The following is a 72,089-nucleotide window of genomic DNA, read 5'->3' as shown; positions in this document are numbered from 1 at the left end:
CTCGAATGCTAGTTTTGGGCTATTTGCATGATCACCATATCAAGATGCTTCTCTAGTATGTTGACTTCAAACCCTTTTTCTTATGATATATAATCATTCAACCATATTCTCTTAACTTATAAGCCATACTCTCAAATCTTTGAAAAAGTTGTCTTTAAGTCTTTTTTATATGGACCAATGGTCCTTTGAAACCTTTCCCTCTTCTAGCACTAAAACTATAGAATTTATCCTGATTTGTAGGAATTAATCGGATCTTAGAATCACTATTTGTCCTTCGAGATTACGTGAATCCACAAGGCGAGTATTTTTCCTAGGAATCCTTAGACTTTTATTCTACTCAAGGATAATTATATAGTGTCTTTTTGTTTTCTCATAATCTAAGACTCATATTTTGCTTTGTCATGTTAGCAAAGCGAATTGGTTTGAATATCCTAGGTTTAAAACCAACTACATGTTTGATTTAATAATTTTCGATAAATTATGTATATCATAATTGTTAAATTAATTAATAACAGTGGAGTTTTTTCATAAAGAAAGTATTTCTAATGAACACTTTTTTATCACCCACTTTAATTATCCTAAGTTATTTTAATTGAATTATAAATACTAAAAAATCTATTTTTTATATTTATATGATTTATAAATACTAAGAAAATAATTTTTGATATGTAATAATTTTATACATACAAAACAATCATTGATGCAATTTTTACATTTTCTTATGTTTACATAATTTATAAATGCTAAAAGTAATGTTCTTAATGTAATTTTTACTTTTATTATTATTTATATAATTCATAAATACTAAAAAAGTTTAATGAAACATTTACTTTTTTATATATTTGTAAAAATTATAAATGTCAAAGTATATATATATATATATATATAGTAAGCAACTTAAGATAACTCATTTAATGGGATGCAATGTTATGCAATTTATCCTAACTTTTCAAATTTAAAACTCTATTTTAATAACCTTTAATTTTTCTAATATTTACTTTCAATTAAATTTGAATTAAGTTATAATTTATTTACCATGTGGTTAAATATTATCTATATTGAGAATTTTCAAAGTGTATGAAAGAAGTTAATAATTTTTCTGAAATTAGAAGGATTTAACTTACATGACTCTAGTTTAGGAGCGCTTATTTATATTGTAGCTATATATTAAGGAATTTGAAAATTTTCACAAAGTTTAAGAATTCCTAATGTGATTAATATTTGGGCACATGGTCAAATCTTATCGCTTTATTTGAAAGTAAAACTCTCCCTAGATGCTATATAGGCAATCCTTGCAAGTCGTCCCACTCTTAAATATGGGGTCAAGATTTAACCGCTTGGTCAAATATTTACTTCTTATTTAAAAGTGAAACTTAAGAGATTTCCAAATTCTCTAATGGTATTTTGTTGCTTATTTATTTATTTATTTAAATAAAAGGTGATTGTGCTTAGTGGTTTTATGATTTGTTTTGGGTTATGGATTTTTAAGAAAAGAAGAAGTATAATAAAGAAAAAAAAGAGAGAAAATAATTATTTTTATTTTTATTTTTAAAAATGGAAAAAAAAAGAATAAATGATGGAAGAGTGAAGAAGAAGAAGAGGGGCAAGGAGGAAGAAAGGCGGGGGGCGCTCTTTGTGTCCCCGCCCGCACAAAAAAAAGGTTCCATGTGCTGGGTAGGGCATGCTCCTCCCCGCCTCGTCTTGCATCACCCAATCCCCACCTCGTCATCTCACCTCCTCGTCTTGTTGCCTTAGCTGCTCTAGATCTATTGCTCCATCTACCACCCTATGACCACCCTATGGTTTATGCTCGTTGATGCCCTGCTCCCTACACGTCATCACATTTCTAGCTGTGCCATATGTTGGTGCCCTACCAGGGCCACCCCGTTTGGCTTGGCTCTCCCCAGCTCTCTTTCGCTCCTCCATCCTCTCTTGTAGAGCCACCACCACGGAACCGCCCTCTCCTGCATATTCTTTTGCCACCTGCTCTTGGTTATGCACTCAATCCTTGGGGAGTTCACTATATATATATTCTCTATATAATGTGCATTCATGGCCTATTTATAAATATCCTAATCTGTGATTTTTTCTTGAGTAAAAGAAAACCCTTTTCTATTCAATCTGTAAGTAATCACTTTATATGATACCCTTCTGTATGTAAAAAATGTATAATAATGGTGTTTTAAAAACCCCTTATTTTGAACTCACATTATATATACATATATTCATGAGTGACCCCCCCGAGGCTCAATCCACACCTTTATCTTTGCCCCATGTATGTCATGCCTAGTTTGCTTGCCTCCGCTCTCCATTCATGTTGTTGCCTAGCCCACTGCTATGTCTTGCTATCACCTTCGCTGCTTCATATTTCTCTCCTCTCCCAACTTCATTCGCTGCCTCAGCGATCCGCCGACACATGGTCTTCATCTCCTCTCTTTTCCTCATGCCATGCTACTGGCCCGCCAAGCCCATTGTACTACGTGCCCCCTCGGCATGCCTTCACAGGCTACCAACCATCTTTGCCTCCCCACAACCAGCCTACCCTCGATCCTCGTGACCCATACTTCTACCACCTTAGCCACATCCTCTACCACAGGGCCTCCTGGCCTGTCCACCGTTCTCGCCCAGTACGCATCCACCCACTCTTACTACCTCCATCCTCCACTACAAGAGAAAGGCCCTATAGACACGCACTGTACACGCGAAATAGCGGGCGCGTTTATCAGCGCATCTATTCGCGCTAGTATATGGAACGCGTCTATATACCCACATTTTTAAATGTGCTTATAAATGCGAAAATAAGCACACATGTTTTTCATTTCTCAAAGTCCCTAAATATGACCAAACATCTTAACAGCTAGTATTTTTTAGAATACATTACCAAATTTTTCTAAGTATTACGAATATACATCCAATCATTCAAAGCTAATTATATATGCTACAATGAATGATCAATCTCATCTTCAATGAGATCGGCCCTTGCTAGACTATCTACCTCTAGGTCTATGTTACCAATAGGCAATGAAACAAATAAGTCTATCCCACTGTTAGATGTATTGCTATGCTCAATTTCTTCTTCATCATCTGCAACCATATTGTTATCCTCTTCTACGCTTCCTTGAACATCCTCATGGGGATCATCTTGCACTGCATCATGTATATCATCGATCATGGCATCATCATTGATTGTTGGATTGTCATCAACTATCTCTATGTTGGTAGCATTTCCAAATATTGGTTTTGAACGATTAGATATGGGGATGATGTGCCACCATCGGTTATTGTTTACCATTGGGTGATACACAATCTGCATTTAAAAAACAAAAAGTAAGCAACTTAGATATTTATTGTATTTTGAGAAAGTATCAAGAAGTAATATATATGAAAATAAATAGCTTCTAATATACCTACTCACATTTTTGAGGTAGTACGAATGTGTCATTCTTGCCTTGGTGAAATTTTGTAGAGTCAATCACTACAAAACCACTTGGATGACGTCTAATTGTGCAATGCTCAGCCGTTGTTACTACTTCTTTAAACCACTTCACATCTAGTACATATATAAAAAATCGCCTAAAGTCAAGCTTCAAAATATCTTGGATCAATCCACAATAACCTTCCATGGTGCCATTGGTATCATGGAAGTTTGCAAGGATACCACAATCCTAGGTATTTCTCTTATCATCTATACGTTGAGTTCAAAAATGTTTGCCTTCACACCAAATAGCATTGAACAATGTGCACTAGTAGTACATTGTTGAGATCATATTAATGATTTAGTTAAAGATGAAACATGTGAAATTATTATATCATATATATCTAAAGATAATTTAATTATAAGTATGTCTCACCTTTAATAAGCAACCTCGTGCGTATTCCCACTCCTCTTGCGATATATCCATCGCCTCCTCTTTTTCCATCTTCTTAATTTCTTCATGTAGCCAATCTACATCAATATGACATGGAAGTGCACTTAAATGTTCTGGATATGGGATATTACGTCCATGTCTAGCACAAAATGCTTGCCTTTCGCTTACTCTTCTTGCCCTTGCTTCTTTATATAGTGTCACCCATTTGCTCATTACTTCGCTGTTAAGCACACAAAATACATTTAACTTACAAAGTTCCTCTTTCATTAGCACTTTGCTCCTTCCTTTTCCTTGAGGTATTATAGAGGTCATCCTCAAATCTTCATCATCTTTCCATAGTTGTGGTAAAGAGGGGTCCACTTTAGTAAGATATCCAAAGATTTGTACAAAAAATGATTGCACTAACCAACCCTCAGCCATGCTTCCCTCAGGCTGTGCATTTTGCCTTACAAAATCTTTTAGGGTTTTCATAAAGCGCTCTAGAAAAAACATCCACCTTGCATGAACTACCCCACAAATTACGATCTCATCAATCGGATGTACGAGTAAGTGTACTTGAGTAGTCAAAATGGAGCGAGGAAAAGTTTCCTCCACCAAACAAACCACCTCAATGGACAATACTCGAGCCTCTTGCAATGTATTTGGATTGATTTCCTTCAAACTCACAAATCTACCAACATGCAATTGAGAATGATCATTAGTTTTGTCCATAAATTCAAGCGGGTTTAGTATGTGATGTACGTAATATGTAAACTAAAAAATAAGTATAATGTATAGATACCTCGTGAGCTCACCCATCTTGTAAATGATATCACGCACATCTTTTGAAACACAATGGGATATACTAGTAGGAAGGATGAACTGTATGTAAATATTCATACATTGTTAATTAGTCTACATAGTTACTCCACCAATTGATATATTTATGGCTGTGAAAATCCTTACTTGAATCATGTTATGCCAATCATGAGACTTCAAACCGGATAGTTGCTCCACACATCTTTTCTTTTTCTTTATGAAGGCTCCCTTGAGGCATCTCATATATCCTGCAGGAGTTCGAAAGCTACATATCTGCTGCTTCACCATCTTTTCTTCGGTCTTTGACAACATCCAAGGTGCATGTGGTAACTCAATCTTTCCTCTGGTTCCGATGTGTGGCCAAGCTCGTCTCATATGTCCAATGCTACGTAAATACTCCCTTACATTGACAGAATCACGAGCCCCGATTAAGTGATCCCATAATGTAGAGGCAACATTCTTGAATATATGCATGGGGTTCAACATGTGATTAATCTTGAGTTCAGTCCAATATGGGAGACGAAAAAATATAGAGAATCTAAGGCACAAAAAATATATTATTTCTCGTTCTCATAATGGAGTGTACTTTAAAGATAAACAAAAGAAGTAAACTAGTTACCGACTCATGCCGAGTGGAGGATGATCATTGGCATGTGTCCAAGTGTCCTTCCAATCTTGAATGGTTAGAGATTGTGGAGTTCTTCCATTAGTGGGGGGTGCATATTTGGGGTGGTCAATAGAAAGAAAACGATGATGATTGTCATAGATAACCTTCTTCAAGCGTGTTGGTCTAGAAGAAATCAGAGAGGGACCGCAAATTGGACATGCACGATATCTTGATGTAGTTAAACCTGTAAAAATAAGTGGGTTAATGATGACATATATTTGATTAAGGGTAAGAATGAATAAAATAGAGTATGCAACTACCTGAATACTCTCCATAGCATGGAAAGTCATGCATGGTCCACAACAACATTCCCTTTAAAGTGAAATCTCTAGAGGACAATGATACACTCACATCTTGCACCTCAATACCTCTCCATAGCATTACATGTCCATGTTTTTTACTTTGTGTTTTCCAAGAATCAAAAGGGACAACATTACATGTCCTTTTTTTATTGCCATGGATGGAGGGATATTATAGTTCACCAATACCACTGGCCATACACTATATGAGGTGCTTTTGATGCCAAATGGATTTATTCCATCTAATCCTAGAACAAATCTCAAATTTTTGGGCTCTTCTTTGAAAGTAGGCCACAAATTGTCTACGTGTTGCCAAGCTAGTGTATCTGAAGGAATTCTCCACTTTCCATCACTTGAATGGTGACTAGCATGCCATGACATGAGTCTCGCAATAGATTCACACTTAAACATAAGTTGAATACGTTGAATAATAGAAAAATGTCGCAAAACCTTACAAGACACATCCATTGATTTCATCTCCTGGTTGTATCTTGGTTCACCACAAATAGGACACTGTCGTGCAGATGGATGATCTCCACAAAACAAGATGCAATGATTGAAACATGCATGGATTTTAACGTAATCAAGACCTCCAAGACATGTCAGGAAACGCCTTGCTTGCTCCCTTCTAGTTGGTAATTTATTTCCATTTGGAAGCATTTGTGACAATAACCTGCATATATTGTGCAAATAGAGTTAACAAACCGCAAATATTGTCTAAAAGCATTTATGAATTAATATCAAATGATACATACTTCAATAATGGATTCAAGCTAGCATTACTCCATCCATAAATGGTTTGTAAGTTCAATATCTCGAGAGATGCACGTAGAACAGAGTAGGTGCAACCTTCGTACAATGGAGTTTTTGACGCTATGTGTAGCGGGTCATCTGTCTCTCTAGTGGCGCCTTCCCCTCGAACTTCATGGAAAAATAAATCATGCACCATATTGTCCAAAATCTCTTCCTCCAAAACTTGATGGGGCATTTGAAGAGGGCTCCTATCGTCGTCATCAGTCTCTACTCTTCTTGAGGACTCTGCCTCCTCGCGTCGATGCTTCGCAGCCTCTCGACGCCTTGGAGGGACCATTTGAGGATGTAGTACCGCATCTTGCTCAATTAAAAAAAGGAGGTTTTATTTAATGGTGAAGATGCAACATAGACCAATTATATTTGTGTAAATAAAGCAGTAAAAATTACTTGGTCTTTTTCTTGGTCCCACTCTCTATACATGCTGAGGTGTGACATTATGATTCCACGTGCTCGAAAAAAACATCCTCGACAACGATCACACATACATTTGATTTTCCGTCGTAGCCAAGCATCTCGATTGTGAAAATGCAATGTCTCATCCTCACTAGAGGATATACTGTTTGTTGACTCAGCATGTCCCATACTGGTAGAAGATGATGACATAATTACACCTGAATCATAAGGACATATATCATTTCATTTGGTATATATGTCATATTCCCTAAATATTTTGATACTTACAACATGGAGGAAAACATTTTGATATTGAAAGACTAGGAAAGTCATGTTGATCCAAAAACAACCAAAAGCAAGCATTTAATTAGTTTAATTGTATTTGCACATCTATCAGCACGTGTATCTGCACATATACATGCGTAATTACACACGATTACAGATGCGCCACACAAATGTAAAAACAATTTAAAAAAAGTTGTGGCTTTCTTTTCAAACCAGTACTTTCCTACTTTTTTTGCATGTTTTCTGCAGTTCGAGCTCGACATCACTTATCGTGTCTATCTATCACTTCATGAAGATAATGAGGGAAAGAAATAAGAGTAAAAAGAGGACAAGAGGAAGGAAGAGCCAAAGAGTAAAGAACAAGAGCCAAACAGCAAGGAAGAGAAGAAGAATCAAGTAACCTACCAAGCGAAGGGAGAAGGAGGACAAGGAGCTTGCAACCTAGCCACCACTCGTCGGAACAAGCAAAGAATGTGAGTTCTTCTTCTCTCTCTCTATCTTGTTTGCTTTCTCTTTGTCTGTTTGTCTCTCTCTCTCTCTCTCTCTCTCTCTCTCTCTCTCTCTCTCTCTCTTTACATGCTTTAGACTATCATCTATGAAGGTTTTTTGTGTGTTTTTTATAATAGTTTGCAAAGTATGGTCTGACTTTGCACGTCTCTCAGCGCGTCTAGATGACAGTATAGACACATGAATAGACGCGTTGACAGACGTGGGTATAGCCACAGGTATAGACGCAGGGTGTAATATGTTTTATCTGCACAGGGTAGTAATGGATTTTTGCTTGTGTAGATGTGGAATCCTGGGTCTTCCAGCACAGATCCTGAGTTGGAACGCATGAACAACACCTTAGCGGAGTTTTCTAGAGGTGTTAGTAGTTTTTTTGGAGGTTTTCCAAAGAAGGAGCAATTCATGGGGGAGATGACTAGTTATCTTGGTCACCCTCCCACTACAGAGGAGGTTTTTTGTGTCATGTATGGGACACCTATCACATCTTTGCCTAGCACTGCCGCACAAACACCAAACCTTGGCATACCAAACCTTTGTACACCTCTACTAACAGGTGTTGAGATATCGAGCTCCACTCGTGATATGCCAGGGTGACCATTGTGCATTTATGTCACCGACTTGCCAGTTGCAGATGCGGTTGGTACACCGCTCATGAATAATAGCTAGATGATAGCTATCCTTATCTACTCTAGTTCGTGGCTCAGTTAGTATGCCACCTTAGTTAGTTGAGTTTGGTTTGAGACCCATATATAGAGTTCTTCTATTTCTATGTACTTGAGTTCTTTTTGGCTTACACAACTAAGAAGAGGAAAATTGTTTTCAACCTCCACCTTTGTGTGTATTCCCCCATTGTGCAAGCAAGAAAGCTACAAGTGAGACACCTTCCTTCTCTCCCACAATCTTGACATGGTATCAGAGCCTTGTTCGTGGTAAGGAGCTCAAGAAAGCAAGCCAAGTTCGCGGTGTTCTGGTAAGAGGACCAGTGTTGCTTTCATTCTTCTATTTTGGGAGCAAGTCTCTACAGGTAGCACAGCCAGAAAGTGCAAGAGTGCATTGTCTCAGGTTGGGACGCTCTTCGCGGTGAAGCAAGAGGGCAGTATATGCTGCAGGCAAGGGCTTTAGTCTTTGGTGACCCTGCTTTTTTTATTTGAGGCCATTTCGAGGCCTGTTTTGGAGGCGGAAGTTTTCTGCATGCACTCAGGAAAAGGCCCAGTTTTATGCTGTGCGACCGCTGTTCTATAGGTCGGTGAAAAGTTACTATAGAAATTGCATCGTATGCTTGTGCGCAGAGACATTGGGAGTTACAGAATCATCCTTGTTGCCTATTGATGCAAAATCGTCACTAGGAAGTGACTGTGTGGTCAAATACCACTTTTGTCAGTTTTGCAGATTTGCCCTTGTGAGGCTGAAGCTGTGTTCTTTGCAGTGACAGAATTTTTTGTAGTGTTCTGTAATGGCGTCTGATTCTCTTTCACAGATTGTCACTGAAAAGCTTGACAAAAACAACTTCCAAGCATGGAAGTTTAGAATGACAAATTTCCTTATGGGAAAAGGATATTGGGAATTTGTTGCAGGAAATGAAGAGGAACTAGTTCTTCCTTATGTTCCCAATAAACAGCAAATGTAGGCATTTAAAGCATGGCATGAGAGAGCCAGGAAAGTTATGTACTGGCTTTCTATCAGCATTTCAGACTCTATGATTGTGCATATTCAAGATGCAAGTACGCCAAAGGAGGCATGGGATACTTTGTCAAAAATGTATAGTACAAATACGCAAGCCAGGAAAATGCAGCTCAAGCAAGAATTGCACAATGTGCAAAGAGAAAGTATGAGCATTAATGACTACCACATGAAGGTGAAGAAGATTGTAGATGCACTTGCTTCCATTGGGTCGCCAGTGGAAGATGATGATTTAGTTTTTGTGGCCTTGAATGGACTAGGAAAGGATTATGCATAGTTCCAAACATCCATTTTCGTCCGTGAAAGATTTCCTGATTTTGAGGAGTTGATTGCTCTTCTCATTTCTGAGGAGCAGAGAAATGGTGGTGCATCTTCTTCAGGAGGAACTTCAAAAGAAGCTGTCTTCTACTCAAATGCTGGAAGAGGTAGAGGCAGAGGTAGAGGAGGCCGATCTGGAGGCCGTGGTAGAAATCAGAATATGTAGCAAACTCAAGAAAACCAGACCTATGGAGGAGGACGTGGTAACTCTAGAGGCAGGGGGAGCCTAAGAGGTCGTGGTGGATGGCAAAGAGGCCAAAATGCAAATAACAATGTTGAATGCTACTACTGTGGTAAAATGGGTCATATGGCTAAAGACTGCTATAAAAAGCAGAATGACATCATGAATGGAAAATTGCAACAAGGGAATTATGCATCCTCTAGTAGACAGTCCCTGGTGATGACAGAAATGAGCATTTGTTTATGGTGCAGCACATGACCAATTCTGTGACAAGTGCAGAAGAAAGCAACGATGTGTGGTATGTTGACTCAGGTGCATCAAACCACATGACAGGTCATGCAGAATGGATGGAGGATGCAAGAAAAATGAAAAAACCAGGATTTGTGGAGACTGGTGATGATACTGCACATCCTATTATGCAGATTGGAAAAATTCCTTTGTCTATGCAGGATGGGAATAAGAAATACCTGTCAAATGTATTTCATGTCCCGAATATCACCAAGAACCTGGTTTCTGTTGGTCAAATGGTTGAGCAGGGCTTGCAGGTCAGATTTAATTCTCATGGATGCTTTGTTGAGGATATGACAAATAAAGGTTGCTTGATAGCAAAAGGGAAGAAGAAGGGCAGAATGTTTACATTGGATGCAGACATGCCTGAATTGAGTGCAGCAATGTTTGCACATGGGACCGGTGTAGTTGTAGATATTGATATCTGGCATAAACGCATTGTTCATGTTAATGTACAGCGACTTAAGTCAATGCAAGCCCAAAATATTGTTGTAGGATTTCCTAAATTCAAGGTTGCAAAAATGCATAAGGTATGTGAAGCCTGTCAGTTTGGAAAACAGGCAAGGAAACCATTTCCTAGACATGTTCAAGAGAGTAAGAAGCCATTGGAATTAATCCACTCTGATGTGTGGACTACTAAAGTTGCATCTCTTGGAGGCTGTCATTATTTTGTCACTTTTATTGATGACTATAGCAGAAAAGTTTGGGTGTATTTTATGAAAAAGAAAAGTGAAGTTTTTGGGCATTTCAAAACTCTTAAAGCTATGGTTGAAAAAGAAACAGGCTTGTAAATAAAATGCCTAATGTCAGATGGAGGGGGAGAGTACCTCTCAAATGAGTTTGCAAGGTTCTTGCAGGAGCATGGCATAAAGCAGCAATATTCATGCAGTCATACCCCACAACAAAATGGAATTGCAGAAAGGAAAAACAGACATATTGGAGAGGTATCTCATGCCATGCTCAATGAAAAAGACTTGCCAAATTTTTATTGGGCTGAGACAGTTGCTACAGCAGTCTACATAATGAACAGGACTCCCACTTCAGCAATACATGGGATGACTCCAGAGAAGAGGTATACTGGTAGGAAACCATATATTTCTCATTTGAAAATTTTTGGTTGCATTGCCTATGTTCATGTGCTAGATGAGTTGAGATCCAAGTTAGATCCAAAAAATGAGAAGTGCATCTTTATTGGTTATTCTCTGCAGCAAAAAGGGTATAGATGCTATAACCCTTCTACTCGTAAGTTTACAGTGAGCAGAGATGTTGTTTTTGATGAGATGAGTAGCTGCTATAAAACAGTAAATGTGATTGATAATGTAGATGCACAAAATGGTAATGCTGCACAGAATTCACAGCAGCAATTAGTGGACCTGAAGCGTCCTCTAGCAGTGGTTCACATTCTTCGCCATGGATAGGCAGATTGAGATCAAGAGAATCTTCTCAAAGCAATGTAGATAGTGGTATGCATGTATCACGAAAAGGAAAAGAGAAGGTAGATCAGCCCATGTTTGATGTGAATGTAGGTCACTCTTATGTGGATGGTGAATCCAGTGGCTCGGAACAGAGCATTGATGATGAGTTGGGTATTCCTTCTATTGTTACACCTGGAGTAAGGAAGACTAGGGATGTTTTGAGAGCACCTAGGAGTGAACCTACTTTGCGCAGGTCTACGAGAGCTAGGTATCCTGTGGATAGACTGAAATATGATGGATTTACAGCCATTCACTATGCATATATGGTTAAAGTGATACAGGAACCAGAACCGACTTCTTTTGAGCAAGCCATGGGAAAAGAAAAATGGGAGAAAGCCATAGATGAAGAAATGGATGCCTTGGAAGCAAATGCTACATGGGAATTGGTACCTTTGCCTAAAGGTAAAAATGCAATTGGCTGTAAGTGGGTTTATAAGGTGAAGCACAATGCAGATGGTTCTGTGAACAGATACAAGGCAAGATTAGTAGTCAAGGGATATGCACAAACATATGGCATTGATTATGAAGAAACATTCAGTCCAGTTGCAAGGATGGCAACCGTAAGAGCAGTCATTGCTATGGCTGCATCAAAGGAATGGTCTTTACATCAGATGGATGTAAAGAATGCCTTCTTGCATGGTGATTTGCAAGAAGAGATATATATGGAGCAGCCATCAAGTTATGTGCATATTGTTCATCCTGAGTTTGTTTGCAAGTTGAAGAAAGCCTTGCATGGTTTGAAGCAAGCACCTAGAGCATGGTTTGACAAGATAGGACAGTATCTTATCACTATTGGCTTTCAGATTTCCAAGGCAGATTTCTCACTTTGAGAAAAACAGAGAAAGATATTATGCTACTTGTCATTTATGTTGATGATTTGATTATGACAGGTGACAGTCATGAAGATATCCTTCATGTGAAAATGCTAAAGAAGCAGAATTTTGAGATGAAGGATTTGGGAGAGCTGCATTATTTCTTGGGCATTGAGGTGATTAGATCACCAAGTGGGATACGGCTGTTGTAGAGGCAGTATGGATTGGACATGCTGTCCAAATATGGAATGACAGACTGTAAGCCTATTTCAATTCCTTTGGAGCAGAATGTGAAGTTGAGCGCAGATGCAGGTGAGCTTCTCGAAGACCCTACTATGTACAGACGCGTAGTAGGAAGTTTGATTTATATGACTATTACCAGGCCAAATTTGAGCTATGTTGTTGGATTGGTAAGTCAGTTTATGCAGGCTCCAAGGAAACCGCATTTGGATGTGGCTAGTTGCATACTCAGGTATGTGAAGTCCACATTGCAGTATGGACTATTTTATGAGACTGGGGTTCAGATACAGTTGCATGGATACACTGATGCTGATTGGGCTCGTAGTATTTCTGATAGACAATCTACCAGTGGATATGTGTTCTCTTTTGGGAGTGCTTGGTGTGCAGGAATTGGGATTGAGCTCGAGGGGGAGTGTTGAGATATCGAGCACCACTCGTGATATGCTAGGGTGACCGTTGTGCATTTATGCCACTGACTTGTGAGTTGCAGATGCAGTTGGTACACCGCCTATGAATAATAGCTAGATGACAGCTATCCTTATCTACTCTAGTTCGTGGCTCAGTTAGTATGCCACCTTAGTTAGTTGAGTTTGGTTTGAGACCCATATATAGGGTTCTTCTATTTCTATGTACTTGAGTTCTTTTTGGCTTACATAACTAAGAAGAGGAAAACTGTTTTCAGCCTCCACCTTTGTGTGTATTCCCCCATTGTGCAAGCAAGAAAGCTACAAGTGAGACTCCTTCCTTCTCTCCCACAATCTTGACAAAACAGGTACTCCACGCATTATGCATACACACATATCATCTGATGCATAGGGATCAGCTGAAGTACATGGATCGGCCAAACCACATGCATCGACAGAAGCACGTGCATCGAGTGAGGTAGAGGGTAGTGCCCATCGAGGGAAGAGGGAGAGTCGTGTAGGAGGATGAGGAGGTCAAGGGCTTTGTGGGGGTTGCCTAAGAGGTGGCTCTCGATCACCCTCACTGGGAAATGAGAGAGGTGAGCCTCCACAAATGTACTACTCTGTCACACAGATGTTGGTGGTATCTTGCCTAACCCTGAGGGGAGGGAAGTGATAGCAATTAAATTATGTAATTTGTTTCAATTCATTATGTAGTATGTTCTATTACGTTGTATGTTAAAACTATTTTATAGTATCATATCGTTGGTAGAATGCCTACTCCTAGAGAGGTAGGCTACCATCGAGGTCATAACCGGGCGTCCACTTGGCAGCATTTCTACGAGGAGGGACTCATCACGGAGGAGCAATATAATCGTGCCATGAGGATTCCACAACCAGAAGAGGTATGTTTTATTTTTTACATGAAAAGTATAGGTAACTCTAATTTATTATTTGTAATGGTATTTATATACCTTAATCCTTTGTATAGGCGAACCTTGATGCAGTTGAGGATAGCGAAGGGGGGACTAGCAGTAGTGGTGGCGGCAGCGGCAGCGGCAGCGGTGGTGGTAGCGATGATGGTGCCTCTTCTGAGGAGATGTAGAGGAGCACCATGCATGCATGCCTCCCCTTGACTTGTAGTTTTCATTTTTGATATGTATTACTTTCAGCTAGTGCTTGCAACCATGACCATGCTTGAGGTCACAAGCACTAGAACTCGTCATGCAAAAATGTTTCATCTATATATATGAAATTTTGTATTCTACATACATTGTTTTGTTTTTAGTACAAAAATCTTCAAAATATGTACAAATGTTTCATCACAGTACGCTCATGTTTCAGCACAGTACGCTCATCATGTGTTATTATCAATATATGGACTTTGGCTCTCCACATTCTTTTGCTTTCAGTATAATAATCTTTCTTTGTTTTCCCTAAGCATACAATTTGATGTTGATGGGGGAAAAAAAAACCAGAGAGCATGTGGCTTTGCTCTCTGGTTTTTTTTCCATACCTCTGTTTTGCGCGTCTATTCGTGCATCTAAATTGCAGGAAAAATGCGTGTCTATTATTGTCAAAAAATTACAAAGTACACGCCTTTGTAGACACGCAGTTACATGTGTGTATAGACGCAAAATATGAATATATCTACTTTTTTATAAATACGATTATATATTTACAGAGGGTGTTAATAGCCGCCTCTATATGCGCATGTAGGTTTCACTATAAGCGCACTTTTAGATGCAAAATTTTAGATGTGGCAATAGACGCGGTAATAAACGCGCCTGACATTTTTAAACATAGTTCAAATATTGCGTCTACAAGCGTGTCTATGGAGCCTTTTTGTTGTAGTGCTCCTCACATCGCTATGCAAACCAACAACCCCCCCCCCCCCCCCCCCCCAAAACACACACAACAACTGACCCACACATTTACACAATTCTTATCAAACACACATTACACCTATAACCTACACATACACCCCCCCACTGCACACATTAATGACACATTCCCACCTCACATGAACCTCACCCCCCACAACACACTAAATGCATGCACATACAACACACTAAAAACAATACACTCATAGTGTCCTAGGCGCATAGAGTGCATCTTAAGCATCCGTTGTCAAAATAATATGTGTGTATGATGCTGGGAAGACACCGAGTCTCTAGCTGTGGAAGTGAATAAGAGTAGTAATGGATGGATATATGTATATGATATTAGAGAGATTCTTAAGCGATGTATATGATGTCATACCAACCATGCCTAGTGCATTGTTGTATGAAACCCCCCAACCTAAGAATACTTTGTGCTTAAGCACCTCCTTCCCCATCACACATCGACACAAGGAACTTTTAATCATTCCCTATAGAGGGAAAAAAGGGCATTTCCTATCAAATTTCTAGTTAAAATACACATAAGTAGGAAAAGTAAATAATAGGAAAAATGGAACATTCCCTGTTTAGAGAAACTAGGGAATTGCATAGGAAATTTCCTATCTAGGAATTTCCCTAGTTAGAGAAACTAGCGAATTGCATAGGAAATTTCCTACATAGGGAAATTTTCCTACATATGAAAAATCCCTTTGCGATTCTCTAGCTTCTATAACTAGGGAATGTTTAAGTTCTCCTATTATTTACTTTCCCTACATATGTGTATTTTTAACTAGGGAGTTGATAGGGAATGCCATGGATCAAGAGGGCAATCTATCTATAGCTACTTTAATAGACCTACTATAGTACTCTTAACACCTCTCAACTTGCATTTTTAGACTAACAACACAAATATAAAGCTTCATTCACTAAACAAAATGATAATTTGTTACCACTCGAAGCATAACAATACTCAGATATAAACCTAGTGAGAATACCAATAAGGCCTACAATTCTGACATATTACAATCACACAGAAGCTTTAAATATTGGTATACGTAAGAGGGTTCACCATTAGTAACATGAGACACCTACTTGTAACCAAGAGCCATTAAAGTTGTAGACCATCAAGCAAGTATGAATGATGTATTGATTCTAGTGAGCTTAAAGAAAGAGCGTAAGAAATTGATTATTAGTACTAACAAGCAAGACCAATATCTTTAAATAATGATATAACATACATAAGAAGGTTCATCTCGAGCAACATGAGACATCTACTTGTAAGCAAAGTCCATTAAAATTCTAGATCAACAAAACAAGTATTAAATGGTATATTTATTCTAGTGAGATCAAAGAAAGAGCATAATAATTTGACTATTAGCACTACAAGATATAGGCTTTATACCGACGTTAAAAGTGACGAAAATATTCATAAAGAAATTTACCTCCGTTGTTGTAAAAAACATCGTTATTGGCGATGCCATAGAACAATCGGTATTAGCGTTGCTATTTGCATCGGTATTAGTGTTGCAAATATTATCGTCACTATTTGCATCAGTATCAGTGTTGCATTGATATCGACACAAATAACGATGCTGATAACGACGCTTTGGGATGCACTTTGCGACGCTAATAGTGACACGTGCAGTAAATTTGTGATGCTAATAGCAACGGTAACAAAAAAAAATTATGATAGGGCAGCAGCACTGTGTGCTTTATTTGGGCCATATAAAATAGTTTCAGTAATGTGTACAATGCTCGTGTAAATAAAGGTAAAGTGTACTTAAATCATAACACTGATACATGAAATAAATACATGATCGCATAATGAAAGCGACCGATACAATCATGGCAAGATACTACTACTACATAGAAAATGTCTACACAGTTCATGTGAGCAGAAAAGAAGGGTATGTGAGCTCCAAGGATCCAAGCGCGAGCGATAGATCCTCGCCATCCGAAACCTCGTCCTGTCGCAAAGGAGCATCGAACGGACTCTGCAAAAAAAGAAACAACTACACATCAGTCCACCATATAATAATGCATTCTAATTAAACATAGTAGCTACGGACAAGAAAGATGAGTGACTTACAGGGCCGCCGTGTCCATACAATCGATCCATCAATGCAGTAAGACCGTGTCTCTTTGCATATCGAGTCTCAAGGCTGGTGGGATTACAATTTGTAATGGAGTGCTGCAAAGAAAACAAAATACAACTGTTAGAAACATGATTGTCAGTACAAAGGATATTGCAAAAAAATAAGCAAGAAGAACAAAAGAAAAACTTACAAAGTCCTTCAGATATGTCATGTGGCCACCACTCCCAAGATGATGGACCACTCCGGCCTTTAGTACCCTTGCCATCTTGTGTTGCTGTCTCCAATGTCCTGGAGAATTTGTAGCCTCCTCCGTGAGTCGGCGCTAGTCGTCCACATCTAGCCACTCTTGAGTGCCTTGCATGTGTCCGATTGTCTGTGTGACATGTATGCATGCATGCACTCCATCATCTAGCCTGTAGAAAACCTATCTGCTGTGGCTGGTACCGGAAACTCCTCATGCAAGGATGCTACTATGTAGTCCTTGCTCCCCTTCGGTATGTTCTTCCAATGATCCAAGATGTTGTGCCGAAAAACTTGTTGGCACAACTCTCTCATGTGAGCCATCACCCTTCTCTCCTCATCATTCATGATGATGGCTCTTGACCTATCATCTACAAGGTAGGCATATCCCTCTGGGGGGATATGCCTAAGATGGGTCCTCTCCCACCTGTGACCACGCTCCTGGGCATATCCACGAGACCCCTATACATCTAAAGTACCTACCGGGGTAGTATCTCTCGGAGTAGCACCCATAGGGGTACCACTTGCGGACGGCTAAGCAAAAGCCAGAGTGACTAGAGTAAACGTCCCCACAGGTGTGACAAATCTCGGAGGTGGTGCAACTCCAGTAGAATGACGAGATGGAGACACTACGTCAGTACTTCCACAGCAACCATCTGAGCCACACTCTCTCGAACCACTATGAGAGCGAGGAGCAGCACCTGTATCCCGAGTCGACCGCGGGCTCACTACATTCGAAACTTCACAACATCCCCATGAACCACTCCCTTTGTCTAGCCCAAGTCTGGAGCGTCGACCTCGTCTACTAGAAACAGAAGCATCAGAGCATGCCGAAGTAGATCTAATAGAGTGGTCTGATGGTGTCCGAGACAACTCTTGGTCCACCATATCTTTGAACCTCGCCATCTGATCTGGAGACGTACATGTGAAGATCTCCTATACCTCCTCGTCGCTCATCTCTCGACTCATCGTGATGATCTAAATATCCACAAATGTCACCTACACAGACAAAAATTGATGTTAACATAATCAATATAAATCATACAAAGCACGGTAATATAAATCTTAAAAAAATGATCTTACTTAAAATGCATATCTTATGTACCCTTATAAGCGATTAGTCAACGAATTGAGTAGGTGGATGCTCCAAGTATGAAATACCCTATGGTCCCATGTCGATCTCATGACACAACTCTGCATACACTGGAAGGTCGATAGACATGTCATCACAAAAGGATGAGTCCTCGTTCTCAAAGAAATTTTGGACTCCTATATTTCCATCATTGTTACCTGATGCTAGCTCCTCTACATGCTCCAAGCTTTCGGTGGCCTCCACCCCTTGCAATATTGACCCCTCTATTTGCATACTGTCCTCATCTATGCTCGGAACATTGCTTTGATCATATACTCTTGCACTTTGGGAAGCTGAAGGTATAACGTACCACCAATGAGGTTGTCGGGGGTTTGGATAGAAAATTCCATGTTTACAATCACATATAAGAGAGATTTAACTATTTTGACATGTACCATATCATAATACAATTTAAAAAAACATGAGTTCATGCACCTGTTCACAATGGGCCAGCAACACAAACGTGTCTTGTAAATCCATCATTTTTTTTTGGAATCTATTTCGAGAAATCCATATGGACCTCATCAAACTGTTGCTCTAGCTCCTTTAAGTACCACTTTTAACCATTACACATCAAATAAGATCATGGAGAAGCTATGGTAATCCACCATGACAATACTTTGTAAGTTCCCAAAATACTCCATCTCATCTATAACCGTGTTTGGATCTGTTGCTTGTCGTCGGCTCTCTTGCTTGAACCTTGCCATGATACCACAATTTGTTGTGGAGTGCATTTTGTCAATACGATGCACGTGGAAATGTCGTCGGCGCGACCACGTTGCACTATATATTTTGTACTATACATTGAAACACTCAATTAGTTGTCACATATAAAATATAGATACGACAAATCCTAAACACGTCATCACTTTTGGACTACATCCCCTCGAGAATTCCCACTGCTTGGTTGAGACCTCCACCCCTTCGCGAGATGTTGCAGTCAAAGCTCCATGCAACCATCACATTGATATAAACCGTGGCATCTCCTCCATGCCCTTGGGATATCAAATCGGTTGATGGTGCATACTACGTTGAAATTCAGATCGCGCTTCCTCTCGATCTTTCCTAGCTCGCTAGTACCTAGTGAGCCATGTCTCCATAGAGGCATGGTGCAACATACAAAAGCGATTTACTTTCTCCTCCATTGCAGCATCCATTCTTTTTTGTATCCCATTTTCAACCACCACATCTCCGATCAGCCTATCATCATTCTTCAGCGACCATAGTATACTGTTGTCTGAATCCACCATTGGTAGCCATTATGAAATATGCATTAGCACCTCAGCCACCAACCAACCTTCAGTCATGCTACCTTCTGGCCGAGTTCGTTGTTGCACAAAGCCTTTTAGGGTTTTCATGAAGCACTCCAAGAAGAATATCCATCACGTATGGACAGGTCCAGCAATCTCCACTTCATTTACAAGATGCACAAGAAGATGGATTGGTATCATGAGCATGCTGGTAGGCATGTATTTCTCAAAGAGACAGACCGTCTCCACTGTTTCCCACCTCGTAGATTCAATAGAGGACATCTTAATCTCCTTGTGTGAGATCCATTGCACTAAAGTCGACAACCTATAAATCACCTCACGTATTTCTAGAGTAAGGCATCCTACGATCAGGATAGTACAAACTGCCACAAATCAGAAAGCATTATGAACAACGACTACACTCCAAATAGCAAAATACGTAGGCTACTTACAATCCATTCGTAGTACAAACCTGACATATCTTATGCCAATCATGGGATTTTTGCCCTGATAATTGGTCATCTTTAGAAAATGCAAACCTGAGTGAACGCATCATACCTGTCGGAGTGCGGATAGACTTGACTATTTGATTCACAATGCACTCTTCTTTAGTGGAAAAACCCAAGGAGCGTGAGGTAGCTGCAAGCGACCATCAGCACTCGACTACGGCCAAAGCGCCTCCATCTTGCCTACCTCCTTCAAATCCATTCATGCCCCTACAGTGTCTCTCTTTCCTGTGATGTGGTCCCATAGCAAGCTGCCCACATTCTTGAAAATATGCATGGGATCCAACAAGTGGTTGATCTGTAAGTGGGTCCAATAAGGTAGCTTGTAGAAATCTGAGAACCGTCGCATTCCGTTTGAATGTGACTCCTTGTGGACCACTTTTAGCTTGTACCAGCTTTGGGCATTTATATGTGCTAGAGGTCATCCAAGAAAACCTTCCCTGAGTTCATGACCCTCTGGCAAGAAAGTGGCGTGTCCTTGATATACCATGTTGTTCATGGTTCGTGACCTTCGAGAGTCTAACTATGGCCCACACAATGGACATGCATGATAACCTAAGGTAACCAGACCTATCCCAACACCTCTATCTAGTGAATACAAACTTGAACGAGATATGATAGATATTACCAACAAGAACAGAAGCCTACTTACCTGAGCACTCTTCGAATCCTGGAAAATCATGCATGGTTCAGAAGAGAATGGCTCGAATATTGGCAGACCGTCGACCATCGCGCTTGCTCATATCTTGCATAGTGACCCCCTCCTCCCACAAAATATTAAGCTCATCTACTAATGGATGAAGATACACGTCCATATTTTTTACTTTCTAGCGGCCGGGAACGAGGAAGCTAAGGATGAGATGTCCTTTCTTCGTAGAAAGCCATGGATGGATATTGTAATTGACAAGGACTATAGGTCACACAGTGTAAGAAGTTAAGCGCAGATCGAATGGGTTCATGCCATCCATAGTAAGACCGAGTCGAAGATTCCTTGGCTCTTGGGCAAAGCCTGGGAAGGTAGAGTCAATGTGGCTCCATGTGCGTGAATCTACTGATATTGGTTGAACACCATCTATGGATCTATTCTGCATATGCCACGTTGTCAAGCTCCCCATGCTGGATGTACGAAACATGTGGTTTATGTGGGGGATAAGCGGAAAGTGTCTAAGAACTTTTTGAGGGATGGTTTGCCCTTGTAAGGCCTGTTGATACCTATGAGCACCACACTTTGGACATGTCTCCATAGTTGCATATTCTCCTCGAAATAGTATGCAATCATTGGTGCATGCATGGATGCTATTGTATCCATGCCAAGCTTTCGTAAAACATGTTGTGCATCATCATGAGACTCAGGCATGATATTTGCAAGTGGTAATATATGATACTTTAGTAACCTGAAAAAAAAATCATAAGACACCTTGAAAAAGCACAAATATTTTTAATGATAGTGACAAAAAGAAATCAACGAAGCGTACGTACAAGGTATGTGAACAACTCGGTCACACTCGCATTGCTCCACTTGTATTTTGCTTGCACACTTAGGAGTGCAAGCAGTGTCTTCAGGTGTGAGATACTCCACACCCAATATATAATGGTATGGATGCTTACCCTCTAAGTGGATCAGAAGTCTCGACATCCATGGGCATCAATGCATCAATCATTGCCTCCATCTCAGGCTCCAAGATTGTAGGTAAGTCTAGAAGGCTGCATGTCTCCTCTGGTATTGACGGTATAGATTGGATAGTACCTTCCAAGTGGTGAATTGGCTCAAGCACTCTATCCATCGCATGCCCACGAACCCTTCTAATTGGCCGCAAAGGGTGCACTCCTCCTTGGGATGAGACGTCAGCTCCTTGGATAGAAAATTTGCCAACCACACCCAATGTTTTTGTATATGGTATTCAATTAGCTTGCGAGTACAATGCATGATTGATATACACTTTTCTTACCATTTGCTCAAAATCTGAGATCACTTGATCAATGATCTCAGATTGAAACTGGCCAAAGCATCGTACGTGTTCTATAGACAATCGATGCTTTCATCTAATTGCCAATTTACATTGAGAGCAAGGACATTGGACACGCTAATTAAGATACGCCTCACGATCTTGAACATCACGACCTTCATCATTTTCCATTTGATATACTTTACGACAAACAATTTGTTTTTGTTATTATTCTTTTCTTCTTTCTTAAATTGTTTGAGAAGGGATTTCTTCTCTTGTAACTTAGCAAAATTAACGTATGTAAAGTCTCCACCCACCAACAAATTAACGTATGTCGGAGTGTTTTCCATCTCGTGGTATTGCATCGGACCTCATCGGACCTCGCCACCACACTCTCTTTATTTTTTATCCATTCATTCTCTTCTCTCCTTCCATCTCTCTTTGTTTTTCTCTTTCTTTATTATGTTATATGTTTATTCTCTCTCTCTCGTTCCTTTTTCCTTTTTCTCTTCCTCTCCCTCTCTCATTTCCTTTAACAAAACATCTCTCTCTCTACCACTACCACTACAATAAATAAGAAAAGAAGAAAAAACAATAACAACAACAACAATTACTACTACTACTACTACAAACAAGAAAAGAAGAAAAAACTACTACAACTACCACTACTACAACAACAACAACAAACAAGAAAACTAAACAAATTAAACAATAAAATTAAAAAAACTACTACTACTAGTACTACAACAACAACAACAACAACAATAAACAAGAAAACCACTACAACTACCACTACCACTACCACTACCACCACCACCACCACCACCACCACCACCACCACCACCACCACGACGATGACGACGACCACTACTACCACTACTACCACTACTACCACTACTACCACTACTACTACTACTACTACTACGATGATTACGACTACAAGTATGACTACCACAACAAAAAACCACTACCACTACAATAAACAAGAAAAGAAGAAAAAACAACAACAACAACAACAACAACAACTACCACTACCACTACCACTACCACTACCACTACTATAACAACAAACAATAAAAGAAGAAAAACTACTACTACTACTACTACAAACAAGAAAACTAAACAACAATAAACAAGAAAATAAAAAACTACTACTACTACAACAACAACAAACAAGAAAACTACTACTACTACTACTACTACTAGTACTACTACTACAATCACGACTACGATGACTATGACCACAATTATGACTACCACAACAACAACAAACAAGAAAAGATGAAATTAAACAACTACTACTACTACTATCACTACCACTACCACTACTACTACTATGACTACCCCAACAACAACAAACAAGAAAATAAGAAATTAAACAACAACTACCACTACCACTACCACCAACTACCACCACAACAACAACAACAAACAAGCAAAAAGAAAAGAAGAAATAAAACAACAACAATAACAACAACCTCTCCCTCCCTCTCTCTCTCTCTCTCCCTTCCTCCCTCTCCCTCTCTTTCTCTCTTTTCTTATTATGTTTAATGTTTTCTCCCTCTCTCTCTCGTTCCTTCTTTCATTTTCTTTCTTCCTCTCCCTCTCTCAATACACATGATTTTTAACAAAAACAAGTAATATAAAAGGAGAAAAAATAAAAACAAAGCAAGAAGGAACAATGCACTCACCGTAAAGGCCCGAGGATGGATTCAACAGCTCCTGTTCGCCCTCTGTACACTTCCTCCTCTTCTTCGCAAATGGCGGCGGTGGTAGTGAGAAGATTTCCTTCTCCCTCTTTCTCACTTTCTCTCCCTCTCCCTCTCAAATGCAAGATGGAGTTTGCTCTCTCTTTCGCTCTCTCTTTCATTTGTTCACACAAAATAACGCGCTCGGGTTCCGGCCCGTATTTTTTCATCTCAGCACTGTCGCTATTTGCATCACATTTGCAACCCAAATAGCAACACAAATAGTGACACCACTATTTTGCATCGAAAAGTGCCGTCGCTATGCCTCCGTATCCTTGTGGTGTAGTACTGATCGAGAGGTCCAATGTCACCATCTAAAGTATGATATACATAGCTATGACTAACAGACGTTGAGATGAATGAGACCTATTATACAAACTTCCAACAATTGTATTTATCCTTATAATTATAGATTAAGATGCTCATGCCTTGAGATGAATATGGGGCATTCTAATCATGATAAACATGTAAACTCCAACTCTGATTTGTAATTATTTAAATCTAGGACTAATTTAGAGTTTTAGTGACATTGATATGCACGGTACATCTTCTCCATGACAACATCAAATATCTAATTGTAACCATCAACTATTAAGAAATGAGGCCCCATAAGTCTATATACACTTTGACTTGTATCTATAATTCATATCTACTCATGTAGGAATATGTTTTACTAGACTTCTAAACTACTTCTAAGTGTTATAACTAGTTTTAAATTCAACACTAGTATCCCTCCTCTTCCAAACTCTTAGGGATGGAAAGTGGTGGGGCAAGTAAAGAGTGCATAGAATGTATAACACACAATAACAATACATAATAAATTCTCATTGAGAGAAGTGTGTATTTAAAAAAAGGAATAATATGAGCTCTTGGCCTCCACATCTCAAGGACTAGGAAAACCGAGTTGATGGTGGACTTGATGATTTTTGAAGTAGCTTTGAGAATGTGTTGTACCCAAGATGGATCCTAAACATAGTAGGAGTAGTCCATCTATGATTTGAGAATGATGCCACATAGTTGTGTTGCTATCTAGACAAAAAAAAATACAACTATGATGGTTGGTTGATAGCATGGAAAACTAAGGAAGACCATTAGAGATGACTGTAGAATTACCAAGGTGAAAAAAAACACAACATTGCAGGTCTTAGTGGGAACTAAAGCCAATAGGAAACACCATCAGCATGCCTTGAACAATATCAAGTTTGATGTCAATCATTAGGACAAAAGTTGCCAAGTGCAAAAGTATGTTGTTGATGATGGATGGCTGTTATTGATATAGGTTCAATTGGAAATGTATTTGATAAGGAAGCAATGATGAACATGGGATAATGACCAAGATGATGGTGGTAATGAAAAGGCTAGAATGTAGTAATGGAGAGGCCAACCCATGACATGTCCTATTATAGGCCACTTTTTGAGCCATTTGTCCTTTCATCCAACAATCTTAAACACATTTGAGAAGCGTGCCTTGTGCACATAATGCATGTGAGCATTTCCCTTTGGTTCATTTGTGAGGACTTGTTTTCCTCTCTAGATTCAATATGAAACAAGAGTGCACTATCTAAAGTAAATTGATGTAGAAGACACCACTGTTTATTCTCAATTGTGAGTTTCTTTAAATAGCATACATGATACCTACCCTATTAATTATTACTTAGAACATAGAAACACCTATGCTACACCTCAAATTTCAAGCTGCAACTCTAACACTGCATTAGTGCCCAGAATAACTTTATGGCACAGTCATTGAAGTATGGTCTAGGAAGTAATGCACAAATTAGATCTTGTACATCAATGGTCTATGCAACAAATCCAAGTGTTTATGCTCAAGTTTCTTATTCTGTGCCCATTCACATTTTGAGATTGAAAAGGATCCAATATTTTGGAAAGACCATAATGTCTATGGATGTCATCTTTGAGTGATGCATCTTTCATTATGGCTATGTGTAAATGCATTGAGTATTTAGATGATGCTACAAGTTGTCACACAACGTTGTCCTCTCACAACGTCATTGAATATGCAACCCAAGGTTGGAGAAGATGTGTAAGAAAAGATAGTGCCCGTGCATTAACATGGACTAGGCATCCTGAATCATAGTTTACTTCCTTTTTCTCTCTCTCTTCTCCTTGTGTTCATGTTTGCCTTTTAGTCTAGTCACATGTTCCCACATTCGTTGCACTTTGATAGTAACCTTTGAAATAGGGACCCATACCTTGCACTCAAGAAAATCATAGACCATTTTATAAATTTATCTTTGCTACTTCACTTGAAGTTGTTGTCACTCTAGAATAGTTTTCATGAATATGAATACATTTCTTAAGACTGATAATGCAAGGGCAACAATAACTAATCTCATTTTTAAAAGCAACACTTCAATGATCTTAGGATTGATATATCTTCATCTAAGAAGTCTCATGTTCGGACATGGAGCTTTAACACATAAAATATTTGATATAATCAATGATTATGCATGGATTTAGTGTTTAGAGAGAATTTCTTCTCAAGCTCAATATGAAAGGGGAGAAAGAGGAAAGAAGTAGAAAGAGAGTCTAGACCAAGAAAATATATATGCTTTAATTGTAACTAAATCCTCTCCATGCATTGGATCACTTGATGCATCACTACAATTGAAATGCATTAGCAATATGGTCATTCAACTCTAGAGGGGCATCAATCTCACCTAGATTCTTGTGTTCCTCAGACCATGGTAACTATAGATATACTTGCTTTGTTTGTCTTCAAATAAGCTAATTTATTAAAAAGGAAGAACAACTTGGTTGCCATAATACTTCCCATAGTTCCAAGTCATTTCCATATCCAAGATGACTTAGTCATGTCATGGTAGTACTTGGCTATAGCCTTCAATAAGAAATTCCATGTTTTACACATGTTTAATCTATACATAGTCCTAGAGATGATTCCCACATCCATATCAAGCAAGTCTATTTCTAGAGTGATATAGCATTGTGAAACCAAGCTAGTCCATGTCAAGTATATATTATTCTAACCTTTAACAATGATATCCACATATGACAATAAACATTGTGCTCTCCACTTCCATGAGGGCACCTGAATTGGGAATTGGGGGGCTACTAAGGCTCCCTCATAGTGCTCTCCACTAGTATGCAAGTTATAGAATACTAACAACAAAGTGACCTTTGTGGCAATTGTAGCGTTCCTGTGAGAAAAAAAGAGTCATGACCTAAATCCAAAGTGGATGCAAGGCAAATTGCAAACCAATTCAATGGACGTAGAACTTTCTCAACAACAGGCTTGCATGCTTTGACTTTGCATCAGCACCATCAAATTCAGAGGTGGAACTATAATTATAGGCATCTCAAGTAAAGCACAAACTTTAAATTGTTTTTATGCATGCACCTAGTGACTTTAGATAATGAAAATAATAGGTGATGCAAAGTACATGGCATGATGCACAAAAAATTGGTCATTACTTAATGCATTATGCACACAAACTATAACGTGTCCCCCTGTCTACTTGTAGGACACGTCTTAGTAGCCTATCGGGAAGAGAGTCCAAAAAGCGTCGCCTGGCACTCCCATGGAATGTCACGGGGTTTGCGATCTAGGTCTTCCCAAGTCTGCCACGAAGCGGAAGCATTCCGGCCATTCCCACTTAGGACCAACTTGAATCAAGGTTTTCCTAATGGTCAAGTTCCTAGAAAGTAACTAGTGTCGAGCCCTAGATGAACTACTTGTGTAGAAACATCAGGGTCGAAGCGGATTTATACTGCACTTGGTTCAAGGAGAATGGGAGACGAGAGGGATGCAAAGCTCAAACTCTCTATCCATAAGGCATAGTCCCATTCCATTCCCCTAAAATAGTATAAATCACGACTCTAGCTTTCTAGATTCTATGTCATTGCTACCTTGCTGTCACATCCTTTGAGAAAAGTTCCCGGCCAACCGGGACCACCCTTCCGTAGGACATGAAGCATGGAGCAAGTTCTTGGTGTTCCAAGTCATGACTGCAATGCATGCCTCGAATTATCGTTAGAGGCTTGGCATGATGGATATTCTGGACCACATCTATAATCCTTCACCCCTGTATACAGAGCAGAGATGGACGAGAGACTCAGGAATATACTACATAGCAGCCCACCGACTCACGTACCTTCAGAAAAACTTGAAGAGAATCAAGTGGATGGAGGATTTAAAGATCGTGAAGCTGTTCATCTTTGTTGAAGCTCGCGTAAACACAACTTTGCACGTTAGCGATCGGCAAGTCAAGCAAAACAAGTATGTCTATGAAGAAGTGACCTGGGTGATCTCTACTGAACAGGATCAAAGTGTTAGGGCGCTATGAGAAGAACGGGTATCAAAGGAAGAGATACCCCAAGCTTCCTATGACTTACCGTTTCCTAAAAATCCATGACCCCACTCCATATTATTATTCCGTCCCTATAGCCGATTGTAACATAATCCTATTTTTCCCAAACTGATGAATCAATCAGCCTGTCTTACTTGTCCAAAATAAATGTACTCAAAGGGTTATGCCTTCATGAATAAATAAGACTTTTTACAATTATCTATCTTGATCATAAATGTTAACTGAGGTGTTAAGTGATTAAATCACTTGGCTAGAAAGCTGTGCTAGACATATTAACATAATATGGAAACATATCCCAAGATGTTAATATAAAGAATCTTATTGTTGAGATGCAACCCCAAGCGTAGGTTTCAAATTTGACTCCTACACTAAGTCCAGCTGTGGCTCAAGAGAAGAAATTCCTTGTCAAAAAAATTAAGCCACCCAAGTTTGATGGCAAGGGAAGGACTGTTCAAGCCGACGCCGAGATCTGGATTGAGTTCATGGAGGACTATTTTGAGGCAGTAGGAACTGCACCTACTAACCAAGCCATGCTCGCCAAACTTAAGCTTACAAGCGAAGCGAGACTTTGGTGGAAACAGTGGTGTACAGACCAAGCGATCTTGGAGGGGACAGTCACTTGGGATAAGCTTAAGGAAGTTGTGCGAAGGAGGTATCTGCCACCTGCCTACCGCACACAAAAGATGAATGAATTCTATGACTTAAAGAAGCTAAGATTATCCGTGGAAGCATATTATTCGAAGTTCGTTTCACTCCTAAAGTATGCATCCCCAATGGATATGACACAACAGGTGTCAAAATTCTGTGTTGGGTTGAATCCGCCCATAAACACTAGATTGGAATCAATGCGCCCAATGGACCTACAAGACGCACTCATTCGAGCTGCTCCAATAATACAGGAGGTGCAGACCAAACCAAGGAGCAACACAATTTGGCCTTACAAAGATCAGAATAAGGGTATGTTTAAGGCTCAGACCAAGAGAGTGCAGGGTCAGAATCAGGGCCAATGAAAGAAAGCTAGGGCCAATGCTGTCAACAACTTTGTTCCAATACAAAGCAATGATCACAACCCATGTTGCTTCCATTGCAATGAGCCCGGGTACTTCAAGAGGGAGTGTCCCAAGCTTAGTAGAGGACATCCCGAAGGGCAATTCCAAGGTCAAAATAGAGCCGCTCATGGCCAAGGAACCACCGTTATGGCTAGAGGGAGAACCTCTAGTGTTTTCGACAAGGAGCTAGACAATGAAGACGATCCATCCATGGATGCTGACATTGAGAGGGAAACAATTCACGCCACTCTTCACAAGAAGGGTCCAAATCGCCAATTCTTGGTGATTCAAATCCATCAGAATATCAAGGTAAAAGCTTCAAAACCTTGATTGACTGTGGCAGTACACATTCCTTCATTTCACCAATCTGTGCAAAAAGATTAGGGATAGCCACAACACATGCACCTACTTTACTTGTGAGATTAGCAAATGGTCGTGAAGTCACTTGTACTAGGCAAACTGCTAAGGTGAAATTCCTACTGGGTGGGAAGCCAACTTCTATGAGATTCAGGGTAATGAACCTAGGTGTCCACAAATGTTTACTCGGAATGGATTGGCTAATACCCAATGATGCCCACATCCACTGTGGGAAGGGCCAAGTCTCCTTCCAAAATTCTGAAGAGGGGAACTAGTCACGACTCAAGGTAAGGCTAGTAAGCCAAAAATACAGTTGGAAAAAGCAACACGGATAATAAAAGGTGTTCAAAAGGGCCTACCTGTCTATCTGATTAAATTGAATAAGCTAAATCAGAATCAGGAATCTAGAGAAGAACCTTCATGGTTAAAGGAATAGGCAGATGTATTCCTTGAAGATCTGACGGGATTTTCTCCCTAAAGCGAAGTCTACCATGAAATCAAACTTGTGCCAGGAGCTGCACCAATCGCAAAAATGCCATATAAGATGTCCATCTTGGAAGCTATCGAATTGAAAGAGCAACTCAAGCAACTGTTAGATCAAGGCTACATTCGTCCTAGCAGTTCTCCATGGGGAGCTCCAGTGTGTTCCAGAAAAAGAAAGATGGAATGCTTTGCCTATGCATTGAATACAGAGGGTTGAAGCAGGCAACCATCAAAAATAAATACCCCATTCCAAGAATAGATGAATTACTTGACCGTCTTCAAGGGGCGAAGATCTTCTCAAAGATAGATCTCAAATCTAGACATTATCAGATAAGGATCAAAGAAGAAGATATTCCAAAGATTGCATTCAGTACAAGATATGGACACTTCGAATTCCTAGTGATGTCATTCGCGCTAACGAATGCTCCTGCTATCTTCAACAGGTTAATGCAAGATATCTTCAGGCCCTATCTTGATGACTTCATACTCGTCTTTTTTGACGATACTCTAGTCTACTCAAAACAGAAAAAGGATCATGAACCCCAGCTTCGCATTGTTCTTGAAACAATGAGAGCACACAAGCTTTATGCCAAGAAGAAGAAGTGCACATTTTTCAAGTGACAGATTGAATATCTGGGATTCATTGTATCAGTAGAAGGAATTTCAGTAGATCCAGCTAAGGTCAGAGACGTTCTGGAATGGCCAACACCAACTTCTGTCAAAGAAATACGTAGTTTTCTTGGGTTGACAGGATAGTACAGAATTTTCGTCAAAGATTATGCTTTGATTGCAACACCTCTCTGACTGATCTACTAAAGAAGCAAGTAGCAATTGCATGGTCACCTGTGCTGAACAGACCAGCTTTGACAAACTAAAGAAAAGCTTAGTATCAACACCCATCCTGAAACTTCCTGATCTTAGTAAGGAGTTTGAAGTGGTAACTGATACTAGCGCACTTTCTTTAGGATGTGTATTTATGCAAGAAGGTCATCCCGTAGCATATTCTTCAGGAAAATTGAAAATCCATGAAAGGAATTATGCTACCCACGACGTGGAGCTGTTGGTTGTCATCCATGCTCTCAAACTTTGGAGACATTACTTGCTAGGTAATAAATTTTCCTTAGTAATGGACCACAAGAGTCTTAAATGGATCTTCACCCAGAATGAGCTTAATATGAGGCAACGTTGATGGATTGAAGTGCTGGACGAATACGATTTTGAAAGCAAATATAGGCATGGAAAAGAGAATGTAGTTGCCGATGCACTCAGTGGCAAGGCATTTCTAAATTCTCTTATTTTGCAAGATCCATCAATAGCAAGGTCTCTAGCTACAAAGGCATCAATGCCAAATAACCCGATTCTTGAGCTAGCAAAAGAAGGGGCATATCATGACCCACTCTATCAGAAAATGCTAAGGGAGATCCCCATCAAGGATCAAGACCCAAAGCTAAAGACGAAGTATTAAGAATTCTCCATCAGTAGTGGGCTTGTCTACTTTAGGACAAGATTATGTATCCCTGCAAGCCAAACTCTCAAGTAGAAGATACTATGGGAAGCCCATGACTCCCCTTTCTCAGGACATCTTGGTTATGCCAAGACCCTTAATACGGCCAGAAAGAGCTATTATTAGGAAAGGCTCAAGGGAGACGTACTCAAATATGTCACGGAATGTTTGTCTTGTCAATGCATTAAGGTAGAACATGTTAAAATGCCTGGGACATTGCAACCACTTGACATTCCCCAAATGAAATGGGAATTCATTAGTATGGACTTCATTGTTGGCTTACCCCAAGTTCAAGTAGGATATAACTCTATTATGGTTATAGTAGACATGCTCACCAAGGTTGCACATCTCATCCCTGTCAAGATAAACTATAAAGCTTCAGACATCATAATATTATTCATCAAGAAAATATTCAAACTCCATGCGTTACCCAGAAGAATCATTAGTGATCATGGCTCTCTTTTCACATCATACTTCTAGAGGGCTATCTTTGAGGCTATTAGAACTCAACTCTATTTCAGTACAGCTTATCATCCCCAAACTGATGGTCAAACAGAACGAGTCAATCAAGTCATTGAAGATATGCTTAGGGCATACTGCTATCGCAAACCCAAAAAGTGGATTCACACTATAAGGAAATGCAGGTATAGCGACGGTGGGTAGCGATGCAGGAATAGCGGCGTCTCTATTTGTGTCGCTATTAGCATCGCATTTGTGATGCAAATAGTGACTCCCCACAGGGAAAAAAAAGAGGGCTGAAACCCAAGCACATTTCATTTTGCGCATTCGTGAAACATTTCGAGAGGAAGAGCGAGAGAGAGAGCGACCGTTTTGCATAGAGAGTGAGAGAGGGAGAGGAAGAAGGCTTGCTGCCGCCACCGTTCGTGAAGGAGAGGAGGAGCCGCCACCGCCATTCGGGAAGGAGAGGAGCCGCCAAACCCTTGCCAAATCTTTACGGTGAGTCCATTCTCTCTCTCTTTTACTTGTTTAGGATTTAATTTGTGTATATTGAGAGAGGGAGAGGAAATGAGAGAGAAAGAGGGAGAGGGAGAGGGAGAGGGAGAGGGAGGGAGAGAAAGAGAAAGAGAGAGAGAGGGAGGGGGAAGAAATGAGAGAGGGAGAGGGAGGGAGAGAAAGAGAAAGAGAGGGAGAGGGAGGGGGAGGGGGAGGAAATGAGAGAGGGAGAGGGAGGGAGAGTGCATTCTCTCTCTTTTACTTTTTTTAAATATTATTTGTGTATATATATTGAGAGAGGGAGAGGAAATGAGAGAGAGGGAGAGGGAGAGGGAGAGGGAGGAAATGGGAGAGGGAGGGGGAGGGAGGGAGAGAGAGAGAAAGAGAGGGAGAGGGAGGAAATGAGAGAGGGAGAGGGAGGGAGAGAGAGGGAAGGAGAGAGAGAGAAAGAGAGGGAGAGGGAGAGGGAGGAAATGGAAGAGGGAGGGGGAGGAAATGAGAGAGGGAGAGGAAGGGAGAGAGAGATAGAAAGAGTGGGAAATTAAAGAGGGAGGGGGAGGAAATGAGAGAGAGGGAGGGAGGGAGAGAGAGAGAAAGAGAGGGAGAGGGGGAGGGGGAGGAAATGGGAAAGGAAGAGGGAGGGAGAGAGAAAGAGAGGGGGAGGGAGGGGGAAATGAGAGAGGGAGAGAGAGAGAGGGGGGGGGGGAAATGAGAGAGGGAGAGGGAGGGAGAGAGAGAGAAAGAGAGGAGAGGGGGAGGAAATGGGAAAGGGAGAGGGAGGGAGGGAGAGGAAATGAGAGAGGGAGAGCGAGACATTAAACATAATAGGGAAATGAGGGAGACATTAAACATAACAGGGAAATGAGAGAGGGAGAGGGAGAGAGAGAGGGGGGGAGACGAAAACATAATAGGGAAATGAGAGAGGGAGAGGGAGGGAGAAGAAATGAGAGAAGGAGAGGAAGAGAGAAAAAGGAAATGAGAGAGAGAGAGGAGAGAGAAAAAAAGAGAGAATGAGAGGAGAGAGAAAAAGAGAGAAGATGTTAAACATAATAGGAAAAGAGAGAAAGAGAGGGTGTGGGTGAGGGTGAGGGCGAGGGAGGGAGAGTAAACGAGAGAGGGAGAGGAAGAGAGAAAAGGAAATGAGAGAGCGAGAGGAGAGAGAAAATGAAATGAGAGAGAGAGGAGAGGAGAGAGAAAAAGAGAGAAAAATCATTAAACCTAATGGGGAAAGAGAGAAAGAGAGGGTCAGGGTGAGGGAGGGAGAGAAAGAGAGAAAGGGAAATGAGAGAGGGAGAGGAGAGAAAAAATGAGAGAGAGGTGAGAGAAAAAGAGAGAAAAATCATTAAACCTAATAGGAAAAGAGAGAAAGAGAGGGTTTAGGGTGAGGGAAGGAGAGGAAATGAGAGAGGGAGAGAAAGAGAGAAAGGTAAATGACAGAGGAAGAGGAGAGAGAAAAAGAAATGAGAGACAGTGAGGAGAGAGAAAAAGAGAAAAACCATTAAACCTAATAGGGAAAGAGAGAAAGAGAGGGTTAGGGTGAGGGAGGGAGAGGAAATGAGAGAGGGAGAGAAAGAGAGAAAGGGAAATGAGAGAGGGAGAGGAGAGAGAAAAAGAGAAAAAATCATTAAATCTAATACAAAAAGAGAGAAAGAGAGGGTTAGGGTGAGGGAGGGAGAGGAAATGAGAGAGGGAGAGAAAGAGAGAAAGGTAAATGAGAGAGGGAGAGGAGAGAGAAAAAAATGAGAGAGAGAGAGGAGAGAGAAAAAGAGAGAAAAATCATTAAACCTAATAGGGAAAGAGAGAAAGAGAGGGTCAGGGTGAGGGAGGGAGAGGAAATGAGAGAGGGAGAGAAAGAGAGAAAGGGAAATGAGAGAGAGAGAGAGGAGAGAGAAAAAGAGAAAAATCATTAAACCTAATAGGAAAAGGGAGAAAGAGGGGGTCAAGGTGAGGGAGAGAGAAGAAATGAGAGAGAGGGAGAAAGAGAGAAAGGGAAATGAGAGAGGGAGAGGAGAGAGAAAAATGAGAGAGGGAGAGGAAATGAGAGAGGGAGAGAAAGAGAGAAAGGGAAATGAGAGATGGAGAGGAGAGAGAAAAAGAAATATGAGAGAGAGAGGAGAGAGAAAAAGAGAGAAAAATCATTAAACCTAATAGGGAAAGAGAGAAAGAGAGGGTTAGGGTGAGGGAGGGAGAGGAAATGAGAAGGGAAGAGAAAGAGAGAAAAGTAAATAGGACCTTACAATAAGCTCATCCTAGGCTCATAGGGGTTAGGTCGATCCTCAAAAAACCTAAGGGATATATGGCTAGAGAGCCCTAGCATACTTGTGCCTCCTAGCATAATGTTCTTCTTGCAAAGAGACCTCTCATACATGGGCCTTGTCCTAGCCTCCACCACGCACATATAACGAAGGCAATCAGCCTATCAATATGAAAAACATTCATTTTTCATAACATAATCCCAAAAATAACTTTGGATATTCCATAAAAATTAATCTCTTCTTGAAAAGACAAATACAGAAAACTAAAACAACATCATTCATATATATGCTTCACAAAACTAAAACAGCATCACCACAAGATCTCTTAGGAAACTCATGTTCAACTATCAATTTTAATTAATAAATATAATATAAATCACTTGCAAGGAAGGACACTCTTTTATCATTAACCCTCTTTCTTCCTTATAATAGTCTTAGGAACAATTTATGCTCTAACAAGCATATATTTGAGCATAATAACTAGTTTAAGATTTATTCCATGAGTAGTAGTAGTATATATGTAACCATCAAGCTAGAGATCATGCTTTGGTATCTGTGGAGATCCCAATCTCATGCCCTTATAGAGATTGTAGTGTGCAATAGTGTGGAGAGAAGATGGGTGAGTTGTAAATGGTAAAGGAGAATTCTATTAATGATGGAGAGAAGATGAGGTGAATCACCAATCCTATTCTTAGTGAGTGCAACCTACCCATAGTCATGGTGGTCGTGGTTGTGGTCGTGGTCATGGTAGTCGTAGTCGTAGTCGTAGTCGTAGTCGTGGTCGTGGTCATGGTCATGGTCGTGATCGTATTCATAGTCGTGGTCGTGGTGGTCGTGGTCGTGGTCCTGGTCCTGGTCATGGTTGTAGTCATGGTCATGGTCGTCGTAGTCGTAGTCATGGTTGTGGTCATGGCCGTGGTCGTAGTCGTAGTCATAGTCGTGGTCGTAGTCATAGTTGTGGTGGTGGTGGTGGTGGTGGTGGTAGTTATAGTCATGGTCATAGAAAAAGAAAGAGATGGAAGGAGAGAATAACAATTTAAGAAAAAAAAATGATAACAAAACAAATTGTTTGTTGTAATGTAGACAAAATGAAAAACGATGAAGGCCTTGTTGTTCAAGATCGCAAGGCGTATCTTAATTAGCGTGTCCCATGTCCTTGCTCTCAATGCAAGTTGGCAATTAAACGAAAATGCCAATTGTCTATAGAACACATACGACGATTTGGCAAGTTTCAATCTGAGATCATTGATCAGGCGATTGCAGATTTTCAGCAAACAGTAAGAAAAGTTAATATCAATCATGCATTGTACTCGCAAGCTAATTGAATACCATATACAATAAGATTGGGTCTCGCTGGCAAATTTTCTATCCAGGGAGGTGATGTCTTGTCCCTAGGAGGAGTGCACCCTTTGCGGCCAATTAGAAGAGTTCGTGGGCGTGCGATGGATAAAGTGCATGAGCCAATCCACCACTTGCAAGGCCAATCTATATCGTCAATGCCAGAGGAGACGGGCAACCTTCCAGACCTACCTACAATCTTGGAGCCTGAGATGGAGGCAATGATCGATGCATTGATTCCCATGAATGTCGAGACTTCTAATCCACTTAGAGAGGAAGCATCCATACCATTATATGATGGGTGCCAAGTATCTCGCTTGAAGACACTGCTTGCACTCTTAAGTGTCCAAGCAAAATACGGGTGGAGCGATACAAGTGTGACCGAGTTGTTCAGGTACCTTGTACATACGCTTCGTTGAAATTTTTTTCGGCACTATTATTAAAAACATTTGTGCTTTTTCAAGGTGTTTATGATTTTTTTCAAGTTATTGAAATATCATATATTACCACCTGCAAATACCATGCTTGAGTCTCGTCATGATGCACGACATGTTTTACGAAAGCTTGGCATGGACTACAACAACGTCCATGCATGTATCAACGATTGCATGCTGTTTCGAGGAGAATACGAGACTATGGAGACATGTCCAAAGTGTGGTGGTCACAGGTATCGATAGGACTTGCAAGGGCAAACCATCTCTCAAAAAGTTCTTAGACACTTTTCCCTTATCCCCCGCATAAACCACATGTTTCGTACGTCCGGCATGGCAAGCTTGACAACGTGGCATGCGCAGAATAGGTCCACAGATGGAGTTCAACGAATATCACCGGATTCACATGCATTGAGCCACATTGACTCTACCTTCCCATGCTTTGCCTGAGAGCTAAGGAATCTTCGGCTCTTTCTTGCAATGGATGGTGTGAACCCATTCGGTCTGCGCTCAACTTCTTACAGTGTGTGGCCTATAGTCCTTGTCAACTACAATATCCCTCCATGGCTTTCTGCAAAGAAAGGACATCTCATCCTTAGCTTACTCGCCCCCGGCAGCTACAAAGTTAAAAATATGGACATGTATCTTCGTCCAATATCAATGAGCTTAAGATTTTGTGGGAGGAGGGGGTCACCGTGCAAGATATGAGCAGGTGCGATAGTTGGCGGTCAGCCAATATTCGAGCCATTCTCATGTGGATGATGCATGACTTTCCAGGATTCGGAGAGAGCTCAGGTGAATAGGTCTCTGTTCTTGTTGGTAATATCTATATTTTATCTCATTCAAGCTTGTATTCACTAGATTGTGGTGTTGGAACAGGTCTGGTTACCTCACATTATCATGCATGTCCATTGTGCGGGCCACAGTTAGACTCTCGAAGGTCACGAACCATGAAGAAGATGGTATATCAAGGACATGCTGCTTTCTTGCAGAGGATTATGAACTCAGGAAAGGTTTTCTTGGATGACCTCCAACACGTATGAATGCCGCAAGCTGGTACGAGCTGAAAATGGTACACGCGAAAGCACATCCAAACGGAATGTGGCGGTTCTCAATTTTCTACGAGTTGCGATATTGGACCCACTTACGGGTCAACCACTTGTTGGATCCCATGCATATTTTTAAGAATGTGGGCAGCTTGCTATGGGACCACATCACAGGAAAGAGAGACACTATAGGGGCACGAATGGATTTGAAGGAGCTAGGTAAGATGGAGGCGCTTTGGCCGCAGTCGATTGCTGATGGTTGCGTGCAGCTACCTCACACTCCTTGGGTTTTGTTCACTAAAGAAGAGCGCATTGTGAAGCAAGTAGTCAAGTCTATCCGCACTCCGATGGGTATGATGCGTTCTCTTAGGTCTGCATTTTCTAAAGACGACCAATTATCAGGCTAAAATCCCATGACTGGCATAAGATATCTCAAGTTTGTACTACGAATGGATTGTATTTGGTGTGCACATTTTTCTATTTTGAGTGTAGCCATTATTCATAATGCTTTCTCATTTGTGGCAGTTTGTACTACCGATCGCAATCGCAGGATGTCTTACTCCAGAAATACGCGGGGCCATTTGCAGGTTGTCGACTTTGGTACAATTGATCTCACAGAAGGAGATTAAGATGTCCTCTATTGAATCCGCGAGGCGGGGAGCAGTGGAGATGGTCTGTCTCTTTAAGAAATACATTCACACCAGCATGCTCACGATACAAATTCATCTTCTTGTGCATCTTGTAGATGAAGTGGAGATTACTGGACCTGTCCATACGCGATGGATGTTCTTCTTGGAGCGCTTCATGAAAACCCTGAAAGGCTTTATGTGACAATGAGCTCGGCCAGAAGGTAGCATGGCTGAAGGTTGGTTGGTGTCTGAGGCACTAGTGCATATTTTATAATGGCTACCAACGGTGGATCCAGACAACGAAATGCTATGGTTGCTGAAGGACAATGATAGACTGACTGGAGATATGGTGGTTGGAAATGGGGTAGAAAAAAGAATGGATGCCTCAATGGAGGAGAAGGTGAATCACTTTTGTATGTTGCACCATGCCTCTATGGAGACGTGGCTCGCCAAGTACCAGATCGCTAGGCAAAATCGAGAGGAAGCGCAAGCTGAATTCCGACGTAGTATGCATCATCAACCGATTCGATATCCCGAGGGTATGGAGGAGATGCCACGGTTCATGTCAACGCGATGGTTGCATAGAGCTTTGACCGCAGCATCTCGCGATGGGACAGAGGTCTCAATGGAGGAGTGGGAATTCTCAAGGGGATGTAGTCCAAAGATGATGAGGAGTTTAGGATTTGTCGTATCTAAATTTTATATGCAACATCTAATTTGAGTGTTTCAATGTAGAGTATAAAATATATAGTGCAGCGTGGTCGCGCAGACGGCATTTTCGCGTGGAGCGTATTGACAAAATGCGCTCCACAATGGACTATGGTATCATGGCAAGGTTCGAGCAAGAGAGCCAGTAACGAGCAACGGATCCAAATACAGTTATGGATGAGATGGAGTATTTTGGGAACTTGCAAAGTATTGTTATGGTGGATTACCGTAGCTTCTCCATGATACTATTTGATGTGTAGTGGTTCAAAGTGGTACTTGGAGGAGCTGGAGCAAGAGTTCAATGAGGTCCATCTTGATTTCTTGAAATAGATTCCGAAAACAAATGGACGGATTTGCGCGACACATTTGTGTTGTCGGCCCATTGTGAATAGGTGTATTGACTCATTTGTTTGTTGATTGTATTATGACATGGTTTATGTCACAATAGTTTAAACTCTCTTGTACGTGTTTGTGAACACGTAATCTTCTATCCAAACCCCCGATAACCTCAATGGTGGTATGTTATACCTTCAACTCCCCAAAGTGTGAGAGTATATGATCAAAGCGATGTTCTGAGCATAGATGAATATAATATGCAAATAGAGGGGTCGATATTGCAAGGGGTGGAGGCCATCGAAAGCTTGAAGCCAACATCGGCTAACAATGATGGAAATACAGGAGTCCAAGAATTCTTTGAGAACGAGGTGGACTCATCCTTTTGTGGTGACATGTCTATCGACCTTCTAATGTATGCGGAGTTGTGTCAGGAGATTGACATGGGACCATAGGATACTTCATACTTGGAGCATCCACTTACTCAATTCGTTGACCAATCGCTTATAAGGGTACATAAGATATGCATTTTAGGTGAGATCTTTTATTTAGGATTTATATTACTATGCTTTATATGATTTAAATTGATTATTCTAACATCATTTTTTGTTTGTGCAGGTGACATTTTGAGGATGAGTCGAGGGATGAGCGATGAGGAGTTACAGGATATCTTCACACGCATGTCTCCAGACCAGATCGCCAGATTCAGAGATATGGCAGACCAGGAGCTATCTCGGTCTTTGTTAGGGTGCTCTGCTAGATCTACTTCACCGCGATCGGATGCTTCAGCTTTGAGCAGACGAGCTCGCCACTCCAGACTTGGGCTAGAGGAGGGAGGAAGTGCTTTGGGGTCAGGGGGATGCTGCAGAGATATAGATGCAGTGAGCTCGCAGTCGACATGGGATACAGGTGTGACTCCTCGCTCTCGTGGCGATTCCAAGGAGCGTGGCTCAAGCTCAAGTGGATGCTATGGAGGCACGGATGCGGTGTCTCCGTCTCGTCGTTCAGCTAGAGTTACGTCACCTCCAGAATTTCTCACACCTGTGGGGATGTCTACTCTAGTTACTCCGGCTTTTGCTCAGTCGTCAGCATGTGGCACCCCTATGGGTGCCACTCCGAGAGATATTACCCCGGTCGGTACACCGGATGCACAGGGGTCTCCTAGATATGCTCACGAGCGTGGACGCAGATGGGAAAGGACCCATCTTAGGCAGACCCCAGGGGGATATGGATATCTAGTCGATGATAGGTGAGGAGCCATCATCATGAATGATGAAGGGAGGAGGGTGATGGCTCACATGAGAGAGTTATGCCAACAAGTTTTTCGACACAACGTCTTAGATCATTAGAAAAACATACCGGAGGGGAGCAAGGACTACATAGTAGCATCCTTGCATGAGGAGTTTCCGATTCCAACCTTAGTAGATAGATTTTCTACGGGCTGGATGATGGATTGCATGCATGCATATATATCACACAGACGATCCGATGCACACAAGGTAATCAAGAGTGGGGGTGCAAAGCCCGAGTGGTTAGATGCGAACGAGTGGCGCCGACTGAGGGAGGAGGCTACAGATTATCCAAAACGTTGGAGTCAGTAGCGTGAGGTAATGAGGACACGACTTGAGGTCGAAGTGGTCCATCATCTTGGGAGTGGTGGCCACAGGACATATTTGTAGGATTTTATAAGTTTTTCTTTTGTTTTGCTTGTTTATTTTTTTGCAATATCCTTTGTACTGACAATCATGTTTCTAATAGTTAGCATTTTATTTTCTTTGCAGCACTCCATTACAAATCGCGATCCGACCGACCTTGAGACTCGATATGCAGAGAGGTACGACCTCACTTCATTGATCGACCGATTGTATAGACGCAGCGGCCCTGTAAATCACTCATCTTTCTTGTCCGTAGTTACCATGTTTAATTAGAATGCATTATTGTATGGTGGACTAATGTGTTGTTTCTTTTTTTGTAGAGTCCGTTCGATGCTCCTTTGCGACGAGATGAGCTTTCGGAGGGCGAAGATATGTAGCTCGCCCTTGGATCCCTGGAGCTCACACACCTTTATTTTTTGGTTGCTTGATCTATGTAGACATTTTCTATATATTAGTGATATCTTATCATGATTGTACCAATCGCTTATTATGCGATCATGTATTTATTTCATGTATTAGTTTTATGATTTCAGTATACTTTGTTTTTGTTTGCAAGCGCATTGTACACAGTGCAAGCTGCTCTACCACAAAAATTTCTTTTTCCATGTTACCGTCGCTATAAGTGTCACAAATTTTACTGCTTGTGTCATTATTGGCGTCGTTATTTTTGTCGCAAACCATCGCTATCAGCATCGGTATTGGCATTGGTATCACACTAATATCGACGCTGATAGCGACGCTGATACCGACTATTCTATGGCGTTGCCAATAACGATGCTTTTTGCGACAATGGGGGCAAATTTTGTTATTTGCATTTTCGTTACTTTTAATGTCGGTATAAGGCCTATATCTTGTAGTGTCAATACTTACCACTAGTTGAGTTTGCCTACAATACTTCTTACCAACAGAGTATTCAGATAACCCCTTTCCAAGCATTGTATGAGCATGATTGTCGTACCCCTTTGAACTTCTCAGATCCAACTTTGAGGATAGAAGCTTCAAGACAGATGCTGGAAGACATGGATGATCAAATCAAATCAATAAGGCAAGACATTCAAGCTGCCAAGGATAGACAGAAGGTTTACGCTGACTTGAAATGGCAAGACAGATCCTTCGTCGAATGTGATATGGTCTTCATTCACGTACGCCCTAAAAAGAGTTCACTGTCCTTGGGAGAGTACAAGAAGCTAAGTCCAAGGTATTGTGGACCCTATAAGATCACCAAGTGCTTAGGGCCTAATGCTTACAGACTACAATTTCCCACAACTCTAAAGATTCATAATGTGTTCCACGTTAGCCTATTGAAAAAGTACCTACCTAATACGAATCATGTACTTGACGATCAGCAAATTGTAATGCCTAGCTAAGGAGTCCTTGAGCTACGGCCTGATAGAATCCTAGATGTTAAGGAGAGGCATTTGAGATCAAGGACCCTGACAGAATACCTCATCCAGTGGAAAGATTATCCAGAAGAGGATGCCACCTGGATGGAGGAAAATACTCTCAACCAACAATACCCTCAGGTCTTCTCGAGATGAGGACATCTCGATTCCTCTAAGGGGGAGAGGATGTAATATCCCTCGTGCCCCCGTGCCTTCCCCCATGCGAACACCCCTTAAAATTTTATAAAATTAATTTAAACTTTTTTACTCCCTCCATCTCTGCCCCTGCCAACTGGATGGTGGGGAGAGAGTGTGTGTGAGTAAAGATAGAGAGGGGGGCATGTAGCTCCCCAGGTGGGAGGGGTGGCAGCCGTTAACGGCCGTCTCCTCTCCCCCCCTTTGTCGTCCTGGATAGCGCCCTCCCCCCTGGTGGTCTTGACGGCAATAGCCCCTCTCCTCCCTCGGCAAAAGAAGCAGCCTCCTCCTCCTCGTCAGGCAATAAACCCCACCTCCCCCCAATCATCATTATCACAAGGGGAGAGAGAGAGAGAGAGAGAGAGAGAGAGAGAGAGAGAGAGAGAGATAGAGAAGCTTCTGGAAGCCTCTTCTCCCCCTCCTTAAAGAGAGGTCACACACCCCTCTGTATATTTCCAATAATATGCCTCTCCCCCTTCAATCTCTTCCTCCACTCAAGGAAAGGCGGCAATAATCTTGCGTAGGAGAGTGTGAGATTTCTATCACTCGCACGCGCATCTTCGAGTATGGCCCCGAAGCGTAGTTCCACAAAGATGGCCGGAAACCTTGCAAGTGTGGATGGAGGTTCGAAACAAGGTGGCACCGCAACCACGAACGGTTCATCAGGCATCAATACTGTTGGAATCAAGACATCACTCCAAACCCAGGTTGCTCTATTATTAAATCATAGGTTATAATTATCACGGTGAAAAATCATATTCACATGCATCACATTAATTGCGTGTTTGATAATTTCCTAGGTATGAACTTAGTTATGATGTATGTAACAAGCAAGATAATATCCATTGTAAGATGTCATTGAAATAGGTGCAATTGATTAGAAATTGCATTGTAAATTACCAAAAATTCTTGCATAAAGTGAATTGCTCCTTGCGCAAATTCTTGCTTAAAATGTGTTTCAGAGGACATTGAAAGAAACAAAAGTGCATCTCTGTATCACAAGATGGATTCTAAGGTACATGTAATAATCTGTGGAAAAGATTAAAGTGCAGCTAGACTCATACAATGATCACATAAAGTTAGATCACTCAAGAAGGTTATAGATCGTGTAAATAATTACATAGAGGATAATGTTAAGATTGCATGCATAGAAAGTACCTTTGCATATGTGGCATAAAATATCACATGGATTATATCAAAATTGTAAGCATTGAAATGAAGGTATGGCATTACATCGCGTGCATTAAAGTTGTTGGGAAAATTCAATGTTGTTTGTAATTTACCAAATGGGAATGAGATCCGTGAGACCCATGTCAAAGTCCTTGGTGACTTCAAGAGGGATAGATAAAAGCTTAAGCACCTGCGAGTATTATTAAGAGGGCTTAAGAAGATTATACTTAAGATGGAGTAGGAACTGTTCTAAACGGAACCATCTTGACCAACCATTTTCAAGGGGATAGACAATCTTGACCAACCATTTTCAAGGGGATAGACAATCTTGATTAATTAAAATCAAAGATAAAGGTACATAAGTACTTCGAGGGATCTAGGAGATAGCCAGCAAGTTGACCAACCGAGGACAATGGGGTTGTCCATGATCTATCTTACAAGGAGACCTAAGGTAAGGATAATTAGGGTTGGTAGGATACAAACCCTAATCCGAAGGAAAAGGGGAAACAAACAACCTAGCTTGCCAAGCCCCTGGAATCTTGCCAAGTCACGAACGACCCAGGACTGAATGCTGGGAGCATTCGGAAAGAAGAAATCACACCTTAGCAGTTGGTCGTACGAACGACCACTGAAATGATCGTGATTGTACACTTAGGTACATTGTTTGAACTTCTTTGCTCAAGGAACTAACTCAAGGAAAAAAACTTAATGCTTTAGGTTAAAAGCCTGGAAGGAGAGGCACATTTAATTACCTCCGACAGCTTGCCTGGACCTATCCAACGGGATTTTTAGTTGCGTTAGGTATATGGACCGAACCTGCCGCGAGAGGTCTCCCCCTAGGTGCTGCTTGGAGCAGGAGGATGCTTGGGTGCCAGGGGAGGCTCTGGCTGTAAATTCCTTGCCTCCGAATCCTGCACAAGAGGCCAACGTGACTTGAGATGGGATCTCGAGGCCCGTATACTAGTCTACGGGCAAAACTTGGAGCAGCAATCCTGTTGATTGCTAGGATAGCCTTCGGGCATGATACTTGATATATTCCGGGACTATAATAAATAAAGATTAGATATTTGAAAAAGGAACTTGCTTGACATTGTTTTTGTGTCAGTGCCTAAGTTACGTAAAGGAACCTGTGTTTAAATTGACTAATTAAGGAACCTGCTTTTGCATGTCAAACATAATGTGGTAGGTAATTAGATAACTAAGCAACCCAAGGAAAGTGCGGTGGACATGACTTGGGTCCGTCCTACGGAAGGGTGGTCCCAGTTAGCTAGGAAATTTTCTCAAAAGATGTGAAAACAATACTGTGAACACCCTAGAGTCAGTAGAGTTAGAATCCCAATTTATGTTGTTTTAGGGGAGTGGAATGGGACTATGCCTTATGAGCAGAGACGTTGAGCTTTGCATCCCTCTCGTTTCCCATTCTCCATGAACCAAGTGCAGTATAAATCCGCTTCGACTCTATTGTTCCTACGCAAAGTAGTTCATCTGGATCTCGACGCTAGCCACTTCCTAGAGACTTTGCTAATAGGAAAGAGACCCTGACTTCAGGTCGGTCCTAAGTGGGAACGGCCGAATACTTCCGCTCGGGAAGACTCGGGAAGACCTAGATTGCAAACCCTATGACATTCCTTGCGAGTGCTAGGTGGTGCTTTCTAGACTCTCTTCCCGATGGGCTGCTAAGACATGTCCCGCAAGTGGACAAGCAGACACGTTACAAATACACAATAACTAGTAGCAAGTTTCCTAAACCTATTGGCCCTAAAATTTCCACTTATATAGCAAAGATTGTCATCATTGACCCTGGGGATTATGAGCTAATTCCATCGACCTATCCTAGGGTCAAATTAGTTGCCAAAAGAGAGCACACCACTAAAGCTCTCATCAACAAAGGAGTTGATTATAATATCCTCACCTATCATGCTTGGACTTGCATATGAAAACTCAAACTAGTGCCCACAAATGTTATAGTCACTCCTTATAAAGAATCACCATACTCTCTTCTAGGAAAATGCAAGATCTTAATTGCCTTTGGAAATTGGAATCTTGCCAACTATGTTTTATGTACATTGTAATTGAGAGGATGTCAAGAAGGAAATCTTACTTGGTAGACCTTTCAAATGCGTAACTAAATGAGATATAGACTATAAGGCAAAGTAGATATACTTAACCCTACTAGGCATCAATATTATCACAATCTTTAGCAAAAGAAATCTCACTATTTCTCAAGACAAGGTAAGCAATCAATTTCTATCCTAGAATGAAACTCAAAGGAAGAGAGTCAGTAATTTATTAGAGAACTACTTGAAGCACAAGATTAGAAGCAAAAAACCCTCAATGCGCAATTCACCATAGTCCTAACAAGAAACCCTAAGAATCTAGTAGTGATGCATTTGATAAAGATGATGACTATGATAGTTATGTGTAAAAAAAAAAAGAAAGAATCAGAGAGCCTTAGTGGACTAGAAACATCCTGTAGTACTACGTCTACAGTTAGCTCTTCATCTAGGAGACTAGCCCCACATCTTTAGGCACATCTACAAGTGTTAAAGGTACAGACAAAGAAGAAGAAAGTGTCAGATGGTAATGATGCATCTACTAGTCATTTGGGATTTTATGGAATTTCCACTCGTTCAGAGAGTTTGGATGATGAGCTTGGTATTCCTTTAGTCAAGACACTAGATATACAGAGAGCACATAGTAATGTAAAGACTGCACTAAGTGATCTAGTGGTACATAGGTCTAGTAGAGTTAGATACCTTTTTAAGAGATTAGGTTTTGAAGGTTATGCAGCTCACCATTATACTTATATGATAAAGGTGGTTGAGGATGTTGAAACCATTTGCTTTGAGGATGTTGTTGGTTATGCTCATTGGGATTCAACAATGGATGAGGAATTTAGAGTATCCCACATATATATGTGCATTAAAGAAAGCACTCTATGGGCTAAAGCAAGAACCTAGAGCATGGTTTGAAAACATCATAGAGTATCTTGTCAAAAGTGGCTTTTATATTTCTGATGCTAACCACTCACTTTATGTGAGAAAGGGAGATGCAGGTCCAGTCATCATAGTTATCTATGTGGATGACTTGATTATTACAGGTGACAATAATAGTAGGATTAGTGAAGTTAAGAACTTTTTGAAGGATAAGTTTTAAATTAAGGATTTGGGTGAGCTAAGGTACTTTCTTAATATTGAGGTGATAAGATGTGACAATGGTATATGGATATCCCAAAGGTAATATGGCTTGGATATGTTATCCAAAATATGAAGTTGAGTACTGATATTGGGGATGAGATAGAAGACCCTACTATATATAGGAGGATAGTAGAAAGTTTGATATACATCACTATTACAAGGCTAGACTTGAGCTACGTTGTTTGCCTTGTCAGTCAGTTTATGCAGATACTTAAAAAGCCTCACTTGGATGCAATTAGACACATATTGAGGTATGTAAAGTCCACTTTGCATTGTGGACTTTTTTATGAGGCAGGTAAGGATATACTAGCGTTTGGACTTTTTTATACGGCCAGGTAAGGATATACTAGTGTTTGGACTTTTTTATAAGGCATGTAAGAATATACAGGTGTTTGGATATACAAAACCAAATTGGGCTAGTTGAAAAAATCTCTAGAAAATGAAAAATTTCAACAAGTTTGTTTTTTTCCAAACTCTATGACATAAAATGTAATAAAATAATTTTTTAACCTTTTATCTTAGGAGAATTAGCTTAAATGGGCTTGAGTATAAAAGGAAAGAGTGTGCGATTGTAAATATCTTTTAGCACATTTGTAAGCTTATTCATTTCTTGGAGCCTGAGGGTTTTGGCCTTCTCCACCAACATTGAGGGTGAATACTTAATGCCCACTATAGCAAGAGGTGGATTTCTTGTAGTAGCCTCTCATCCATGATTCTCATTGTACCTTTGATATCATCTAGTTATGGCTTCATTATGTTATAGATATATTACATTTTCATCTAATGGCTATGGCCATTTGATTCAATTGTTGTTTCTTGAATTTATCATTATTTTAATTAAGTCTAGGCTAAGTTCATTTCAATGGTATCATAGCCTTGAATTTGATTCTTAGCAAGGTCACTTTTAAGCCTAGATTTGGTTACTAGCACCATTCGGGGTAACTAGAGTTCAAGATTTGGTTATAGGACTTAGTATAGTTTAAACTGTGACTAGTTGGGGTTTCCTATAGCTAGTTGTCTTCACTATTTTTGGAGCTCTTGGAGAAGACCTAAAGAAGAAATGAAGGGATCTTTGATATTTTGGTAAATTGTGGACAAGAAGAGTCTCATTTTGAAGATTCTAGGACTAACAAGAGTTAATAGAGTTTAGGAAAAGCTTAAACTGGATTACTTTTTGCTAATCAAGGAAATTTCTCTTCTCCTTCAACATGTCTTAAGCTTCCATGGCTGAAATCTTGCTAAGATCTCTCTCAACATGTCTTAAGCTTCCATAGCTAAATCTTGCTAAGATCTTTCTCCCATGCTAAGATTTGCTATTCAACCATAAGAGGAGAGTAGAAAATTCAACACATTTTTCGGAGAAAATTTTGAGCTCCATCAGGCTGCAATCTATGGCTTCTTCCATCCTTCTCTTGTATCAACTTTAGCTCTTGGCATCAAAGACAGACTCTCCAATAAGTTAGCAGCAGTCTTCTTTAGTTTGAAGCTTGGATATAGTGATTTTGTCTCTCTTCCCTGCTAAGAATTCAAGACAACATTGAATATTTAACACATTTCTTTAAAATTTCATAGGGCTTTCACTTCTTTAAGCTCCTTAAAGCATTCTCTTCCTTTAACCTTCAAAGATTGATCCATTTCCTCCTCTTCAAGATTCTTCCAAAACCTAGCTATGGAGTTTATGGATATCAAGTTGAATCTTGCTTAATCATTGTACATTTCATGAGGCTCTACTAAAATACCTTCTAAATACCCTTCTTTACTTTCAACAAGTAATGATGAAGCAAGATTGAAGCATTCGAAGAAGATTTAGGAGATTCTTGGTCCCTAATTTAGGGAAAATAGGGCATCCATGAAATTCTTCAAAATTTTGATCAATTTGTGGCTTATTCATGGGGATTATAATATGTTTTACTTCTAAGCATCAAGTACAAGACCTTTCCATCAAGATTGATCTAACATTGGAGTAATAAATATTTATTCATAACATTTCTTTCTTCTTGAATACTTGGGCAGCTATGGACTAATGAAATTACTTGGACCTTGTTCTAATCAAGAATTGCAGCAAATTTTGAAGCTTTGGGCTGATCTTAATCAAGAATCGAAGCATATTTTGATGGTTTGAATTGATATTTAGCTTTATTTGAAGGCATTGACTCAGATTAATGGACTTGATCATTCTTTAGTTAATGTAAGCAATCATAGTTCAAGATCATCTACAAGCATTAACAAGGTATCATCTACTCATTTTTAATCTCTCCAATTTCAATTTTTAAGGCTTAGCCAATTGCTAAAGGAGGGGTTGAATTGGGTATGTCCTCTTTACTCTTGATTGATAAATTTAGTCCATTTATGCTGAAAATTGAATGCATATTCATTGTTGATTGAGTCTCTACCATGAAATTATGGATAATTCAACCCTTTAGCTTGGTTAATTCATGATTAAAACATTGATATCTATCAATCCCTTTAGCTTGAAAATTTTGGTGAATCATGTGATTGTCTAATCTCTAAAATTTTGATTTCTTGTTGATCCTTTACATTGTAATACCCAAGAAATTGTAAAAGGTGAGTTTAGTAGATCAGTGAGTCAGTGATTACTAAAGGAAAACCTTTCTCAACACTCATAATTTCATTCAATTTCCAATTCTTGCATCTCTTTGAATACCCAAAGATTATTTTATCCATGCAAAGCATTCTTATCTTCCAAAACATTAGCTCTACGATACATACATACCAGCTAAGGAAAAAAGTAAAAAGATCAAAGCTGGATGAGATAACAAGGCAAAAGAAAGGTGACCCCTCCCTTATTATTTAGGACTTCATAGGGGTGCATAATCTAGCCCTTGGAAGAAACTTTGCACACCTTTAAGAGTTTCAAAGCTCATTTAGGTGCCTCATCTGCTATTTTATCCCTCACCATAGATGGAGGACCATGCAAGACCACTCAGGATGATAGAGTGAATGAAGATTGAAGATAATTGGGAAACATGACACTAAAATAGGGTGAAATAAAACAATGAACATAAATAAATTATACATCATTATAGGTTTTCTGACCTTTTATAGGTGGACACATCATATTTAAAGGGCATACATATTATACTTCAATGGGCATAGATGTATGCTATATACGAGTGTTCAAAAGTGATAAATAAGGTAATTACAAGGTTAAGGTCACAATTTGGATGGTCATAGAAATGTGAAATTCAAAAATACATGTTTTAATTTTGACATAGAACTAGTATACTCATTGGGTAGAGGATGAAGCAAGCTTTTATTCTAACTAAGAAGTTTGGAAATCAGAGTTGTGTAGCAAAGGCTATACCCCTTTTTTTGACAGGTGGTTGGATAGCTAGGCAAGGTACATTGTTTTGGTCTAGATCTATTCCTTATCCAATTGCAACTTGAAATTTTAGAAAATTTACTTTACCTATGTATATTAAGCTTCATTTTGAGCCCATAAACATAAGAATTGAAGGGATAAAACTCTTATTATAGTCCATTTATTGGCAGAAAATCTTCTCTTATTGCACCCATGCCAATGGCCAATAATAAAAAGAAAGAGCAAATGTTGGAGAGCATAAATGAAGACTTAGTATAGTATCAATTAGAGATAAGATCTTCCATTAAGAGCCACAAATCATGGACAAAAGGATGGAAATAATGGCAATATACATGAAGAATCACAATGGCCACATGAGACCTTATTGATGAGGTACATATAAATATTTTTAGCCTCGTTCTAACTCTTGTAATAGAGAATACCAAACCAAACTTTTAATCTTCAAGGGATCATGGACAATCTTAAAAAGCTTAGAATGCTAAAAAAGAAGAAGAAATTCATGGGTGTAACTCATTCTTTAAGCAGTTTTATCCACGAAACTCACAAATGCCTATTGCAAGGAATACACAAGGTCAATACCTTCATGAAGATTCAAGAAGAGATAACAAAGTTCAGCATGATGATGATCTTGAGGATATGATTTCTCCTATTCATCCCCCTCATAGTCATCAGCCACGTGGAACTCATTCATTTGGTTACTACTCTTTTGGCAACAAGAAGAATAGTTAGAAATCCCTTAACAATAACTATGGACAACCAATATTGGATAACTTTTCTCCAAGGTAATAATCAAGTGGTTCATCCAACAACAACAATCATCATTACTACTATGATAGAGAGTAAAAAGAGAAAATGAGCATACCATAGTTCAAGGGGAACAACCCCTCACCATGGAAAAAGAAAGATTGGAAATGAAGTGGTATGATATTAGACAGTGAGGCTCTATTGTTAGAGAGCTAGTTCCTAAACCTTTCCATCTATGTTGAGGGCATGTTTGATTCAGTCAAGTTGAATAGGTATATTTTTGGATTAGATCCAAACCTTTTAACATAGGTGGGGTAGTAAAGCCTGCAAATGCACATGCAACCATACAATATGCTAAACGCTACAATCAAAAATATGGAAGATAAGTGAGCTCTTTTTAGCCCAAGATAGCAACCGCTTTATCACTCAAATTAGTCAATGAGGTTTAGACAATAGTTCTCCCAGCAAAGAGAAGCTTATAGATACAAGAATAGGGCTTCAAACACTTTAAGCAAGATTCCTACATGTCCTACAATATATATTTCCATGCAAGGAAACAACTTCATGTATAATGCTGATCCAAAAGGAGACTTAAAGATGATTGAAAGTGGAACTAAATAGCCACCCGATATCTTTCAAATGTGGAGAAAATAACAAGATAACATGACTATGTTTCAAATGTGGAGAAAAATGGTCACATGATCATAAAAAAAAGTGTAAAGCTAACAATGTAAAGTTTAATATATTGATCTGCATGGAAGATTCAGATAAAGATGAAGCCCATGAAGAAGGTCAAATGCAAGATGAGGCAACTCTTACTTGTGATGAGGTGCATGACCATAGTGATCAGTTTGTATAGGAGGATTTAGAGTTGATGAATAGGTTTTCATTCAATCTAGGTGGTCCATTTGATCCAAGTGGATTACTACTAGATATGTCTTTAGCTCTTGCATATTGACCCATGCTATGTTCTATATCCCAAGATGCTTGGATGGGTTGTAAAGGAGAGAGTACATTTTGGCTCAAAGGCATGACTAATTCTAAGGTTGCTCATATTCTTATTGATACGAGAAACACACATAGCTTTATCAATGCCAAATCATTATTTGAGTTAAAATTATTACCTCAAGAGATAGACATCCCACTGAAGGTACAAGTAGCAAATGGAGATCAAGTTTTGACTAAGGAGATATGCTTACAAACACCCATCGAGCTATCACAGTCTTGCACCATTATGACATACCTAATTATCCTACATATGGATCCTATAGATATCATTAATGGCTGTGATTGGCTTAAAAAGATTAGAAAGTATTTCTTGGACTGTAATTGAATGTTTATAGAGTTTAGTTGGAAGGGACAGCAAGTAACGCTTAATGGCATATAGAGAAAATAAGTGGAAGTAATTATAAAAACAAGATGAAGAGAGAGATCAATGCAATGTCTTGTATTTTCACACTTTTTCTCTTAAAGGTGGATGAAAATGAGTAATCTTTAGCACCTAAAGAGCATGATCCATGTCTTTATAAACTTTTGGAAGAGTTTAAAGACATATTTCATCCTCCTACATCATTACCACCTAAGAGAGAAGTGGACCATCATATTGATATTTACACCTAACACTAAACCCATTAAACAAACCCCCTTACAAGTTGTCAAAGTTCAAAAGAGAAGAAGGGGAGAAATAGATTAAAGACTTGTAGGAAATGGGGTTTATTTAGCCTAGTTAGTCACCCTTTCCTTCTTCCATACTAGTTGTTAAGAAGAAAGATGGTTTCTATAGGATGTGCATTGATTATAGGGACCTTAATAAGAGTACTAAAAAGAACATGTACCCAATGCTGTGTGCATTGATGATTTGTTGGATGAACTCAAGGATGCAAAGGTGTTTACCAAGTTTCACTTAAGGTTAGATTAGGATGAAGGAAGATGATGAGTACAAGATGCCTTTTAGAACAAAAAGGGCTCTCTACCACTTCTTGGTTATGTCATTTGGGCTTTCCAATGCACCTGCTACATTCCAAAACAAGGTTCTATAGCCATTCTTATATAAATTTGTCTTGGTATTCTTTGATGATATTCTCATATACAATGGGAATAGAGAGGATCATTTGTAGCATGCCTGTGTAGTCCTTATTACATTGAGACAACACATGCCTTTTGCAAAGAAAAGCAAGTTTGCTTTTATGCCTAGTGAGGTAGAATATTTGGGTCATATTGTGGGTGAGAAAGGGATCAAGGTAAATCCAAAAGAAGGTACAATGCATTAAATATTGGCCCATACCACAAAATTCTACTTCATTTTTAGAGGATTTTAAGGACTATCTAGCAGCTCCTCTCCATTGACAGATTACAGAAAGATATTCTCTTTTGGGATGCTATAGCCACGAAGAGCTTTGATGAGTTGAAAAGTATCCTTATTTTAGCACCTATTTTAGTGTACCGAAACTTTTCTAGAGAATTCACTATCTATATATTGCCTATGAGAGTAGGAAGTTGGATGAAAAAGAAAGAGAACTCCACATATATGAGTAGAAAATGTTAGATATAATTCATACAATAAAGAAGTGGTATCAGTACATTTATGACAACCATTTCAAAGTCAAAAGTGATCACCGAAGAGCTAAAGTATTTTTTTTCACAACCTAACCTATCTTCTAAGCAAAGAATATGGTTAGCTACATTATAGGGATATGAATTTGAGATCTCTTATATTGTAGGCAAGGATAGTGTAGAGCATTATCTAGGATGTGGGCATGTTTTGTTTTCACTATTTCTACTCTCTACAAATATTAGATCCAAGACATACATGAATAATATTTGTTAGATGAGAAAATAACCAACATCATGAAGAAATTATAGCAAGGTAATGAATTCGAATTTCCCAATCTCAAGTGGTAAAATGGACTCATTTGGTTCAAAGACAAAGTATATTTGACTCCTTGGTCATCTTTTAAGCAAAGGATCTTACATGAGAGGTATTCTTCTCCTTTGACAGGGCATACTAGTTTGTTTAAAACCATTGATAAGATCCATAAATTCTATTATTGAAAAGGAGTTTGGAAAGACATCAAAGAATATGTGATGTAGTACTTGACATGCCAATAGAATAAGGATTCCAATTTTTTACCTAGTGTTTTACTTCAGCCATTACTTATTCCACATGGTAAATGGATTGACATTAGCATGGAATTTATTACAAGATTACTTGCCACTAAGCAATGTTGGAATAGTATTTTTTTTGTGATTGATTGCCTTACCAAATCAGACCATTTTATACCCACCAAAGTCTAGTATTCAACCAAACAAGTGGCAAATCAATTCATGGAAGGAATTTTCAAACTTAATGATTTACCTATGAAGATTATTTTCTATACAAATATAAAAATCATGATTTTTTAAAGAAAATACTTTTTACTTCCATGGAAACAAAACTAACTCTAAGTACAACTTACTACCCACAAATAGATGGTCAAACTGAAAGAGTCAACAAGTGGTTGAAAGTTTACTTGGGATAATGTTGCCATGACATGCAAAATGCATGGGATCATTGGATTCATATTGCATATTTTTGCTACAACAACACACCACATGAGTCTAGGCATGTCACCCTTTGAGGCTTCATATGGCTAGAAGGTTCAAGTGAATCCCCTTGCTAAGGAATGGCTAGAAAAGATGGAGGTCCTAGTAAAGAAATGTAAGAAAAATATTCAAGAAGTCCAAGAGATTATGAAATCTTATGGTGATGATAAGCAAAGGCATGCGTATTTTGAAGAGGGAGAATTTGTCTTCTTAAAAGTACCTAAGTCCTGCTATACTTCTATTAAGGGTGGAGATAATAAGCTTTCTCATTGCTATTATGGTCCATAAAAAATTTCAAGAAAATTTGGAGATCTTTCCTACCAACTTGATTTGCCTTCAACCACTCATATTCACAATGTTTTTCATGTCTCTTAGCTCAAAAATTATATTGGTCATGATATTGAAGTTTTTGAAGAACTACCTCCCCTTAATGGATGGGTTAGTCATTTATGAATCTGAGAAGATTGTTGGCAAATTGAACAAGATTCTAAGGAACCCTATTATCATAGAATATCTTCCTAGATGGAAGGGATTGCTTATGGAAGAATCTTCTCGGGAGCATGCTTTGTATACATTCGGAAAAATTTCCATGGCTTCTCTAAGAGGATACTAGCTCGTTGAATAGTAGACAACTTATTGTATAAAATTTTTACATTCAAAAAAATTGGCCTATTGATGTCAAGGTTGTATTTTGAAGGCATGGATGGATATTTGCTGAAGTAAACTTCATGTCTATACCTCATATGCACCAATCCAACATGTCTATCCAAAGTTATAGGCAATCTCTACAGCTACCCTGTTTAGGATAGAATTTTAGAAATTTATTGTTTGATCTTGACGAGGCTTCTACAAGGGTACTCTAGCATTGGGCCTTCTCTATTCATCTCTACCATTCATTTACCTTCTTTGTCTTCAAGTTTTGAGGATCAAACTTTTGGGTGGGGATAGATTGTAGTATATATATATATATATATGGTATCCTTTAGCTTAGGAGTATTAGCTTAATTGGGATTTGAGTATAAAATGCAAAAGTGTGCCATTGTAAATATCTCTTAGTACATTTGTAAACTTCTCCATTTCTTGGAGCCTGAGGCTTCTCACCTTCCCCACTAACGTTGAGGGTGAATACTAAATTCCTACCATAACAAGAGGTGGATTTGTTGCACTAGCCTCTAATCCATGATTCTCATTGTACCTTTGATATTATCTAGTTATGTAGACTTAATACATTTTCATCTATGGCATAGGGCTATGGCCATTTGATTCAATTGTTGTTTCTTGAATTTCTTGTTATTTTAATTCAATCTAGGCTAAGTTCAATTTATAAAAAATCTCCAAAATATATTAAAAGTAACTTTCAAATTTTTATTTTTCTTGATTTCGATTGATATATCATTTACTTCATATCTACTAATCATTTTGCATTGAAAGTCAAGTACCACACTCTTGTAACTAAATCCTTTTTTAATATAACATTTGGTTTAAAAAGGGTTCTTAAATGAGGAGAGAGAAGGAATCTAAGCAAATCCTTTGTGGAGAATTTTAAAAAATAAAATAAAATGAGATTACAAACATGGAGAGAGAAGAGGAATATCTTACTATTCTTCCTCGTCTTTTTCTTATTTTAAGGAGGGGGAGGGATAAAAGGCCCATTTTTTAGTTTAATTTTTTTCTAATGTGAAATGTGTTGAATGAACCTCATGTAACATGTAATTAATAGATCTATTTTTTAATACTTGCAAATTATTTAGGTAAAACCTTCAAAGTGCTAATAGGCAATGGAAGCACTCATTCTTTTATTTCACAAAATGTGCAAAGAAGCTAGGGATAAAGATTGTACATGCATTCAAACTTTTAATAGAAGTAGCCAACGGATCAAGAGAAATTCTTTTTGCATAACATTCTAAGAATGTGGAATTTTATGAGCAGTCACTTTACTAGCATGCATTAAGAGATCGTGCCCAAAATCATGTTTATTTTGCAACTTATAAACGTGATTTGAAATGTTTTTAATACGCATTAAAAATTATAATTTTCATGTTAGTTTAAGCACATTTTTAAATGTGCTTTGATATAAAATTTTCATATACATTTCTACTCTACTATAAATACACTTTGTGCAAAAATGAAAACTAAGGAGCTATTGGTTGTAGAGTTGTGCCTTGTGGCCATAGTTTTGCAACTAGCAATCCCTTGTTTTTTTAAAAAGCCCTTCTTGCATACTCATTGGACTAAGCGTTAACTTACAAATTGTATGTGCATATTAAGAAAATACTACACACATTAATACATATTGAAACAATGAAATATAGACAACAAAAATGACCAAGAGTAGTTGGTATTACTTTAAGTATACAAAAGTTGTATACATAATTTTAAAGCTAGCTAGTATGGCTTCTAATATCCTATTCTGATATACATCATCCCTTACTACACTTTCTCCCTTTCTAGCCATCTCATTAGGTTGTTGTCCTTGTAGATACAAAAGATTCAAACTTAAAATAACTTAGAACTTTCAATGAATTTAACAAAAGAGAAAACTTATAAAATTCTTTGTGCTATGATTTCACACCATTGTTACGGCTAATGGAAATTCAGCCCAATAGTACACAATTGCAAAATGAAAAAATTCCAAATATTCAATGCAATTACTACTAAAGTTTAAAAATTGAATATATATATATATATATAAAGTCTTCTTCCCATGTTTCAACATCTCCTAATTGAAAATGGAACGAACCAAATTGATCCATTTGGATTTATCATGTCTCGCTATGCTACGGGCTAAAGATACCTTGCTCCACCCTTATGTGGGGTTCTATCCACTCTTGACCATGTGTGGACATTGGCATTGGCTTAGGATCTAAGACTTACTTTAACCTCCGTTTATTTTCCACTACCCTATGTTTGATCATGGCATTGTTTTTGGAAAGGGCCTTTGCAATCCTTTCTTGAGCCCAATAGTGTGTAAATCTCATATGTGAGAATTAGGATACTTCTCATGTATTGGAACAATGGTTCCCTGTGATGCATTTGGTTCTTGGTTTTTGAATGTGGAAAACCAATCTCTATAGTTTGCCTATGCTATAGTGCACAAGTAGCTCAAGACCTCCCTTCCTACTACAGAATGTTGGAGGATCTCACTTGAAGGATTGCTAGTACTGCACATATAGCTAGGGTTTAGCCTCTCTCTCTTCATGTTGCTAGGGTCTCTCTCTATTTTGCTATGGATAGGGGCTTTGGTCACCATTGAAAAAACCTCTACCGAAGAAACCTTTGCCTTGACACTTATATTCATGGTGGCTACTACTCATACCACTCTCATGGGATGGCCCATTCTCAAGGTTTTGTTGAGGGTTTGGACCTTCATAAGGCAAACCTAATACTACTGGAGTGATTGAAAGGACTATGAGACTATTTGTGGTCAAGATAGTAGGGGGGTGTTCATCTACTCATATATCTTAGTTGGGGTAGGAGGGTGCCCAAAGAAGGCTGCTAGCTCAACCATCATTCTCTATCTCTCAGGTTGGGATCTTGTGCTGATGACTACCACCACATCAATAATTCTATAAAGAGGAATAGAAACATCTAGAAAAACATAGTATAATAGAATTAGTTGCATAATATGACACATAAACATACAAATAGGTATTTGTATAGATACATGTATATGTATGTGTAGGTACATATGTAGCCTATGTATATACATGTCCTTACAATGTAGATAACATAACATAGTAAAATAAGGTCAATAACACAACATGGCTATACATACATGTGTATACATATGTATATTTGTACATACACACACACATAGATATAAGTATAGGCACTTGCATAGGCACATGTATATATATAGATGTGTGCATATCCTATGCCTATATCTATAAGTAGCCTCTATGCTTATATATACACATGGACATATGCATATACTATACATATGCACACAGATAGATTACACATATGCATATGTATAGATGTATGCATAGTCTATACATATTCATGTGCATGTGTGCATATGTATGCATAGTTCATGAATATATACGTGTGTATGCATAGATCTATGCACATTTTCATACCTATATGCATCAACTATGCATATGTAGTACAAGCTATGCATAAGTAGACACAAAGGCCATGCATATACATATGTATAGGCTACAAAAATACACACATGTATATGCATGTGCATAGCCATATGCATATATATATATATATATGCATAAGCATGACCTAATCACTTTCGATTGACCAATAATCCCAATATTTGGAATTTTCCAAACACATCAATGACCATGCTACCACATCACAAGAGTAGGCTTTTGTGGTAACTTAACTTCCACTACCTCTAAAAGGAGCATACTATATGGCTTAGGGATCAAATACCCAGCCACCCCTCTAAACATATTTAATTTCACACACATTAACTCCATATATCCTCACATCTATTACCAAAATATTGTATCATGCTAAGAAATAGATTGGATACCCAGTCCTGCAGGAGGTGGAAGAGATGTGTTGTGATCTAATACATGATGCAAAAAGTGCAATCAAGTGGGACATTTGGCCACTAAATGTACCCAAAAACCAACCATCCCTAGATCCTTCTATTCATACTGTTTAAGGAAGAACCATTTAGAGGATATCTGCTATGTAAAGGAGATGCATGAAAGAAGGAAGAAAGGTGAAGAAGCAACATTCAACTTGTTGGAATTGAAGATGAAAACTCAGAATATTGGACCAAAGCCTAGAGAGTTAAACTGCCCAAGCCCTAGAAGGTCTACTATAGACCCTTATGCAGTAGATACAAAGGAGAAGGCCACATTGCAAAAGATTGTCCCAGTCTGGCTCATGTAAAAGCTACCCCTCCATGATACCCAACAAAAGACCTAAGAACCTACCTCTAATTTGGAGGAATTAAAAGTTACCACAATTACACATGCCAAGAAAAGAGAATCCACAGTTCCAAAAGAGAACATTCCCTCTACCAGAACGGTGAAGTTCAATCTTCCCAAGGAGAAAAAAAAATACAATATAGAGCCATCGAGCAATATAAAAGGATATAGAGATAATTACAGAGAGTGGACAAGAGGTCCAAGACTGTAAAAGTCCGCGTGGAAAAAAAATAGATCGGGCTTTTGAAAAAAAAATATTTATTCCCCCCCTTATCCCTCCAGCCGATTGACGAGCTGGAGGGGGAGGGAAATAGAAGGAGTTATGAAGCTCCTTGGTGGAGCTTGTGGAGGGAGGGAGGGCATGCGTGTCGACACGCAGGAGGAGAAGATCCCCCTCCCTCCACTATTTAAACGAGGGGAGGGGAGGGGCCGCTGGACAGAGAAGGCTGGGGGGCCGTGAGAGGAACCAAACGCCGCCATAGATTCAAGCTGAAGGAAGGAGACGAATCGCCACTGCCACGCCGACCGTCTGCCCTCCATCACGCCACCATTGACTGCTGCAGTCCAGTCCCGCCGTTTTGGCCGAATTAGCTGTTCTTTCGCCCCCCCCCCCCCCCCCCACGTGGTCCTTCCAGAAGCCCCTTGGAAGGTTCCAAGGTGGGCTTCTTAAGCCCTTGTTCTTCCCCTCCCCCTCCCGGGGTTTTAAATCCCCCCCCTAAGCCCTTGTTCTCCCCCCCCTCCCGGGGTTTTAAATCCCCCCCTTAAGGCCCTTGTTCTTCCCCCCCCCCCTCCCTCCGGGTTTTTAAACCCCCGTAAGGCATTGTTTCCCCCCCCTCCCGGTATAATTCCCCCCCTAAGCCTTGTTCTGTTCCCCTCTGGATTTTAATCCCCCAAAAGTCCTTATTACCCCCCCCCCCCCCCCCCGGGTTTAAATTTTCCCCCCTAAGCCCCCTTGTTTCCTCTTCCGGTTTTAATTTCCTAAGCCCGTGCTCTTTTCCCTCCTCATAGCTCTTTAGATTTTTCAGGTCACAACCATAGGCCTACCTTGTCCTTAGGCTACCTTGCAGACTTCCATTCTCTTGCGTTAACCCCTTCACTCACTTTCAAACCTTTTTGTGCAAGTGCTCTCGTAGTTGAGCTTTGTGTTCTTAATCTTATCAAACAAGCCGGTGTCCACACACTCCCATGTCTCAAAAAAATCAAATTCATCATCATGGCTTCGTATGGTATCCCGTAAGGAAGAAATAGCCATGAGATAAAAGATAGGGAGGGAAGTAGAGGGAGTAAAAAGAGGAGTGAAGGAGGAGAGTGGGAAAAAGGTAAAAGATAAGGAAGGAGAAGATGGTGGAATTCCAAGAAGAAAAGGGAAAAGGCTATCTCGCATTCGAACTACGATGCTGCCAAAGAAAATCCAAGGTGTAGCTGCGGGAGGGTCATCTCCCGGTATCCATGTGGATATGTCACCTCAAAGCCAGGTTTTTTCTTCTTGGTGTTAATTCGGTTTTAAGTCAATCATGCAAAGGAAAATTGTTAAGAAAAGATATATTTGTTCGAGTTATTTTTAACGAAGGATTTAGCTTATGAATAACAATGTATACAAATTAGCTTTCTTCAAATTGCATCAAGCATTATAAAATTATAGGCAAGATTAACCATTTACTATAGTAATATATTCCTAAAGTGTAGAAATTATATCTTGCACCATTAGTCTCATTCCTTTCGCAACGAATCATGGTAAAATGGCTAAACTCATGGAAGGTTTCTTCAATGCTCAAATTACTAGGGAGTTATCTTTGCTAGTTGCACATCTTAGCAAGGCAACTGTTGTTATTTGGCATGAGTTCGTCTTTAAAGAAAACGGAAGTTAAATGTTAGGAATTAATAAGTATAAAAATTAAATATACGAACTCATTTGGAAAGAAAATGTAATGGGGAATTTTTGGATAACACTCTATTAACACTTTTTCCCTGCTATTTGAGGACTTGGAACTAATAAATTGTGTATACACCAATTTCTCAACTAGGCCTATTTGTCCCAAGGAGTATTGTCGTCTTTGTTCATCTTGGCATTATGCTATATGCCAAATTAAACTGTATTGATTAGGAAGGTTAATTGTCACAAGGATAGTAAAACCGTAACAAGATGAGTAAGATTACCTTCCAAAAGATAACCAAACCAATCTAAACATAGAAACATTCATACCCTAAACACTTGACTACTTTCCTTACCGTAGGGACAATAAATTCATAAAGATAAGAAACTAGGGTTTGTCCCTAAGGTTCTTAAATGAAGAAACCCTAGGCCTGACATACGTCAGCTTAAGGAATCTAAACAGATTATTCCATCGCCAGACTTGCGCAACATGTATGAAATCATTTTTGTGATCAATTCACAAGGAGAAAAGGGAAAAACCCTCATCAAGGACGGTAGATCCTTACACAAGTTATCTTGCAAAAAGACGTTTTTTTTTTTTTTGATATCCTTCTAAATAAGGAAAGTTGTAAACCAGAAACTAGCATATCTAAGGTATCTTAGGTTAACCAAGTTGGGTATGCCCCACATCGGAATGTAAGAGATCTTACCAAGTTACAAGACACCTTGGAAACGAGTGCTGATACACTCAAAAAGGAAAGAACACTTCCTTAGCAGTTTGCCATACAACTGGGTTGGTTAATGGAAATGTTTGTGCTTGCTAGAAATTTTAGGGCTCTGTTTGAATTATGAATTACAAATTAAATAAGTACCTATACTTCAGGTTAAAAGCTTGAAGGGAGAGGCAGCTTCAGTTACCCCCGACTGCCTGCCTGACCCTAACCAAGGGGGTTGTTTGACTGCGCCGGGAACGTGGACCGAACCCGCCGCGAGAGGTCTCTCCGTTGAGTTCTACTTGGAGCAGGAGGACGCTTGGGTGCCAGGGGGGGCTCTGGCCATAAATCCCTCGCCTTCCGGGTCTTGCACAAGAGGCTAACTCGGGATTGGATCTCGAGGCCCGCATACTAGTTGACGGGCGAAAGCTTGGAATAGTGATCCCTGGAGATTACTTGTTAGCCTTCGGGCAGATTATGGAAAAGCGTACAGGCAAAACTCCTTGTATTTCAAAGATAAAATGATGAAATGTTAAAAGAACTTGCTTGATGTTGTTTTTCTATGTCACATGATAAGATTACGTGAAGGAACCAGTGCTTAACAAGGTTAATTAAAGAAGCTGATTGTTATATGTCAAATTAATGTGTTAGATAATTACATAACTAAAACAAACCGAGGAAAGTGCAGAGGATGGGCCATGGGTCCGTCCTACGGTTGGGTGGTCCCGGTTAGTCGGGAACTTTCCTCAAAAATCTCAAAGAACAGCGGAATGATCATCATCATCAAAAAGGAATAACGAGGACGATGACCTAGAGTTACGTCTTACCTAATCTACGCTGTTTTAGGGGAACGGAATGGGACTATGCCTTATGGTAGAGAGGTTGAGCTTTGCATTCCCTCTCGTTTCCCATTCTCCTTGAACCAAGTGCAGCGTGAATCCGCTTCGGACCTAGCGTTTCTGCATAAAGTAGTTCGCTCGCGTCTGACGCTAGTTGCTGTTAGCCAATGACCCATTAGGAAAACCCTAATTTCGGTCAATCCTAAGTGGGAACGGCCAGGATACTTCTGCTACGTGGCAGACGAGGGAAGAACTAGATTGCAAAACCCGTAAGATTCCATGGGAGTGCCGGGCGGAGCTTTCTAGACATCCTTTCCGATGGACTGCTAAGACGTGTCCTGGATGATACTAGGGGACTCGTTACAGTTGGTATCAAAGCTGACCAACAACGGAATTGTTTTTATGAAATCTCAATAAAAGGAAATAAATAAATTATTGCTGTCCAAACATTTCCTCATCTTCAATGCTGTCTTGCAGAATTATGAAGCGTGGAACAAGTTTTTGGTATTTCGGGTCATGTTTATGACTGCAATGCATTCTCCGCATTATAGACAAAGAATTGGGATGATGAACATCCTGGAGCAGATTTATAATCCATCACCTTTATACATAGAACGAAGATGGACGGGGTCTTCAGGAATCTACTACATAGCTGCCCACCGGTTCGCTTATCTACAGACCAACCTAAAGAGGATCAAGTGGTTGGAAGAATTGAAAGTCGTGAAGCTGTTCATTTTTGTGGAAGCTCATGTAAATTCGACTTTACATATTCAAGGTCGGAGGGTTGAAATGAACTCATATGTATATGAGGAAGTAACCCGTGTAATCCCAGCCGACAGGATTAAAGTGTTGGGCCGCCATGAGAAGTATGGATTCCAACGAAAAGGGTATCCTGAACTTCCAATGAATTATCGATTCCTAAAGATCCATGACCCAAAACCCTACTATTACACAGTTCCTGTAGACAAATGCAATACAACGTTGTTCTCCCCAAACTGAATGTAATGATTGGATTATCATCACATGAGACATTGTATAAGGTTACGCCCATGTAAATATAAATAAAGGTTTCTTTTATCAATATCTGGCTGTGCATCAGAGTTGTTAAAAAGTTAAGTAGCTTCATGATTTACGAGATAGCTGAACTAAAGATAAGCTAACGTCAATTATCATATAATCACGTTAAGAAAACTTTTATCCAGGCACAACCCCAGGTACAGGTTCCAAATTCGCCCCCTACATCAAGTACTGCTGTGACCCAGGAGAAGAAGTTCCTCCTCAAGCAGATAAAGCCACCCGAGTTTGACCGGAGAGGCAGATTCGTCCAGTCTGATGCTGAAATTTGGATTGAATCTATGGAGGATTACTTTGAAGCAGCTGGTACTGCACCTACCAATCAGGCCATGCTTGCCAAGTTAAAACTTACCGGCGAAGCTAGACTATGGTGGAAACAATGATGCAGGGATCAAGGGACTTCAGAGGGGTCCATTACTTGGGAGAAGTTAAAGAAAGCCGTGCAGGGGAGATATTTGCCACCTGCATATCGTACACAGAAAATGAATGAGTTCTACGAGCTAAAACAGCTAGGACTCACCCTTGACGCATACTACTCTAAATTTGTCTCACTCTTAAAGTATGCGCCACAGATGGACATGACGCAACAGGTGTCCAAAATTTGTGCTGGCTTAAATCCACCCGTAAATACCCGTCTCGAATCTATGCGTCCATCATATGTTCAGGATGCACTCATTCAAGCGGCGCCTATAATTCAGGAAGTGCAAGCTAGACCAAGGGGTAACAAAACTTGGTCCTATAGTGACCCGAACAGAGGAGCATTCAGACCTCAAGTGAAGAGAGTTCAAGGTCACAATCAGGGACAAAGGAAGAAAGCAAGGACAAATAACATCAACAACTTTGTTCCTACTCAAAGTAATGGCCGAAACCTCCGATGTTTCCACTGCAACGAACTCGGTCACTTCAAAAGGCAATGTCCCAAGCTCAGCGGGGGACATCGTCAAACGCCTTTCCAAGGTGCAGGCCGCGGTCAAGAAGCCGCCACCCATGGAAGAGGAAGAACTGCCTGCATTACCGTTGCGAATGCACTCAGTCGCAAGGCATTCCTAAATTCCCTAATCTTGCAGAATCCATCAACGATTAGATCTCTGGCTACAAAGGTATCTATGCCAAGCAACCATATACTGGAACTAGCTAGAGAGGAAGCATGCCATGATTTGGCCTACCAAACAATGATAAAAGAAATATCTACCAAGGAGCAGAATCTGAAGTTACAAGCTAAGTATCAGGAATTTTCCATTGATAATGGACTTGTCTACTACAGAACAAGGCTGTGTATACCAACAAGCCAGTCACTTAAGCAAAAGATATTATGGGAAGCTCATGATTCCCCTTTCGCAGGACATCTTGGCTATGCAAAAACTCTTAATGCAGTTAGGAAGAGCTACCATTGGGAGAGGCTCAAAGGTGACGTTCTCAAGTATGTCACTGAATGTTTGTCTTGCCAATGTATCAAGGCCGAACATGTCATGATGCCAGGGAAACTGCAACCGCTTGACATTCCCCAAATGAAATGGGAATTCATCAGTATGGATTTTGTTGTGGACTTACCCCAAGTCTAAGGAGGATACAATTCCATTATGGTTGTGGTTGACATGCTTACCAAGGTTGCACACCTGATTCCAGTAAAGACAAACTATAAAGCCTTTGACATTGCAAGATTGTTTATCAAGGAAATATTCAAGCTACATGGGTTACCTAAAAGAATCATTAGTGATCGAGATTCTCTCTTCACATCACACTTCTGGAGAGCTATCTTTGAAGCTATTGGGACTCAACTCTGTTTTAGCAACACCTACCATCCCCAAACGGATGGACAAACAGAGCGAGTGAATCAAATCATTGAGGATATGCTTAGGGCATACTGCTGTCGAGAGCCGAAGAGGTGGATTAAATACTTGCCATTAGTTGAATTTGCCTACAATGTTTCTTACCAGCAGAGCATTCAAATGACCCCTTTCCAGGCATTGTATGGTCATGATTGTCGAAGTCCCCTAAACTTTTCTGATCCAACCCTAAGAGTTGAAGCTACAAGACAAATGTTGGAGGACATGGATGATCAAATAAGGTCAATAAGACAAGACATACAAGCAGCCAAGGATAGACAAAAGGCATATGCAGATTTGAAAAGTTAAGAAAGAGTCTTCGAAGAAGGAGACATGGTCTTCATTCGGGTACGTCCTAAAAAGAGTTCTCTATCCCTAGGAGAATGCAAGAAGCTAAGTCCAAGGTATTGTGGGCCGTATAAAATCCTGAAATGCCTAGGACCCAATGCTTATAGATTGCAACTCCCTGAGAACCTAAAGGTTCACAATGTATTCCATATCAACCTATTAAAAAAATATGTACCCAATCTTGATCATGTACTTAATGACCAACAAATTGTAATGCCTAGTCAAGGAGTCCTTGAACTAAGGCCAGAAAGGATCTTAGATGTTAGGGAAAGACAGTTAAGATCTAGAACCTTGAAAGAATGCCTTGTCCAATGGAAAGATTATCCCGAAGAGGATGCCACTTGGGTAGATGAAGGAACTCTCAACCATCAATATCCCCAGTTTATCTCGAGATGAGAACATCTCGATTCCTCCAAGGGGGAGAAAATGTAAAAGTCCGCGTGGAAAAAAAATAGATCGGGCTTTTGAAAAAAAAATGTTATTTATTCCCCCCCCTTATCCCTCTAGCCGATTGACGAGCTGGAGGGGGAGGGGAATAGAAGGAGTTATGAAGCTCCTTGGTGGAGCTTGTGGAGGGAGGGAGGGCATGCATGTCGACACACAGGAGGAGAAGATCCCCCTCCCTCCACTATTTAAACGAGGGGAGGGGGGGCCGCTGGACAGAGAAGGCTGGGGGGGCCGTGAGAAGAACCGAATGCCGCCATAGCTTTGAGCTGAAGGAAGGAGACGAATCGCCACTGCCACACCGACCGTCTGCCCTCCATCACGCCACCATCGACTGCTGCAGTCCAGTCCCGCCGTTTTGGCCGAATTACCTGTTCTTCCCCCCCCCCCCCCCACGTGGCCCTTCCAGAAGCCCCTTGGAAGGTTCCAAGGTGGGCTTCTTAAGCCCTTGTTCTTCCCCTCCCCCTCCCGGGGTTTTAAATCCCCCCCCTAAGCCCTTGTTCTCCCCCCCCCCCTCCCGAGGTTTTAAATCCCCCCCCTAAGGCCCTTGTTCTTCCCCACTCCCCTCCCTCTGGGTTTTTAAACCCTCGTAAGGCATTGTTCCCCCCCCTCCCGGTATAATTCCCCTCCTAAGCCTTGTTCTGTTCCCCTCCGGATTTTAATCCCCCAAAAGTCCTTATTACCCCCCCCCCCCAGGTTTAAATTTTCCCCCCTAAGCCCCCTTGTTTCCTCTTCCGGTTTTAATTTCCTAAGCCCTTGCTCTTTTCCCTCCTCATAACTCTTTATATTTTTCAGGTCACAACCATAGGCCTACCTTGTCCTTAGGCTACCTTGCAGACTTCCATTCTCTTGCGTTAACCCCTTCACTCACTTTCAAACCTTTTTGTGCAAGTGCTCTCGTAGTTGAGCTTTTTGTTCTTAATCTTATCAAACAAGCCGGTGTCCACACACTCCCATGTCTCAAAAAAATCAAATTCAACATCATGGCTTTGTATGGTATCCTGTAAGGAAGAAATAGCCATGAGATAAAATATAGGGAGGGAAGTAGAGGGAGTAAAAAGAGGAGTGAAGGAGGAGAGTGGGAAAAAGGTAAAAGATAAGGAAGGAGAAGACGGTGGAATTCCAAGAAGAAAAGGGAAAAGGCTATCTCGCATTCGAACTACGATGCCGCTAAAGAAAATCCAAGGTGTAGCTACGGGAGGGTCATCTCCCGGTATCCATGTGGATATCTCACCTCAAAGCCAGGTTTTTTCTTCTTGGTGTTAATTCGGTTTTAAGTCAATCATGCAAAGGAAAATTGTTAAGAAAAGATATATTTGTTCGAGTTATTTTTAACGAAGGATTTAGCTTATGAATAACAATGTATACAAATTAGCTTTCTTCAAATTGCATCAAGCATTATAAAATTATAGACAAGATTAACCATTTACCATAGTAATATATTCCTAAAGTGTAGAAATTATATCTTGCACCATTAGTCTCATTCCTTTCGCAACGAATCATGGTAAAATGGCTAAACTCATGGAAGGTTTCTTCGATGCTCAAATTACTAGGGAGTTATCTTTGCTAGTTGCACATCTTAGCAAGGCAATTGTTGTTATTTGGCATGAGTTCGTCTTTAAAGAAAACGGAAGTTAAATGCTAGGAATTAATAAGTATAAAAAATAAATATACGAACTCATTTGGAAAGAAAATGTAATGGGGAATTTTTGGATAACACTCTATTAACACTTTTTCCCTGCTATTTGAGGACTTGGAACTAATAAATTGTGTATACACCAATTTCTCAACTAGGCCTGTTTGTCCCAAGGAGTATTGTCGTCTTTGTATCATCTTGGAGGAAGATTGATTGTCACAAGGATAGTAAAACTGTAACAAGACGAGTAAGATTACCTTCCAAAAGATAACCAAACCAATCTAAACATAGAAACATTCATACCCTAAACACTTGACTACTTTCCTTACCGTAGGGACAATAAATTCATAAAGATAAGAAACTAGGGTTTGTCCCTAAGGTTCTTAAATGAAGAAACCCTAGGCCTGACATACGTCAGCTTAAGGAATCTAAACAGATTATTCCATTGCCGGACTTGCACAACATGTATGAAATCATTTTTGTGATCAATTCACAAGGAGAAAAGGGAAAAACCCTCATCAAGGACGGTAGATCCTTACGCAAGTTATCTTGGAAAAAGACGTATTTTTTTTTTGGATATCCTTCTAAATAAGGAAAGTTGTAAACCAGAAACTAGCATATCTAAGGTATCTTAGGTTAACCAAGTTGGGTATGCCCCACACCAGAATGTAAGAGATCTTACCAAGTTACAAGACACCTTGGAAACGAGTGCTGATACACTCAAAAAGGAAAGAACACTTCCTTAGCAGTTTGCCATACAACTGGGTTGGTTAATGGAAATGTTTGTGCTTGCTAGAAATTTTAGGGCTCTGTTTGAATTATGAATTACAAATTAAATAAGTACCTATACTTCAGGTTAAAAGCTTGAAGGGAGAGGCAGCTTCAGTTACCCCTGACTGCCTGCCTGACCCTAACCAAGGGGGTTGTTTGACCGCGCCGGGAACGTGGACCGAACCCGCCACGAGAGGTCTCTCCGTTGAGTTCTACTTGGAGCAGGAGGACGCTTGGGTGCCAAGGGGGGCTCTGGCTATAAATCCCTCACCTTCTGGGTCCTGTACAAGAGGCTAACGTGACTCGGGATTGGATCTCGAGGCCCACATACTAGTTGACGGGCGAAAGCTTGGAATAGTGATCCCTGGAGATTACTTGTTAGCCTACGGGCGGAACTCCTTGTATTTCAAAGATAAAATGATGAAATGTTAAAAGAACTTGCTTGATGTTGTTTTTCTATGTCACGTGATAAGATTACGTGAAGGAACCAGTGCTTAACAAGGTTAATTAAAGAAGCTGATTGTTATATGTCAAATTAATGTGTTAGATAATTACATAACTAAAACAAACCGAGGAAAGTGTGGAGGATGGGCCATGGGTCCGTCCTACGGTTGGGTGGTCCCGGTTAGCCGGGAACTTTTCTCAAAAATCTCGAAGAACAACGAAATGATCATCATCATCAAAAAGGAATAACGAGGACGATGACCTAGAGTTACGTCTTACCCGATCTACGCTATTTTAGGGGAACGGAATGGGACTATTCCTTATGGTAGAGAGGTTGAGCTTTGCATTCCCTCTCATTTCCCATTCTCCTTAAACCAAGTGCAATGTGAATCCGTTTCGGACCTGGCGTTTTTGCATAAAGTAGTTCGCTCGGGTCTGACGCTAGTTGCTATTAGCCAATGACCCATTAGGAAAACCCTAATTCCGGTCGATCCTAAGTGGGAACGGCCAAGATACTTCTGCTACGTGGCAAACGCGGGAAGAACTAGATCGCAAAACCCGTAACATTCCATGGGAGTGCCGGGCGGAGCTTTCTAGACATCCTTTTAGATGGACTACTAAGACGTGTCCTGGATGATACTAGGGGACTCGTTACAAAGACATAGAGGATTCGAAAGTGTAGATGTTGCCACTTCTAGAGGAAAGAGGGAAGATAAAAGTGGGTGTTTCCCCATTTCCTAGTTGATTGGAGAAGCCTATTGATCCTATCAAAGAATATGACTTGGTCAAAAACCCAGACACCTTTAAACCAAACCTAACATTCTGACAGTTGCTAATGTTGTCTCCCAATTCAAAAGCATACTACGACCAGAAGAAGAGGCTTAAGGATTGATCCTTCAATAGCAACTAAGTCTAACAAAGCCCAAGAGCTTGTGAAAGAAGTGGATGTGGCTATCTTGAATCCTAGTAATCTTGAGATTGGCATGTGAATTGAAGGATGTTTTATATCAAATGCATTGATTGATGGAGGTTCATCAAGGAATATAATGATGAACATGACAATGAAGGATCTAGGCTTGCAAGGAATGCAGCCTATGTATAGTGGCTTATCAGACTGGTAGACCAAAGCATAATTAAGCCTTCGGGCATTCTCCCATCTGTAAAGACAACCTCACAAGAAGAGACTATTGATTAGCCTATCTAGTGGTAAAACCAAATTCTTATGAGACATAATATCCTCTGCTTTTGCTGGGAAGACCATGGCTTTTTGAAGCAAGTGCACGGATAGATTGGTTCAAACAAACCCTAACCCTTGACAAAGGACCCAACAAAGTGGTGCTAAAATTATATGGATCATAGAAAGGTAATGGATCCACTTCCATTGAAGTCATCATCATCACAGAGTCTTCCAATGAGGTAATAGATGTCACATTAGGAGATAAAGAAGCTATAAAATTGATCTTTCCCAAGAAAACAAAGGCATAGTCCTTGATAGTGGCCATTGTAAGCCAACTCCTGAAAGAAGTAAAGTCTTTGTTAATGGGTGAATACATCATATGCCTCAATCCGAAATGACTTTTTAAGTCATGTCTAATAGCGAGATAGAAGCATGGATGTATTGTTGTCCTTGCTACATGGCCATAGCAGAGATGCAGAAGCAGAGGTAGAGGATACAATAGAGTTTTTTTTTTCCTCTTATAGAGTCCCTATAGAGACAAAAATAGAGTCTGAAGAGGATTAAGATGACAGTGGAGAAGAAGACTATGAAAGTGAGCTAGAATAATCTATTCTACTCGTAGAAGGCACATATGAGGAAGAAATTTTAGAGGCTCAGAAGCAAAAGACCCCATATTGTTAGATAGAATGAATCTGGTACCCTTTGGAATGGCTAATGAACAATAGTATATACAGAATATCCATGAGAAATGGATTAGATAGAGTAAGTCTTCATTCAGCAGTGGTTCTTCTCACCCTAATCCCCCCTTCCTAAGAGGGGATGATGATGATACACTGTAACATTCACGAATTTAAATCACGTATTCTGCATACGAATCTCCTCTTAGGAGGCATGGTGGAGGAGAAGGGAATAGAAATGGCCACCAAGCTGCCTGATGGATGCCATAGAACGAAGGAATACATGCCCAATGCCGCGTAGGGGAGGGAGGAACCTCTCCCTCTCCCTATAAAACCCGTGGCTATGGGAGCCTTGAGGGGGGAATGAAGAGCCGAGACTCTGTGCAAGAGTGAGAGAGGTGGTCGCCGCTACCATAGAGCAAGGGAGACTGCTGTGCTGCCGTGGTGCAAGGAGTGGCCGCCGCCGTGAGAGAGAGGAGTGGATGATAACGCTGCAGTCCAGATGCTGCCACTGCCGTGTAGGAGGGAGAATTTGTCGCTGCTGTGGAGAAGAAGGGGAGGCGCTTCCATGAAGCCACCAAACTGCTGTCTGTCACCTGCCACCATCTCATAGTAAAAACCCACGTGCTTCTTTAGAAGCTTTAGAAGCTTCTAAGGGGGGCTCTATAAGCCCCCTTTCCCCCCAAAATTTGCCTTGAAGGGCCTTCATGTGGTCCTTAAGCCCCTTTTCCCCCCCATACAAAATTCCTTCTTAAGCCCCTTTCATACCCTTTTATCCCCCATACAAAAATCCACTCTTAAGGGTCTTCTACACCCATTTCTGTTCAAAGAGGAGAGAGAG

This window comes from Lygodium microphyllum, chromosome 2, assembly GCF_053477565.2.
Source record: "Lygodium microphyllum isolate KBCC chromosome 2, Lygodium_microphyllum_v1.1.10, whole genome shotgun sequence".
Classification (NCBI taxonomy): Eukaryota; Viridiplantae; Streptophyta; class Polypodiopsida; order Schizaeales; family Lygodiaceae; genus Lygodium; species Lygodium microphyllum.
This window is presented reverse-complemented; position numbering follows the sequence as displayed.